The 72089-nt window shown below is 37.1% G+C and overlaps 2 protein-coding genes and 1 pseudogene across 6 annotated transcripts; 1 reads left to right on the forward strand and 2 right to left on the reverse strand.

The window, feature by feature from the left end:
• The first annotated feature begins 7861 nt into the window (after window positions 1-7861).
• On the forward strand, window positions 7862-32603 carry TAF15 (TBP-associated factor 15). 4 transcript variants are annotated; one of them, XM_088985392.1, is made up of 8 exons: window positions 7862-9677; window positions 12650-12827; window positions 12960-13333; window positions 13451-13645; window positions 18041-18124; window positions 30990-31071; window positions 31147-31273; window positions 32050-32603. In XM_088985392.1, exons 2-8 carry the CDS (start codon window positions 12708-12710, stop codon window positions 32331-32333), a joined length of 1266 nt encoding a protein of 421 aa, XP_088841518.1. In that variant the 5' UTR covers window positions 7862-9677; window positions 12650-12707; the 3' UTR covers window positions 32334-32603. The 4 variants fall into 4 exon arrangements, with proteins under 4 accessions (XP_088841518.1, XP_088841521.1, XP_088841520.1 ...); XM_088985395.1 differs by having other exon boundaries at window positions 9297-9677; window positions 31934-32603; XM_088985394.1 differs by having other exon boundaries at window positions 9330-9677; window positions 12724-12827.
• LOC148855666 (ethylene-responsive transcription factor ERF035 pseudogene) lies at window positions 7873-8521 on the reverse strand (annotated as a pseudogene).
• A 29181-nt stretch (window positions 32604-61784) lies between the features above and the next one.
• On the reverse strand, window positions 61785-68334 carry LOC148855667 (tetratricopeptide repeat (TPR)-containing protein). Of its 2 annotated transcripts, XM_088986598.1 has the most exons (5): window positions 67689-68334; window positions 64861-64910; window positions 64289-64376; window positions 63596-63712; window positions 61785-61995 (listed from the first exon to the last, which is right to left on the reverse strand). In XM_088986598.1, exons 1-5 carry the CDS (start codon window positions 68226-68228, stop codon window positions 61945-61947), a joined length of 846 nt encoding a protein of 281 aa, XP_088842724.1. In that variant the 5' UTR covers window positions 68229-68334; the 3' UTR covers window positions 61785-61944. The 2 variants fall into 2 exon arrangements, with proteins under 2 accessions (XP_088842724.1, XP_088842725.1); XM_088986599.1 differs by lacking the exon at window positions 63596-63712.
• Window positions 68335-72089: the final 3755 nt, after the last annotated feature.

Raw genomic sequence — 72089 nt, forward strand, 5'->3', positions numbered from 1 at the left:
TACAACCACACATAACATCGAGCAGCAGTTGGCAGAGATGGTTGAACAATTGTGAACCTTGTTACGGGAGGTTGCTCCACAGAACCGGGAACATCCATAGCAAATCAAGGGAGGCGACCATGACAAACCACCTGTCCATACTGCGCTATGACGACCAGTCCTAGACGACGACAGTGATGATGATCTGGAATTTGGTGGTGTTCCAGTTCTTCTCGGCAACGACAGAAACGGTAGAAATTGGAACAATCAAGGTAATTTCAATCCCCGTAGGAATAATGATGCATTTAAACTCAAGGTAGATATTCCTACTTTTAGTGGAGATCTTGGTATAGAGGGACTTCTGAATTGGATCACAAAAGTCGATAGGTTCTTTGATTACATGGAGATACCAGAGGAACGAAGGGTAAAACCGGTAGCTTTCCGATTAAAGGGAGGCACATCTGTTTGGTGGGAATGGATGAGAGAGACCCGGATGAGAGAAGGAACGGGTCTTGTTTGAACCTGAAGGCGCATGAAACAATTAATCAAAGGTAGATTTTTACCTCAGGACTATGAACAATATATGTTTGAATCTTATCAGAGGTGTGCGTAGGGTTCACGTAGTGTTAATGAGTACACATCAGAATTTTTAAGATTAGCAGAAAGAAACCAGTTGTCTGAAAGCGATAACCAGCAGGCAGCCCGTTACCTGAGCGGGTTGAGACCGTCCATCAAGGACAAATTTGGTGTACAGATGGTTCTCAGTGTGCAGGAAGCAAGGAACCTAGCCTTGAAAGCAGAATTGATGTTCCAAGACAAGGCACGTAGTGATAATTACCATTGGTACAGCGGGAGCGACAACAGACCGGCAATTGTCGACAGGAACAAATCAGTCCCGGCAGTGCAACCTTTTCACCCGGCAAGCACAAGTAACGCCGGTAAGGCTACTACAGGAGGACATACTCGAGGTAATCCTTCCAACCCTCCTAAACCTAGTAACCCTTATGCAAGGCCTGCTCTTATTAAATGTTTTAAATGTAATGAGGTGGGACATAGATCCAGTGACTGTCCTAGGAGGAAGACAATTAATATGGTAGAAAGGGAGGAGGAAGAAGATATTGTGGAGGAAGTATACTGTGGACCTGATGGGGGGGATGAAAAGGGTCCATATGAACATGAGAAGTATACTTGTGTGGTAAGAAAATTAATGTTGTCCCAGAAAAATAAGGATACTTCTCAAAGGCACTGATTATTTCGTACCAGATGTACTGTCAAGGGAAAATTATTTAATTTAATTATTGATAGTGGCAGTCAGGAAAATATGATTTGCAAGGATGTCATCCTACAATTACAACCGATTCCTAAAAAACATCCCAACCCATACACAATTGGGTGGATCAAGGAAGGAGGTAGCGTACGAGTGGAAGAACGCTGCAAGGTACATTTTTCAATTGGTAAGTACCATGATGAATTATATTGTGATATTGTAGATATGGATGCTTGCCATATTTTGTTAGGGAGGCCTTGGCAGTTTGATACATATGCAAGGCACATGGGTAGGAAGAATACCTACCAACTTGAAAAAGATGGTACACGTTATAGTTTGCTACCCATAGAAGAAAAACAATATTACAAATGTTCCAAAAACACATGAGATAAGAATTTCCTTACCATCACCCATCATCATGTTGTATTTGTTAAAATATGTAAGGACATTCATGAAATACATTTGTTAGTAGTAAAATGAGAAGATGTTAATGATGAAAATAAAATTTCAGTTGAAGTACAGAGACTACTGGATGAATTCAATGATGTAGTTGCAGAGGAGTTACCAAATGAACTCCCTCCCATGAGAGATATACAACACCATATTGATTTTGTTCCAGGTGCTAGTCTACCTAACTTCCCACATTACAAGACGAGTCCTAAAGAGAATGAAATCTTACAGGAAAAGGTAGAAGAATTATTGAAAAAAGGACATATTCAAATCAGCATGAGTCCTTGTGCAGCACCTGCCTTATTTACACCTAAGAATGATGGCAGTCGGAGAATGTGTATCGACAGTAGGGCCATTAACAAGATTACTATTGAGTACAAATTTCCCATTCTTAGGCTGGACGACATACTGGACCAACTGAGCGGGGTTGTAGTTTTCTCAAAAATAGATCTCAAGAGTGGATATCATCAAATTAGGATCCATCCCAAAGATGAATGGAAGATAGCCTTCAAGACCAGATATGGCTTGTTCGAGTGGTTAGCCATGCCCTTTGGATTAACCAACGCACCCAGCACTTTCATGAGGCTGATGAACAAAGTATTGTGCCCCTTGATTGGTAAATTTGTGGTAGTCTATTTTGATGATATTTTGATATACAACAAATTTATCACCGAGCATGTGGGACATATTAGGGAGGTCTTGAAAACATTGAGGGAAAAAAATTATATGCGAATTTGAAGAAATGCATCTTTATGAATGATAATTTATTATTCCTGGGATTTATTATAAGCAATGATGGTGTGAAAGTGGATTAGGAAAAAGTGAAAGCCATTAGGGAGTGGCCGACCCCATCCACTGTCACAGATGTCAGGCGATTTCATGGGTTGGCAACCTTCTATAGGCGCTTTATTAAGAATTTTAATAGTATCATGGCTCCCATTACTGAATGTTTGAAAAAGGGTAAATTTCAATTGGGAGAAGAACAAAAGCAAAGTTTTGCTCTCATAAAAGAGAAATTATGTACTGCTTCTGTTCTTGCCTTGTCAAACTTTAATAAATTATTTGAAGTTGAATGTGATGCCAGTGAAGTTGGCATAGTGGCTGTATTGTCCCAAGAGAAAAGACTCATTGCATTATTCAGTGAACAATTATCTGAAGCCAGGGGAAAATGGTCTACTTATGACAAAGAGTTCTATGTTGTGGTTATAGCCCTGAAGACATGGAAACACTATTTAATTGCAAAGGAATTTGTTCTCTATACTGACCACCATTCCCTAAAATATCTTAGTGGGCAAAAGCAATTAAAAAGTGATTTACATGCTAGATGATCTGTTTTTCTAGACAAATTCCCATATAAAATTGTGTATAAGAGAGGACAACAAAATAAAGTGGTTGATGCACTTAGCAGGCGTGTAGCTCTCATCAAGACTCTCAGTGTTGAGATTGTGGGTTTTGAGTGCCTAAAAGACTTATACACCCAGGATGAAAACTTTCAATAGGTATGGGAGAAATGTGTGAATAAGCAGCCAGCAGAGGACTTGTTTATTTATGATGGGTTCCTTATGAAAGGGGAACAACTGTGTATCCCTTGCACTTCCCTCCGCGAAAAGATCATTAGGGATTTGCATGGGGGTGGATTAGCAAGACACTTGGGAATGGATAAAACAGTAGAAGCAGTTAAGGGGCGATATTATTGGTCGAAATTAAGAAGGGATGTGCCTACCATTGTAAGCAGATGTTATATTTGTAAACAACTAAGGGACAAACCCAAAATACTGGTCTCTACGTGCCCCTACCCGTTTCTACTACTATATGGGAAGACATGTCCATGGATTTTGTGCTAGGCTTGCCAAAGACCCAGAGAAACATGGACTCCAATTTCGTGGTGGTTGATAGATTCTCAAAAATGGCTCACTTCCTCCCCTGCAAGAAAACATCAGATGCATCCACAACAGCAAAATTATTTTTCAGGGAGATTGTCCGCTTGCATGGGGTACCCAACACCATCACATTAGATCGTGACACATGGTTCCTCAGTCACTTTTGGATGACCCTGTGGAGGTTGTTTGATTCATCACTTAATTTCAGTAGTATAGCCCATCCGCAGACAGATGGACAGACAGAAGTGGTAAACCGGACCTTAGAGAATTTAATTCGCAACATATGTCGGGAGAGGCCAAAACAGTGGGACTTCGCCATTGCCCAGGCTGAGTTTGCCTGTAATAATGCAGTGCATAGTTCTACAGCCAGATCCACATTCTCCATCGTAGACATGAAGGTCCTTAACCATGCACTGGATTTAGTGAAGCTACTAGAGTACTCAGCGCTAGTATCTCAGTAGAACAGATGGCAAAACAAATCCAATCCATCCAAGAGGCTGTGAAGCATAAGCTAGAGCAATCCAACACCAAGTACAAGATGGCCGCAGACAAACACTGCCGACCTTAAGTGTTTGATGTAGGTGATGAGGTTATGGTCTTCTTAAGGAAGGAAATGATTCCCGTAGGTACTTACAACAAGTTGAAGCCTCGGAAGTATGGTCCATATAAGATCATGAAGAAGATTAATGACAATGCTTATGTAGTGGATTTACCAGATCATATGGGTATATCCAAGACCTTCAACGTTGCTGACTTTCATCGGTACCTACCGGAAATGACACTTGCCTATCCTAGTCACGACTCGGGGCCGAGTTCTCTCCAAGTGGGGGAGAATGATGGAAGCCCATCACAAGGCCCATCTCACCCCTAGGGGCGGCAGCTCTTAGGATGAGGATAAGTCTAACTAAGATCCAAGAATCCAAGATTAGCAAGATAAAACAAGACTCTTCCAAGACTCTTCCAAGATTAGCAAGATAATCCAAGATTCATGCATCTAGGGAGATCAGACGGTGGAGATCAAACCAAGGAGAGTTCGACCCTATCAGATTAAATATTTGGATCTATTCTAGTTGTTATTTCTTAGTTCTTTTACAATTTCCAAATGTATTATAAATACTGCTATTTTCCCAAAATTATTCATCAATTCATACTTCATATTTGCAGAATTTCTTCAAGTTCTCTTCTTCCTATTTTTGCCACCTTTTCTCTCTCCTAGAGAATTCGGTGCTCTTCGCTAGAAGATAGCGATCACCCAGTGCTCGCATAACCAACCCGATTTCTCATTGTTTCCACGCTGCGTCACTTATAGCTAAGTTGCCACCTGGAATCAAATAAACCTCATTTCATTTGATTGCACACCACACCACTAGATTTCTTTGAATTGCATTTCAAGATTCCAATGCATTGCCATCACTCATCAACACCAAGGACCTGTAAAGCTGTAACTTCTAACTAGGTTTTGGGGCCCCCCATAACTAGCAATTTGTATTCCACATTGAAAGCAAAGGTTCAGCGGTTTACTAATCACTCTCTCTTCTATAGTTTATACCTAGTTCAGTAATTGAGGTGGCTATCTCTACACCAAAACTTCTAGGTAATGGTGGCTTCTGTTTATTTTGTTTTATTTCTAAGTAGTTCCTGTAGTAGATCAAAATAATAACCATGAAGATTTCTATGTTAGTTATGAGTCGCTTGCACCTTAGTTCAAGGATGATGATCTCTCAGAGCATTTGAGAGTTTGGTGTTAGTTATGTTATGCACGTGTTAGTTATTAAGGTACAAGATGAGGAAGCGAGAAGAGGGAGAGAGTTTAGAGACTACAATGTATAGTACAAGTGGATTATTTAGAATAAATTTTAATATTTTGTTATTAAAACATTTAAATAATATTTTAAAATTTTATTATTTAAATAAATTTGTCATTGAAATTTTTTATTCATAAAATTATTACTTATACATAATTTCATTGTGAACTTCATAAAAATTTAAAATTATTAATAATTTAAACACTATTAAATCCATTATAATTGTTTTTTTTTTGTTTTTAATAAATATTTTAAAGTTATCACATAATTTTGCTATAATATTTAAACAATTATTAAAATATTTAATTCAAACTTTCTTTAGATAGATATAGATGAGTTTTTTAAGTAAAATAAAAATAATAATTATTAATTATTGTTATTGATAAAAATAGTTTTTTTTTAATATAATAAAAAAGAATAAGATAAATTAAAAACTATTATCAATTTAGAATTAATATAAAACTAATAAAAAATTATCAAATAATTATTAGTTTTATAATTAAATTTTATTAATTCAAAACCAACTTAGGTTTCATTGGAAAATAAAATTTTATATAGTTATTTAAATTTCATAAGGAATTTAAATTTAAGAAAAACTTAATATACTTAAATAAATTAACTTTTACTATAATTAATAAAAATATTAATTTTAATTATAGTTTAATTATTTTAATATCAATTTAAATTCCATTTAAAGATAATAAAAATATAAAAAGCTCATTGGTTTTTCTAGAAATCCTATGAAACTCCTAGTGTTTTGACCTTAACAAAAACCTCTTTTATTGTTTTGAAAAAAGGTGCAAATATCTTCCTTTCGTTAGCATTACAAATAAAAAATGTTAATATAATGCATTAATTTTACTTCACTTTAGCCTTTTTACCTTGATTTGTCTAAAAATAGTAAGGAGAATTATTCTTTGAGAGTTGTTTGGTAAGATAAAGTTGAAACTTTAAATTATGTATTATAGTGCATTAACAATGATAAGAGTATTTTGGTAATTTCAATGTCTTTTGAAAAGCCAAGGGAAAGGAGTTATTTGTACTTTTTTTTTTGTCTCAAAACTATAGGATAGTCCTTTGTTAGGGTGAAAACTCAAAGGTGGTTTTTTAATAAAAAATATTTTTCAAAATAATTAATCAAAATTAGCAATAGAATACAAAAAATAATACAAATTTATTTAGAGAAACCAAATTCTCACACCGGTGATGTTAAGCGAATGCGACACCAGAAAAATTGAGATCAATGCTTAAATGCGACGCTGGAATTTTCCCTATTTATAATTTCTAACCTAAAGAAAATCTTGATGTAGAATATCCTATAAAGTTAGGGCTTCTAGTTTTTTTATTGTGCCGAGGAAGGTAAGAGCTTCTGGTTTTCTGATTTTGGGCTGCAGCAACAGAAGTAGGAGAGCAATGATGCTCATGCGGAGTTCCAACGGGATTTGGAGGAGTTGATGCGTGGCCACTTGCCGTTGATTGCGTGGTGGAAGAGTAGAGCTTCTGGTTTTCTGGTTTTTTGATTTTGGGCCGTGGAAACAAAAGTAGGAGAGCAAATGCTCGTGTGGAGTTCCAATAGGGTTTGGAGGAGTTGATGTTGGATTTTAATCTCATAAGAGATTAAATCCAATGGGTTTGATTGGTCAATTACATGAGAAATTGCACCTACACACTTGATTGAAAAATTAGCTTTTCTCTTACAAAACCCAGTTTTGAACTTGTCCCACATTGGAAAATTATAAGCTTTGTTTTTAGTATTTTAATAGGAATTGATTTACACTCCTTAGAAATAGTAGACGAGAGTATGGGGGTTTGATACCGCGTAAGGGTGACTTTGGTTTTGGTGCGATGCTAACTGTTAATCACCATTGATGAGATCAATGGTCACAATTCGATCGAGTGTGATCATGAGGCACAATTCAAATTTAATAGTCATTAATTGTTAACTACTTTTTAAACAGTCACAATGTTTGAAATTGTGACTATTCAAGGTACTTTCTCTAAACCAACACCTACCTTTTCTTCATACCTCTTCATAAACTATTTAAGAAGCATGAAATTGTATCCTGGGAATGGATTTGCATGTAACCCAATAACAAACTCAGTGAAACTGAGTGGGGGCAATTAATGTTCTAAAAACAATGTCTTCAGATGTATCTCAGAGCTTCTCCTCCAAAGTTACAGTGACCCCATTTTCCCAATAGTTGTTGTGTGGTCATTTCACTCATTTGTCATTGGTTGCATGGAGGAAGAGCTTAGCGTCTAGTTTTCTGATTTTGGGCTGCAACAACAGAAGCAAGAGAGCAACGATGTTCGTACGGAGTTCCAATAGGGTTTGGAGGAGTTGATGTGTGGTCATTTGCCATTGGTTGCATAGAGGAAGAGCAGGGCTTCTGGTTTTCTAGTTTTTTTATTTTGGGCCGTGGCAACAGAAGCAGGAGAGAAACAATGCTCGTGCGAAGTTCCAGTGGGGTTTGGAGGAGTTGGTGTGTGGTCATTGTTGTTCCTTCAATCTGCACGTGATGAAGTTGGTTGCAAGCCACACCAAAGATGAAGAGAAGTCAAATATGTTTGTAGTAGTGTTGTGGTCGAGGACTAGATCAGGAAGGTCGAGCAGTGCTTCTTCGTTTGTGGATGGAAACATTGATGAGAATTCTTCTCGGTGTCACCTGACATGATGGTGAGAATTGAGGAATGAGAAATTGGAAATTCTAGTCGGCTCTGCTTGCCCTGGTCTTCAGTTTCAACTTTGCAGTTTGCTGGTTGCTTGTCAAATGTGGTTGCAGTTGCTTTGGCAGCAGCAACATGGATGTCTTTGTGCGATAAGCTGGTTGGACGAGGAAGTGCAGCAATCTCATGGGCTCAGGCTGCCATCTCTGGAGTGGGGAATGTCCCAAGCCATATTCTTGATTTCTTTCTTGGCTCACGGATTTCCGACACCCATTTGCCCCAACTACTTATCCTCACTCCACGATAACTAGGGTGATTCCCGTTGTTACTGCTAGTCTTCTGTTGCCTCCTAGTTTCATTTCCAGTTTTCACTTCTTGGACTACTTCCTTCCTTCTGAGTTATGTTCAATTCCACAAAGGAATTTAGACAAAAAACTGTCGTACTTTGAGCATATTCACAGTCTATCATTCATGACTGCTATTTCTAGAGGAGGGCTTCAAACTTTGGACTTTGGAGAAAGCAAGAGAGAATTTGTTCGCCGCTCACGTGAACAATCCGGTCTCTTTTCTGTCAATTCTTCAAAGAGAATGGGATGGAATGGGTTGCACTTATTACCTTGGTTTCGTCAATAAACGGTTGGGGTTGAGTGAAGCATGCTGGGAATGAAGAGTGGGAGTTAATGCCGAGTAAAACGGTTGGAGTTGAGTGAAGTTTCCTCTCCTCTCTCATTCCTTGAACCTAGATATCACGTGAAAATAGAAAAGGAAAAAGGTAAAACGGCTTAATTTTTTTATAAAGGTTAGTTTTGGTATTACAAAAATGTTTAAACTACACCTGATGTCACGTGATGGTTTTGACCGATGGTGAATTAATGCTGGGTACTGGATTGTCACAAATTAAAAGTTCGGATACTAGATTGTCGCATTTTAAAGTTAGAGTACTAAATTGAAGCTTGGCCTAAAATACAGGGTACTTATTAGGAATTTTCCCTTATTTTTACTAAAAACCAAAAAATGAGTGTGAATAAGTGAACTACCCAAAACGTGCCCAGCGTAGAAATTGTCTCAACAGCTTATCCTATTGGGCCCCAACAGCCAAAGTTAACCCCATTATGGGAGGATAGCGGCTCGGTCTAATTCTAATTCCGTCACAAAGAAAAAATTCATTGATTTGGTCAAAGAACTATCCACCCATACGGTTGAACCGCTGAATCGTTCAAACTGCAAATGGTGGCGGTTCAGACGATTGGGCTTAAATTTTCTTTTCGTGGAGGTCGACCGGGGGGGTATGGCAACGTCCAACTTTATATGACACATTCTGAATTTGCCAAAACCCTAGAGGCTGCAGAGTCGGGAGAGAACAAAGAGGGGGAACGGCGGCCGGCGGCAGTAGAGAAATCAAGGGGGGAATTTCGATTCAATCTTGGGTTGATTCTCGATGGAGATCTGGAACCAGATCTAGTACAGATGCTGATTTTTGCCGATGCCAATGGAATTCCCGGAGAAGAGATGTTTTCAAGAAGCTAGAGGCAGTCAAGGGTTTCAGTTGCAGAGTTGACGAAGGTGGCATCTGGGCGAGCATCAGTGATCAGACTAGCAAGTTGGGGCGTTTCATCTTTGGATTCACAGGTAATTTGCTTTTTAGTTATTGTTTTACAAGAACGCAACTTTTGGTGATGTTTTTGGGGCTTTTGTTCTTAAATTTTAATACGATGCAAGTTTGATCAATGGAACCAATTTTCCCAATTCCATATTTCTAATATGACCTTCTAATTTGCTAGCTCATTCCTCTTTCCGTTAAGTTTTTTCTTGTAAATTTCACAAAAATTTTTGATGGTTGATGAATCCTTGATCCGCCCATCCACTTTCCTGTCATTTCATTGTAATACCATGTACCTCCATCTTCTGAACTGCTCTGGCTCACTTGCATGTTGTGTGAAGTAGGAACCATGAAGGACAACAATTTTCGGAATCATGGAATGGATAAAAAAGTACTGAAATAGTACTGTTTTCTGTTCCTTACATTTTTATGCCTTGCTTGTTGGAACTGTGTGTAATCGAAAATGGTGTATTATAGTGTTGTTGCTACTCTGTTATTTACAGGAATGAAGTCTGGCTGAATTTGATGGCTAGCTTTTTTAATAATCATTTTTATTGAATGATATTCTCATAGTTTAATTTTTAAATTATTTGTTTATCCTATCATGGTCTGACTTTAACCTGGACAGTTGACTGGCTAATCCACCACCCGGAATTGCTTATAAGTTACAAACAGAGCCGACATTACCATCACAATATCATCTGACAGGCTTTGAAAAATTGAGTTTCATTTCCAACCTGAAAATCTGAACTCTCTCTTTTCTTTAGCTGGAGAGGTAAACTCTGTATAAATTCTTCTGGGGCAATGCTTAGGGTTGTTACTCTGTATGTATGCATTCATGTTCAAAAGCGAAGAATCCACATGGAAAAAGCTGGGTGATTTGGTTGAAGGTTATCCACAGGACATCATAAATAGATCATTTAATGAATTTTACAAAAACTTTCTTCTGTTACACGTTTCTTTTCCCTGCTTCCCTGTTTGATTTTCTTTCTTTACTTGATTTGACTCCTTGAGGGTGGGGCTTGGCACAATGGTTGGCTTGCTCCAGTTCAACTCGGGTGACCAGGGGTCAAATCTTGGAAACAGCCTCTCTGTCTATCTGCAGGGGTTGGCTGTGTGAATCTGTACCGCCCCTGACCCCACATTGGCTGGAATCTTGTGCACTGACTGGACTGCCCTTTTTACTTGATTTTTCTCTTCCATACATAACCATATTGTCAGGCTCATTTGCTTGGTCATTTCCTTTTTTTATTTTTGAAGAAGGTAAAGTAAAATTTAAAAGCAATAAAGTACAACAAGTTCCTTGGGGTAGAATAGGGAAAACAAAATCCCCATGCCAAAGGAGAAGATCCCACATTCCCACATTATTTTATAGCATGAACACGTTCTGATTGGAAAAACATTTTGAGGCTGAGACCCAAGATCCCAACTTGCTCATAGCATTCACCTTACTACTTTTTCCATTGAACACTCTCCTGTTTCTCTTGGACCATATTGATCCAATAATAGCTGCAGGAATGGCTTGCCACAAGCATTTGCCTCTGCTCAACCTGGGAATGTACCAGTTTAGTAATAGATCCTAGACAGAACCAGGCATTACCTGATTACAAAGTGTTTGCTTGGTCAATTCTCATGTTTTGGCTCTGCTTGTGGAATGTTATCTCTCTTAATCTCCATTCCATTAATCCTTGATTGTTAAGATCTTCCTTTACTACATGGCCTGTCTAGAAACATAATATTGGAATGGTATTTTCTTATGAACATGTTGTTTCTTGATTGCCAACACTCTGCTACATATAACATAGCTGGCCTTACAACTGTTTTATAGAAATTTCCTTTTAACCTAAGTGGAGTTCACCTATCACATAAAACTCTAGATGCACCCCTCTATTTTGCCCATCACTCTAATTCTATGGATGGCATCCTCGTCAATCTCTCTCTATTTATGAAGTATCAAACCAAGGTACTGAAAAAGCAACCAAGATGCAGGCTACTATATTGACTAAAGACTCACAATAAGAGAAATTCTGGGTGTAGAGACTAGGGTACCACTAGGTTAAGAACCAGGAAATTGGATACCTTGTTGAACTCTTGCCAATCCAAATTCTAGTAGATTATTGGGTTGTGAGAAATCTTCATCTTTTAGGTGATGTTTGGCATCAATGGTGATTTCTTGAAAATCACTGCCATGTTGAAGCCATGTCAGCATTAGAGAAATTGGTGTTGAAATTTCTGTTTGGTTGGCCGATTTTGATGATTTTCAGAAAATCTGCCAAAAAATGGATTCTTGAAATCAGCCCTTTTCAGGATCACCTTTTTTGGCGGTTTCCTGATTTATAGCTGATTCCGAATTTTTATTTTTTGAGGATGACATGTTGAAGCCAATCCAAATTCTAGTAGATTATTGGGTTGTGAGAAATCTTCATCTTTTAGGTGATGTTTGGCATCAATTGTGATTTCTTGAAAATCACTGCCATGTTGAAGCCATGTCAGCATTAGAGAAATTGGTGTTGAAATTTCTGTTTGGTTGGCCGGTTTTGATGATTTTCAGAAAATCTGCCAAAAAATGGATTCTTGAAATCAGCCCTTTTCAGGATCACCTTTTTTGGCGGTTTCCTGATTTATAGCTGATTCCGAATTTTTATTTTTTGAGGATGACATGTAACCCAACATGACATTGAACAATAACTCTAATGCAAAAATAATCGGCCCTTGAGAATCAGTACCAAACAGATTCAAAGCCGATTTCTCAAAAATTGGCTTACATGGCAGAAAAAGATATCAAACAACAAAATTTACCGATTTAAAAAAAAACACTGATTTCAAAAACCACCGATTTTTGAAAAATCAATAAGGAAGAATCATTGATGCCAAACATCACCTTATTGAGGTATATGTTTCTGCTAATTTGGTTGTTTTTCATTGTTAAAACATGAGGAAAAATAGAAAATTAATGCAAAAACAAAAGAAAATCTTATCTCAGGGCATTGTATTTTTTTAGGTACACAGAGATTGGTGCAATTTCTGTAGTTTCATGAGACTAGTGTATAGCTATTGACATGGCAAGCTATTCAGGAAAAGGGGGCCCTCCAAATGGGTCTGTCTATGTTTGTAACCTGCCCCATGGAACTGATGAAAATATGCTAGCTGAGTATTTTGGCACCATTGGGTTGCTAAAGGTAGGGAGTCTGATCAGGTATTTTTTTAATTGACACTTGGTCATTGTTTTTCTAGTCCTTAATATGGATACTTTTACATATAAATATACTGTCTCTTCTGATTATTTTCCTTTTTAACTTCATGCTTCCTAGAAAGACAAAAGGACTGGTCGGCCAAAAATTTGGTTATACCGTGATAAGGTTACTAATGAGCCAAAGGGGGATGCAACCGTTACATATGAAGATCCACATGCAGCATTGGCTGCTGTAGAATGGTTTAACAACAGGGATTTCCATGGTAGTACTATAGGAGTATTCATAGCAGAGTCGAAGTCCAAAGATGATAATACGTATAACTCGGGGAATCAAATGAATCATGGGGAAGATCCAAATTTGACTGGTGATTTTGGTGGGCAAGGAGAAGATGGTAGGGATGTGAATGGGGGTGGAGGAAGAGGTAGAGGTCGAGGTGATGCTTCAGGGAAAGCATGGCAACAAGAAGGAGACTGGCTGTGCCCGAATACAAGGTCTGTGATGTGATATTGGTGAGCAGCTCTTTCTTGCACTTTATATTTTTCCACTTTCATCCATTTTTGTTAGGATAAGCATGTACAAGGCTTTCTCATGCTATGTTTTGGTAGCAGTTGCTCCAATGTAAACTTTGCTTTTCGTGGGGTTTGTAACCGTTGTGGAAGTGCTCGACCTGCTGGTTCTTCTGGGGGTGGTGCAGGCGCTGGTGGTCGAGGGAAAGGCCGTGGTAACAATGACTCTAGTGGTCGTGGTCGTACAGTTGGTGGTCCTACAGGGCTTTTTGGTCCCAATGATTGGCCTTGTCCAATGTAAGACTATATTGTTTTGTTTAAGTTTCTTAGCTTCACATCTTTCATCTGGGGATTTTTGGAAGATTTAGAAGTTCGGTTCATGCTTAGATAATAGGGAAAAATGGTCCATGTGCGTTATTACCATGCCAAGATGAGAATCATTCTACCATGTGTTTGAAATATGTCAGACCTTGTTGTAATTTGACTTCATTAACATATTCTTGTTAACACCTGCACTTTCATGATAAATTATAATGTAGTTAATGAGAAAACACTGTATGTATCTTTTGAGAGGGGGGTTGCTTTTAGGACTTGGCTATTCCAAGGACTTTTATACCTATGCTAAGGGCTATTTTGTTCATCATACAGATGGGGACCTGCTCATGTGCTTAGGGCACCATTGGATTCCTCTCCCCCACCCCACCATCTCATAAAGGGCTGTTTCTTTTTCAAGAAGTGATATTAATTACTATACTAATTCAGTTGAATTTTTAAATTGAAGTCTTGTTAGCTTTGGGTTTGTTTTAGTAGGTCTTTGTATTTTTAAATTGAAGTCTTGTATTTTTCCTATTTAGTATCCACAACTATCAAAAGTATTATAAATGAGAAATGCTATGAAACCCCCTGCAAACCAGAAGTGAATGAAATGCAGGATGTGGGGTGGGGAATAATACACAGTCGATTGATGGGAAACCATAAATATCACATGTTATCATACTAATTACCGAAAATACAATTTCATGGTAGTGGCAAAAAACAATCTCATAATTGCAGTAGAGGACTTGGAGCCAATGTTCTGAAAATTGCAAGCATATCATAAATCATTTGGAAAATAACTTTACCCCATTTTGAGTTGTAGAAATTTGTCAAAAATTAAAAACATAAATAAATTCTAAAAACTGAAATACATATTGGAAAATAACTTTACCCCATTTTTATCCATTTATCATAAATGTACATTGACAGGATTTACCACTTGTACAATGTAAGATGATATAATTAAGTTTTTCTTGAAAGTCAGTTAACTCACATACAATGGCTCTTTAACCTTGTATAATAGAAAGTAAACTCAATAAGGTTTCTAAATAGGTCTTCAATAACTTAAATAATTGTTAATAGAGTATGGATTTTTAAAACAAATGACGCTTGGGAAATATTAAAAAACAAAGGAATGACAAGATATAGAGCTGTCTACTTGGTGAAAAGTGAAAACTACTCTTATTAAAGTATAAAGATGCTTCTAACCTCTTTGTTTGGTAAGTCCTTGAGGGGGAAGTTTTCTTGCCTTGCTTTCATCACTTTTCGCTTCAACATTTGATACTCCTAAGTTGGTACAGTAGCTTTTCCTAATATGTAGGTAAAGATGAATTTAGGGCTTTGTTGAGTTAGGAGTTCTAATATTGCAGTTGTCTATTTTTTGATGAATAATAATTCCTTTTATTACTAATTATAAAATGTATGAATTACATACACTTTAGATAACCTAACTGCTCCTTGTTTGGCTAATGCATCAGCCATGCAGTTAGTCGACCTTTGCATCTATTGGGTTTTCACTATAATGTTCTAATTCAGTCACTTGAACTTCTTAAGTTCATTTCTATATGATGACATAGTTCTTTCATTATTTTGCAACCAACCAATTACCACCTTTGAGTCACCCCCTATGTTTAAGTGACTCGATTTCATGTCATTTTCTTGTTGAACTCCCTAAATTACAGCCATAAGTTCTGCCCTTATAGAATTTCCCACTCCAATTGGATTGGAGAATATTGCAACTACATGATCTTCATCTCTAAAGATGTCTAACCTTGGAGGTCCTTGATTCCCAAGACTACTACCATTGAAGTTAAGTTTTATCAAGCCCTTCTCTGGTGGTGTCCGATCCCCTATGAATCTAATATTTTTTAATGAGGTTCCAACCACCTTCTCCCATTTCCTAATAGATTCATATGTTGAGAATGGTGAAAACACATCCAGCAATTTAATCCAAAGTGCTACCCTAGTTGTGATTCACTTAATTATTGCCTCCTTACTTCTCTCCTGCTTAAAAATTCTTGCAGTTCTCTCCTCAAAATAGCCAAATAATTCTTGTTTTAGTGCACCTCTGCATAATTCTCCTCTTCTATGGCTAAATGGACATTTAAGAAGAGAATAAGCTAGCCATACTTGATGGAATGCTTCACCTGCATTCGAATAAAAGGAAAATTCATTCCCAAATACAAGTACAAATGGTTATGTATCTTACTTTCACCTCAAGGATTTTGCCTCCTTGATTTGCATATCTAATATTCTAATTACTAAATCAATTTTTAATTAAAAAACTCAAACAATATCCATTTCCTGTTACCCAAAGAAATTGTTTTAGGATTTACTTAATTCTCCAGAGATTATTTTCTTGCTTCCGTATCTGCATAAAAGAGCCATGTGTTCATGTATGGAGTGTTCTCGACTTTTTATGTTTTTTTAGGTACTAGCAAATGTGTATGTGCTTTGCATGTGGCAATTTTAAATGATGATGCTGATAGTCATAATTTGTTTCCATTATTTTTCTACACTTTTTTATACGTAGATGTATAAAAATAATTCTTATTTATCACATTTTTTATTGTTTAATATAATGAATATACAATATTAGAGATGTGCTCAAGTGTTTTCTACAATGTTTTCTTATTTTTCTTATTTTTTGTGTTTTTTATCTTTTCAACTTTTATTATTTTCTACATAGGGTCGACACATTTGACCCAACAGGTTTAACTATTGACCTACCTCCAATGACCAAACAGGAAACCGGTTCCATTTTTGGGTCAATTTTAATTTTGTATTTTATTGCCATAATCAATAAAACAAATATTCTCCATCGTACTTATTTTTCTTTAATATGACTAACATAAAACAGTAAGATGTCCCCAAAATTTTTCTAAAAAATTTATTTACATTTTGTAATTTTTGTTTTTAGTCTTTTTTTATATTTTATTACTAATTATGACATCAAGGGTTGACTCATTTGATCTGAAAGGATGAATTGTTGACTTACCCCAAACAAGAAAACAATTTCTCTTTTGGGTTAGTTTTAAATTTTGTATTTCATTTTCATTAGCAATAATCCAAGTCTTATTTACCATATTATCTTTCTTTAATATGATTAACATAAAGATAGACACGATTATCTAAAAAAACATAAAGATAGACACGTTGGCTGACATGGCATAGTTGATAGATGATTCCAGAAGCCCTTCACTTAAGAAAAGTGGAGAAAAATATAAATAGCATTCATTCTCTTGCTGGGGGGGAGGGCAATGACTCTCTCCTCCCTCTCCTTCTCTCACCTTCTCTTTGGGGAAAATCACTGGAACTATGTCCAACTTCATCTCTTTCTGAATGGTATGTTGCGCAATGCCATTAGGGGTCCATTCATTTTCGTTCCTCCCCAACCAAATTCAGCCATCTTTGCTTGGACTATTAGAGAACCTCCACTACTGCTGCTCCATGTTGAAATGCCATGTATTCACCAAAAGTCAAAGCAATATTCATAAGTCAAATATACCATTCAATTGAGACATTTTAACAATCTTTTATCAAATGGCTCATAGGATATATATTTTTTAAATTTATGTAGTCTAAGTGATCTTAATTTTTATTTTAAAGTATAAGAACTCCTGGAAAATAAAAAGATATTGAAGCATAAAATAGAAATAGATGCAGTAAATATGAGAGTTCCAAATTTATTAATAATTGTTCTGTGCATTATTTTTTTTATAGAATGAGTTGGCCAATTAAAACATGTTGAGCATGTTTTAAAGCACCCTTTTAGCTTCATTAGATGCATACATGTGCACCTTGGCATGGCCCTATTGGCATGAGGTAGTGTCTTTTCTAAATTACTTGAGGTATTGCAATTTGGTGATCCCCCAAAAAACTAGTTGTCTAGTTGTCACCTAGACAACTATGTCTGAAACCTGATTCTTTTTCTATTGAATTTCCTATTTGAATGTTTTTATTTTTATGCCTTGGAACTATAAAACCATGTGCTGTTTTAAATCATGCCACATTAAAACCATAATGAAATTGCATTCAGGATAAGAAATGTTATTAAAACCACTTCACTAGATAAGTTTTTTGAATTGGAAACATTATGTTTTCATGTTTCCTGATCCAGTATATATCAGTGGAATTCTTCTTGGTGAATGTTTTAATTTCAAACTAGTTTTTTGACACCCTCAAAGACTCAAAAGGTAGGCCATTGTATTTGAAGCTTTGCTATCCTTTCTGAAGGTCTAGTTTTCTCACTTGTTGAAATTAGAGCATTATTAATCAGGATTATTGTGCGAGGATACTTTTGGGATAATCTAATAGTTTAATTTCCGGTGTGATGAATACTTCTGTATTTACTTCCATGTCTTATTTTTGTTTCAGGTGTGGCAATATCAATTGGGCAAAACGTACAAAATGCAACATCTGTAATACCAATAAGCCTGGCCACAATGAAGGGGGTGTAAGGTGATAAACTGTTACTAACTTTGATTTATCTAAAACTGGAATTTCAATTTCTGGGAGTAGCCTATTGAATATGTGTTGTGTATGCTTATTGTTTTTAATGTTTTAAAGCCTTTAAATACTAGTAACTAGTGTAGTATTTGGTTCTATTTCGAAATCCTTCATGGGGCCCAAGTTGGTGTGTGTGGCATATGAAACGTTTTATGAATGAAAACAGGTATATCAACCATGGACGGGTATTAAGGTGAGATACTGCCCTTACTCAAGGGTTTCTGGTTGATGTGTTTATTTGACATCCAATTTGCAGGTGGTAATCTGGGTGATGGGTGTTGGGGGATACTGGCAAATAGTGGCATCCTACTATAGAAGCTACTATCTTGCCACTAGAGTGAATATTTAATTCACTTGGATTATGATATCTGTAAATACCTTAACATGATGTCCTAGCCAGATGAAGAGTGGATACTGGGTAGAGCAGAAATATGTTAGGGAATAGTGGTTCCATAGAGACTATCACATTATATATAGTTCTTGTTCAAGTATCAAGATGATTTTAGTGGAAGACTAAAGTTTGGCCTATTAGTTGTGCTTGCCAATATTTGAATATGAATACATTGCTTTGCCACTGGTTAAAAAGGGAGGAAACAAAATTTCTGATAAAAAAGCTGTATCTTCTATACATCATTTGATCCCGGCTGATATTTCTCCTGCAACTCTATGTTTATGATAAACAATGGTTTTTCCCCTTAATGCCCTTTTCCAGCCAACTATGTTGAGCCAATAGATGTCTTTTTCCTACATCAGCCTTTTTTTGTGCCTTTTTTTGTTTTTTTTTTGTTTTTTTTTTTGTTTTTTTTTTATGGGGATATTTGAACTCCAGTTACTGCATTCGTATTCTCTTGAGTTTTTGCATATTTTTCATTCTTAAGTAATACTTTCCTCTAAATATTAAGAATATTCTGTGTTCTTTGAAAGAGGAGTTAAATCTTCTATGTTCTAACCAGCTGATATTTCTCCTGCAACTCTATGTAAATGATAAACAATAGTTTTTCCCCTTAATGCCCTTTTCCTGCCAACTATGTTGAGCCAATAGATGTCTTTTTCCTGGGGGAGAAGCTGAACTAGGAGATTACATGGAGTTCGAGGAGATAACAACCTGGAGAAGACTTCAAAGAGCTGAGGCAAAAACAATCCTATTTGAGAGACGTAAAGTGAAAGGGAAGATCACACTGAAGATCAGGGAGTTGCGGAAGGCCATGGTTATTCTGGTTGGGACTGCTGTGGTTGAATGGTTCAGAAATTTCGTGGAAAAGGCACTTCAAACAGACACAGAAGCAGAATGGGAAAGTTCCAAAGGAGGTGATCGAAGGTACTTTGTTGAAAGAAGTTGGAACAAAAGGGAAGGTTCTTGGTGTTGGTTGAATACTTCGGAAGAGGGAAACAGCTGGTATGTATTCCCAAAGGAAAAAATGGATCAAGTTGGAGTGAGACTAAAAATTTGTTACTTTCTTGGAAGAAACAAAGTAAAAGATGGGTGGTAAAGCAGGGGTGTGGAGAAACAAGTGAATCTTACCCTGAAAAGGAGGAACAAACTGAAAGTCATCTCTTGGTGAATGGTCTTGGTATTGATAAGGTGGCTTAGAAATTACAATACATAAAAGGTAGTTTGGGAAAAGAAATTGGTGGTTGAAGTTATAAAGAAACTAGAAAACTGAAGGCTTTATAGCAGAAGACTTGGTTAGAAATTTGAAGGTAAAAGGACCAATACTGTTTACACCTTTTGAAGATCGTAAAGCTCTTTTAGATTTGTTAGGAGAAGAGCTAGATATCAGTGCCTTCAGTCTAATATTGAAGACAAGGGCGGCTACAGTGATGAGATGGTCCCCTAGCTCCAACTCTAAAGATTTTTCAGTGGAGGATGGTGTAACCATTCGGATTGTTGGGCTCCCTTTCCACCTATGGAAGTGGGAGATCTTCCAGTCGATTGCCTCTTTGTGTAAGGCAAAACTTGAAAGTGTTTTTTGCTTAAGATCTTCGTTCAGTGGCTTTGAGAATGAACAGAGTGAAACCTGAAGAAATCCCAAGAAAGGTTCAGGTGCTAGCTGATGATGTTTTCTACTCAGCATGGATCTTGACCTCCATTGTAGCAGCTCTGTGGAGGGATTCCAGGAGAGTGGAAGACGAAGAGCTTGAAGATGAATACCTATGTGGGTCGCAGAGGTTGTCTGAATTCAAACTAGCTGAAATTTACTCAGAAATGGAAATTTTGGGGTTGCAGAACGCAAAAGGAAGGTACTATTAAAGTGGAAAAGTTGAGGCATGCACGCAAAGATAGACCATTCGACTGTTGCATGACTTACACAGGTTCTGATAAGGGGAGAAAATGCAAAGATGAATGTAAAGGCTCTCATGTTAGTGTGGCTGACACATGTACTGCAACTAAACAAAAAAAAGGTGTTTCAGCAAATGGGCTTTCAAATGGAATGGATCAGTGCCCAACTTAGAGCTAAGATCTACTGCAACTAACTTTCATCCTAAGGTGTGTTCGATTAATGAAGGAGCTGGGCCTTTGAAGAATTCAGAACAAGTTAAATCTGGGCCTAAACTGAAACAAGGTGTTTCAGTAAATGGGCTTTCAAATGGACCAGGGCCCAACTTTGAGCTAAGGTACATGCTCCTTTAACCGATCATGTGATGAGAGAGGCAATGAAAATAGGAGATGATAAAACATGTCTATCATCGTACCAAGCTCAGCCCTGTTCAAAGGTTCCCACTGTTAATGCTGCAGAAAAGCTGTCTTGGAGGCTGGGGCTGGTTACCTACTCCACCAGCCCTGAACGACCAAATCTGAGCTATAGCTGAAGCAAAGAGGAAGAGGATGAGTTTGATTCAGATTGGGTAAATTGTGAAAGGTAAAAGACTGATGAGGAAATTTCTAGAGGTTCCAGTATAGGCAGCATCAAAAGTAGGTGTGGCAAATTTTTAATGGAGGAAATGGAAATGGGAACAAGACTTCTGTTCGAACCTTCTTCACCGGCCCCCATTGGACTTCCTTTGGACTCTCAGAAGAGCTATGGATCAATAGTTCCTCACCTGGGCGAGGATAATATCTCGGTTAAAGATGGAACAGATCATGTACTTGTCCAGAGACAAAGCCAAGTTGTTAATAGAGTGTCTCCCTCCTCTCTGCAATCAGCAAGCAAATCTACAAATCTATCCCCCTCCCTGGCTTGTGCTTTAAAGGTTGGTTTGGAGGAGAACCCCCGATTTAAAAGCCCTTTAGTCCAGTCTTCTGCGGAACTTAGTGCAGATCCTTCAAAGCCTGGAATGTTGTGCCAATCCTCTTTGGTTTCTTCTTGTGACTCGACTAATGCCAATCCTCTTTGGTTTCTTCTTGTGACTCGATTAATCCTCCTCTTTCTCCTGTTGTATTGTCTGTCCAGCCTGCAGGTGTTTCCAGGTCCTGCCCAACAGCTACCATTCCTAGTGACTCTGTGGGAGTAACAGAAGAGATAGGGGATGGTGAGGCTGTAGAAGGGTCTAAGGAGGAAGGGGAGCAAATCTGGGAATTAATAGTGATCCTTTTCGAGCAGTCGGTAGAGGTGAAAATTCATTCTAGGTTGGGATTAGAAGAGGGGGCTGAACTTATTGGGGCTACGTCTAAGGAAAAGGAGAGGGAGATTAATAAGAGTGCTGCTGGAACTAAAAAGGCAATTAAAAAAATTATCAAGGATCAGAAAAAAGGACAAGAAGTAACTCAGATAAAAGCTCCATACAAGGGGGAGAGATAATTCTAAAAGAAGAAAAAAAGATGAGTTAAGTCGAAAGACTTAGGTGTGGTGTGGATTATGAAAGAGGAGGCATAGGAAGGAAGGAGAGGAAGTAGGGTTAAATTAAGCTGAGTCTTTGGGCCTTTTTGCTTATTTTTCCATGAAGATAATTAGTTGGAATGTGAGGGGATTGGGGAGTTCAAGAAAAAGAAGTGTAGGGAAGTCCTTTTGAAAGAGAAATCGGCCATTGTTTTAATTCAAGAGTCAAAGCTGATAGAGGTGGATAGAAGATGGGTGGGGAGTGTATGGTCAGCTAGAGGGTTAAGCTGGGTGTTTACACAATCATGGGGAGCATCAGGAGGCATCATTACAATATGGAAGAATGCAGAGATGGACTGTATTGAAGAACTAATTGGAAATTTTACAATAACAATCAAATTGAGAAGGAAAGAGGATGGTTTTGAGTGGGCCTTAACCAACGTATATGGACCTAACACGTATAGGGAGAGGGATGATTTTTGGGAGGAGCTTGCAGCCATTAGGTGTCTTTGGAATGGCCCGTGGTGTTTGGGAGGTGATTTTAATGTCATAAGATTCCTAAATGATACTACCAATCCAAACCATAGGGTCACCTCAAGCATGAGAAAGTTCAACCTATTTGTGGACTCATATGAACTGAGAGAGCTACCCATGTTGCAAGCAAGCTTCACTTGGTCCAATGTCCAAGAAAAACCCCTATGTTGTAAATTAGATTCTTATTCTCTTCAGATTTTGAATTTACGTGGAGGGGACTGGTAGTAAGGTCTCTCCCTAGACCTACCTTAGATCATTGTCCAGTTAGGTTGTCCCAAGAAAACTTGGGAGGGGGGCCATGTCCTTTCCAGTTTGAGAACATGTGGTTGCTTCATCTTGATTTTATAAAAAAAGTTCAACTGTGGTGGGAAGAAGACCAAGTGGATTTCATGTAGAAAGAGTACAAGTTTTATAAAAAGCTACATGCCCTGAAAGCTAGAATCGAAGCCTGGAATAAGGAGGAAATTGGAAGTGTGGAAGAAAGAAGTGAGTGGATTGCCAATAGGTTTCAAGAAATTGATGGAGGTGAGACAAAGAGGAGATTGATAGTAGGATAGAGGGAAGAGCATTGAAAGATGAAACAAGAGTTGCAGGAAATCATAAGAGGAGATAAGTTGGAGACAAAAATCTAGGTGTAAGTGATTGAAGGAGGGAGACAGGAATACCAAATTTTTTCATACCTTAGCAAATGGAAGGAAGAGGAAGAATTTTGTGGGGAGGTTGGAATGGAATGGGGAAGTGATTACAAGTGAGGAGGAGATAGCAAGATCTTTTGTAGAGCATTTCATGTCCATTTATGACAGCCCAAAAAGAGAGAGAAGAAATTCTTGACCTTGATTGACTTCCAGGGAATAGAGTTTTGATGGATCGGCTAGAAAAGTATTTTGAGGTCCAAGAAGTAGAAAATGCTATTTTTTTTCAATGTAAAGATCTAAAGCCCCAGGCTCAAATGGTTTCATAATGGCCTTTTTCCAAGATTGCTGGGATATTATAGGTGGTGATTTAATGGAGGTCTTCTTGGAATTCTTTGAGAGATGTAAGATAAATTTAGGTGCCAATGCTACTGTCATAGCATTGATTCCTAAAAAGGTAAATGCAAACCACCCAAAGGATTTTAGGTCCATAAGCCTAATTGGTAGTATGTATAAGGTAATCTCAAAGGTCTTGGCAGAAAGAATAAAAAAGGTACTACCATCCTTGATTTCTCTGAACCAAGGGGCGTTTGTCTTAGGAAGACATATTATTGATCCTATCCTTATTGCCAATGAATATGTGGATTACAGAAAAAGACAAGGAGAAAATGGCTTGATTTGCAAACTAGACTTGGAGAAGGCCTATGATTTGGTGGATTGGGTTTTTTTTTACTGGAAGTATATAAAATTAGAGGATTTGGAGAGAGGTGGTGCATGTGGGTTGAGGGTTGTATCTCTTCATTCCACTACTCCATTCTAGTTAATGGGGTAGCTAAGGACTTCTTCCCGACAAAGAGAGGTTTAAGACAAGGGGACCTTCTTTCTCCTTTCCTTTTCACCTTGATAGTTGATGTGTTGAGTGTCCAAATTACTAGAGTCGATGCTAGAAATTTGTTTAGAGGGTGGAGAGTAGGGAGGGAGGAAATAGTTGTAACCCACCTTCAATTTGCTGATGACTTGATTCTTTTTTGTGAAGGAGATTCAGAGGAGTTGGAAAATTTAAAGATTTTGGTAGAGAATTTTGAAAAGGTCTCCAACTTGGGAGCAAATTGGAATAAAAGTTGTGTAGGTGGCATCTTTGGCTAGATCTCTAGGTTGCGAGGTAAGTGATTGGCCTCTTAAGTATTTAGGCTTACCTTTGGGAGGAAACCTGAGGTTAGATAGCTTTTGGTACCCATTTTTGGAAAGATTCTCAAAGAGACTACCGGGTTGGAAAAGGAATTACATCTCTTTAGGGTGTAGAATCACTCAAATTAAGTTAACACTTGCAAATTTGCCAGTGTATTTTTTGTCTACCTTCAAATTGCTTGTTAAGATTGCAAACCAGGTTGAAAAAATAATGAGAGATTTTCTGTGGGAACCTGGAGATACTGAAAAGGATCATAGGGTAAAATGGGAAGTGATGTCTAGAAAGAAAGACAAGGGGGGCTTAGGTATTGAAATATTAGAATAAGAAACACAACTTTGTTGGGCAAATGGTTATGGAGGTTTCCTAAGGAGCAATAGAGTTTATGGCATAAGGTGATAAGAAGTATTCATGGAATGGCAGCAAATGGATGGGATGCTAGACTCGACCCAAGGGCTTCACGCTTTTCCTAGTGGACAGATATTGTTGGTATCCTGCTTGTCTTCTCTCCTTTCATCATGTATGTTGCTTGCATGGGTAATAAGATTCTTTTTTGGGAGGACTTGTGGATTGGGGAATCTCCCCTTAAGGATAAATTCCCGAACCTATATTCCCTTTTTTGAAAAAGTTTTAATTTATCTCTTCTTTTTGTGTTTCTAGGGATTCTTGGGATTTGGGACTAAGGAGAGGTTTGAGGGACTCAGAAGTGGGTTTGGTAGATGATCTTTTTTCTCTTCTAAGCTCAGTTTTTCTAGACCACTCCTCTCTCGACAATAGAATTTGGATTGAAACTTCTACAGGTAGGTTTTCTTGTTCTTTGTTTTTCAATGCTATGGTCCTTCCTTTTAACTCGGTTACCTCCTTTTCCGATAAAGAAGTAAGAAGCACCCCGGTACCCCCAAAAGTAAGGACTTTTTGTTGGGAAGTGGGTCTCCAAAAAATCAATACCTTGGAAGTGCTTCAAAGAAAGACCAAATTGGTGCTTGTCCCCTCATGTCTGTAGCCTTTCCTTGAGGAATGGTGAGACGGTGAATCACCTGTTAATTTCTTGTTCTTTTAGTGCTCTAATTTTGGATTGGTTCTCCTCTCTCTTTGACTGTAGGTGGACTCCCCCTACAAGCATAGCGGAATTATTTGACCCTAGCCTTTTTCGACAACCAAAGAAGAAAGGAAGGGTGGTGTGGAGAACCGCGAGGGCAACTATCTTGTGGGCAGTGTGGGAAGAGAGAAATAATAGAATTTTCCAAGGGAAAGAAAAATCAGCTCCTGAAGTTATTGAAGGGTTCACCATCAAGACAGTACATTGGCTGAAAACTCTTGACTTGTTCAAGGATGTCTCCATAGATGATTTGACTAGAGGCTGGAGTATTTTAGCATGGTCTTCTACTTCATCACCTACCATACAAGCAGTTTGGTCCCCTCCTTTTCAATGTAATGTCAAACTGAACTTTGATTGCAGCTCTCTTGGGAACCCTAGACCTTATGGAATATAGGTTGTATTTAGAGTTGCAGAAGGAAAAATCCTAGCTATGTATTCTGGTCCAAAAGGTTTGGAGGACTCGCTTAGAGCTAAAGTGTTGGCTCTCCTCCAGGGGCTCAGATTGGCCAAGCAATTGGGCTTTCAACAGTGAGAAGTGGAGGGTGATTCAAAATTAGTAGTAGGTTGGCTGCAATCAAATGGTTTGGGAATGTGGTCCCTTAGACAACCTGTAAGGGAATTATTGAACCTCACATGGGAGCTGGGTGCACAAGTTTATTGGTCTAGGAGGTCGGCAAATGCTTTAGCTGACAACCTAGCAAAGCAAGGAGTGATTTTGGAGGTTTTGTTTTGGGCAGTGTTGTAAATTATTTTTTTGTTCAAGGGTCACCTTTCACTTTAGAAGGTGACATTTCTTCTTCTGGTTTTATCTAATGAAAGTTACCGTTTCCTATAAAAAAAGATGTCTTTTTCTACAGCAACCTTTTTTTTTGTTTTATTTTCATGGGGATATTTTCATTCTTAAGTAATATTTTCCTCTAAATGTTAAAGAACATTCTGTGTTCCTTGAAAGAGGTGTTAAATCTTCTAATTTTTAATCTTGCATTATAGGATTTAAACTTGTATATGTTGTATGTAGCAAAATAGGTCATATGAGAGTTCAAAGGGAAAGGACAAGATGCTAAGGAAACTTGAAGGAAGCAAAAATTTAGCAAGTAAACCCAAATTTGAGGCATTATGAACTAGTTACTAAAGAGAGAGAAAATGGAAATTAATAAGTTTGCAAAGATAAAAGAAAGAAAGGATTATGGTGGATGTTGGAAATCAACTATGGAAGCTATCTTTTTATTGAGGTGATTGCCCATAGAGGGATATTATGTTGGCCTTTGGAAAACAGAGGGTTATCAAATAAGTATGTTGTCCTAATTATAGACATGTATAATGGTGAAATAAACTGTTTTAGAACACTTGAAGTAATTTTAGAGTTATCTGTTATAATAGGATTTCACCAAGGTTTAGCACTTGATCCTTGTTTGTTTGCAATAATCATTGCTAAATTGATTAAACATATCGAGGAAGCAGAATGGTGTATGTTCTTTACTAATGACATAGTATTAATTGATGACTTTGGAGAGGGATAGATTGTGGGATGAAGTTATAGCTAACATCCATGGTAGATTGGAGTCTGGTCCTGTCTGGATGGGATGCAGCATGCAGGTGTGTCTTGACGGGCTACTCTTTCTTCACCTTGTAAGGCGATATTCTTCATCAGTTTCTTGGTTTCATCAGGTATGATGTGGATACTGCCAAGTTTTGGGAGGATGTTTGGGTTGGCTCTTATGCCCCCAAGGATCTATTGCCTTCTTTGTAGTCTTTATCCTTGTATAAAAACAAGTTGTCTCAGGTTTTATTGCTCATATTTTTCCTTTGGGTCACAATTAGCACTTTGGTTTCTAAAGAGGGTTGAGGGATGCCAAACTAATTTGTTTTATTGGGTTGTTGCAACTTCTTGATTTTGTTTGCTTGGGTTCTTCTAAACTGGATAGGGGCATATTTGGATTCCCCACCCTAAAGGTTGCTTTTCTTTTGCCTCGTTTTTCAAGTCTCTTTGTCTTCTCCCCCTTAGCTTTTCCTTGCAAAGGAAGTTTAGTGTGGTCTGTTCCACTCAAAATAGGAGCTTTCTGCTGGTAAGTGTATCATGGGAGGGTTAACACTTTGGGCATGTTACAAAAAGGTTCGTGTATTTGTCCCCAAATTGGTGCATTTTTTTTTAATATAAATGAAGAGAATTATTACCACTTACTAATATATTGTCCTTTGTTTCAGATATTTGTGAATGGTTTTTCTCTTTGTTTTGGTGCAAGTGGACCATGTCAATAACAGTGGATAAGCTTTTTGACCCTTTGGCCATTGTTTGGCCCAAAAGAAATGGAAGGGTTATGTAAAATATAAAAGCATTTGTAATATTGTTCTCAGGGGTATGCGTTTGATGCCCATTGTGCCTCCGCCCAAGTGTGCACCTTTTTAAATTTTTACGCTTTTTTTTTGGTTTTTTGAACCTAATGGTTGGGTCAAGGCCTCAGGGGCATGCGCTTGATGTGCCTTATGCCTCCGCCCAACTGTGCACCTTTTTAAATTTTTACGAGTAAAGATTATCTCAATATAGCTTACATAAATGTAACTTTTATATTTCCCAATTCAACGAGTAAAGAATAATAAAAAAATAAAAGTTTAAATTAGTTATTAAATTATACATATATAGTAATTTATATAAATATAAAATATTTAATTTATTAATTATAAACTTTACGTAATTATCTCAATATAGCTTACATAAGTGTAACTTTTATACTGCCCAATTCAACGACTGATTGTTTATCAAAAGAAGGGGTTGGATCATTTCTTTTGGGTCAAGTTGTAATTTGCATGGTTGTGGAGAGGCATAGGCCTATGTAAAATCTGAAAAATATTGGATGGTTAGTTGAGGCTGACCATCTTGTTGCTAATCTTCTACATTTTAATTCCTACTAAGCAATAGAACTGTTACTGTTACTAATATAAAACATTATGTAATTATATATGATATCCATATACATACATACATACATACATACATATTAAACAAAAGGCTTCTTAAAATATTGAGCATATCTATCATCATATTAAACAAAAGGTATGGTAAATGATAATTTTGTTATTAATATCTATCATCATATTAAACAAAAGGCTAAAGAAAGAGAACACAAAAACTTTGGTATGTCATAGGATTCTTTCTTGGTCAATTTTGTTTAACTTGACCTGTGCATTGCATGGGTCCAATGACTAGTTCACATATACAATGATCATGAGCTTAGCCTGCAGGTGTTTATGATACAAAACTCTAATGCAGTGTTTCAAAAACGGACTTGTGATGTCATGTAGTATTCATTTATGACATTACAGGTTGATCCATTCAACCTAGATGGTTGAATTGCTGAACTGTAAACAGATCAATTGGTATCATAAAAGTGGTTACCAGCTGGTATTCATCAAAATTCACCCAGGGAGGGGGTCAAGGTTCTTCTGGTATCATGCACTTTCAGTATCCCCACATGCATAGATGCATGTGTATAGATATAGGTGTTATTAAAAAAGTTTAATCCTAAATTATTTAATTTGTATCCATGACCCGGTGTTTGGGTCAATTGGGATGACTGTTCAACTGCCTGGGTTGCTTGGTCTTTGACCAAGTTAAATATTTTTTGAGTAAAGGCAGGTTAGTGGCTACCCAAAGTTGGTATTGTAATCAGATGATGGGTCCAATGTTCTGACTGGCCTGGCCAAAATTGGGTTGAAGAGACTGCTGTAATGCATCATAGTGAATGCAATCAGGTGTAAATGCAATCAGGTGTAAAGTGCATACATGATGAATGCAAATCTGTTTCAGCATTGCCCTTGTATTTGTACTCACATTGTTTGCTTGCTGTATGAGAGTGCTAGTTTGGGTTGTTTACATTAACATTCAGACAGTGCAGATGCGTATGGGCTGCCATTTGTTGGACAATCTGGGAAGAATGGAACTCATGGATTTTTTCTGGAAAGGAAAGGAGTAAAGAGGCCATAATTGAAGCAGTAACTACAGATATGTTGGTTAGAAGTTGGAAGTGTCCAATTCAGCACCAGTCCAAATGAAAAATAGCCCCCTTTGGTCTACACCAGCTTCTAGATTTATTAAATTGAACTTTGATGGGAGCGGTGAGGGTAACCTGGGGCCTTCAGGTATTGGAGGAATGTTTAGAGGTGAAGAATGGAAAGTCTTAGTGTTGTATTCTGGGCCTATTGGGGTGGGTGATTCTCTTGGAGCTGAGGTTATAGCAGTACTGGAAGGGTTAAAGAAGGCTAAGGAATTGAATCTACAGAAGTTAGTTGTTCGAGACTCAAAAGTGGTTATAGAATGGTTAACTCAGGATGTAGAGATTCTACTCCTATGGGTGAAGAGAAGTACCAACTCATTTGCAGATACACTTGATAAACATGGGGTGGGAAGGGAGCAAATGTTCTGGGCTGTGTTGTAATTTGTTTATTGTTTTTCTTGGGAGGGTTAAGTGAGTTTACCTCTCCCACTAACTTCATTTTGTACCTTGCTTTATTTTCTTTATTAATAAAAAGGTTCTGTTATTGATAAAAGAACATTCAGACAGTGTAGAGATTCAACTCAGGGTGTAGAGATTCAGCTCCAATGGGTGAAGAGAAGTGCCAACTCATTTGCAGATACGCTTGATAAACATGGGTTGGGAAGGGAGCAAATGTTCTGGGCTTGTAATTTATTTCTTGTTTTTCTTGGGAGGGTTAAGAGAGTTTACCTCTCCCACTAACTTTGTGTTGTACCTTGCTTTATTTTCTTTATTAATAAAAATTTCTGCTCTGTTATTGATAAAAGAACATTCAGACAGTGCAGTTTGGGTGAGTGCAATAGCAGCAATTGCAACAAAACAATAGAAAAAGTTTGCATGTTTGGCTTGTTTACATAGACCGTCAGACAGTGCGAAGTTTGTGTTCATATTTTGTAAGTAAACTTCGCATCCATTGTAAGAGTGATATGGTTTTTGAAGCACATTTGCATTCTTGTTATTTTGTATGTCAAATGGATGCAAACCTAGACTAGAATGCATATTTCCACTGTTTCAGTCTTTGTACTTGGAGCAATACTGATGCCACCAAATTCCTTAAAACTCTCCTTGACATTGAATAAATATAGTTTGTCTAGTGTCTCATTGCCAACTTGCAATGGCTAAATGGATGATTAGGTCCTATCAATCTTGCTACACAACATACCTTCATAAGTTTTCCCCATTAAGTGGTCTATGGTTGGTCATTATGATTTTTTATTTTGCTGCTGCCCCTGAATGATAAGCAATCTTGGTACCTGAAGTATGAGGTTTTCTTGTTTGCCACCATTTTGATATATAGTTCAAGTAGATTAAATAGCCAAGGTTTCCCTTTCCAAACTCTCTTGTTGATGTTACCTCACTATGATAAAATTTCAGTGTAAAGTATAAACCAACTATATAATCTCTGAATTAGGATCTTATGTAAGCATTGTATTCAAAATAGCTAGTCCGGTTGGACAAATGTATCTATTGGAATAGAATAAGATCCTAGTAATGGAGTTCTAAAAAGTTTGTTAAGCAAATATTTGCATCTTTTAGTGGATAGATGGCTGTCTCTGACAGTTGTCTTCATTTAATAGAGGAGGGCGAGCTGGAGGTTATAAAGAACTTGACGAAGAAGAAATAGAGGAAACAAAACGACGGCGGAGGGAAGCTGAAGAGGTAAGATATTCTTGCTCACACATCCTAGGTTTTCGAATTATTCCTCTGATATTAATATTTTGCTTCAAATTTTAGGATGATGGGGAGTTATATGATGAATTTGGCAATCTCAAGAAGAAGTTTCGTGCCAAAACACAACAAGCTGAAGCTGGACAGGTGCTTCCAGGTGCTGGACGTGCAGGGTGGGAGGTTGAGGAACTAGGTAAGTTTTTTGCCATATTATTTGTTAGTTACCTGAAAAAATAAATAAAATTAGATAAAGCAAAATAAAATTCCAGCCATCTATTTGAAGTCATCGGGATATTTAAAGAACCTGAACCAATGTTCTTTTATTGAAAGAGTCGGATGGCTAGAATCCATGTTTGCCTTGGGAGATTGCCAATGGGAATTCTTTGCACATCAATGTGATTTCCATTTCTTTATTACTGCAACATAGCATAGAGACAAGGCTCAATATAACACAACTTATTTCCAAAAAAGGAAATATAAAATAACTTATTGTAGCATACTGTAGATACATATTGGTTTACCAACTGACGGGTGGGTCAATTGGTACGGCTGCTAGCTCGTTCCACTAGAGTTGGGATCAAATCCTGCTGCGACCAGGGTTGGGGGGTATGTGGTATGGGGGATGGGCAACCCTATTGTGTGAGCCCAATGAGCAAAAAAAAAAAAGATATGGTTTTAAACTTTGTGATACTGAGACTAATATTTGGAAATAGGGACTTCTGTCAAGTTTAAATGGTATTATTGATGTGACATAATGGACAGATGGGGTTGATAAAAAAAGGACAGATGGTATTAACTCGAAATAAAACTTTGAGTATTTGTGCTTTTTGTTGCTCGATTCTGATTTTTTCAGCAGCGAGCATATGGATACTTGGAACCTTGCATAGAGGTGATGCCTTCATGTGTTGATGGTTCGTTTATTTGATGCATTTGGCCTTTGGTCATGTGCACTGGATGACGCACTTGCAGGTGTGACCGAGAGGGACGGTAGAGACAGAAGCAGAGATCGGGGAAGAGACCGTGACGAGAGAGATGGTAGCAAGAGTCGCGAGAGAGATGGTTACATTCATGAGAGAGAGAGGCGTCGGAGCAGGAGCAGGGAGAGAGAAAGGGACCGTGAGAAGGATAGAGGCAAAGACCGGAATAGAGATAGAGACCGAGATTATGATCATGATCGAGGCAAAGAACTTGGGCGGGACAGAGACAGGGACCGGGACCGAGACCGGGACAGAGACCGTCATCGAGAATGGTAGTAAAACCGAATGGGTTCCTCTTCCTTGGATTTTTTTGGTGGTTGAGTCCGAGATTATTAAAGAAAACTAATCCTCTGTTAACCTGGAAGTATTGTCAACTTTTAGTGGAAAGAAAAGTTTATTTTGCTTTACTTAAAACATTTATTTCTTTTTGGTACGTCTGAGGATTCTAAATTCTGTTTCTGCCATACTTATCTGCCATTTATGTATGTACTGCACAACCGAATTTGGGATAGAATCATAGAATCATTTATATGGCGGTTGTGTTCATTTTGCTTTGAAAAAGCCCATAGGCTGATTCATTTACGAAAGCATCATTAAAGCGGAATCCGTCTGGGAATGTTTAACTTTAACCCTTAATTCATTTTTTGATAATTTATCCATTCAGAAAATACTTATTTGTGCGTTTATCCATGTTTTTTTATTATTCATATAAATAAATCAATAACGATTTATTATTGAAGGGGGTATTTTTGTCCCATCAAGTGTTGGCAACTTTTTTTCTAAATCGAAAAATTATTTTCTCCCTTTCAAAATTCAAAAAAAAAAAACAAAAAAAAGAATGGCCCCTACACTGGCTTTCTTGACATTGTTGTCTTGACAACACATGAATCCCAGTAATAATTGAATCACCTTCGATACACAATGACTAATTATGGGGGTCAGTCGCATTCCAGTTCTAGTTTTAACTCTGCCACTAGCAATATCATCCCGTGCCAGGGCTCCCCTTAGAGACAGCTCCATCCACACTAGACGTTATTCCTTGGGGGTTTGGTCCAGCAGCTCCTGGTGCAAATCCCGAGTCTGAGCGCTATTTTTGCAGTCATGCACGAAGCTACCAATATGGCTTGGGAATTCAGTTGAACTTGGGCTCTTTTAACACCGTTGTTTGGAATCGAGGCTTGGTGGTCAAAGATGGTTTTGTTCATTTCTTCCATAGATGCCACATGCGGATGAACAAACCCTTCGGATAGAGATGTGAACTCTTCAGGGGAACTCGGGTTTGAGTTCCTCTTTTATAAGATTAACCAGTCTTTAATGGAGTGCTGTTCTCATCCACCAACAGAGATGGAATTGATCCAAACCTTGTGCGTCTGGCTAACTCAGAGTTATATGTTAAATAGATTCAGGCTCTTTTGCTGCAATTTGCAAATAGGACTGTCAATGGACCAGTTTTAGGTTAGATCCGTTTAAGTTAAAATCAATTTGGACGGACCAATAAGATATTGAATTAAACCAGTCCAGACTTAATGGCCCAAAACATTCATCGGATTAGATTGCACCTGTTCCATTTGTAATTGAATTCATATTGGACTTTGTACTAGATTAGATTGGACCAAATCCGGTCCAATTGACAACCTGTGCTTTTATTAGCATGTATGCTGAAGCTACTGAGAAGGAGCCTTCTCTATCCATTTGAAGTGGCTTTAGCCTTGAGAAGGAGCTGGAGCCACAACAACTTGATCAAAGAAGAGGCGCACTGATCGCTCATTCCTAGTAGTGTTGCTTCTGTCCTCTTAACAAACTTGACGCTTGTCAAGTTAGTTGTCAATTATTCAATTAACGACTCAGTTCAGAATCCTGGTAACACCAATATTGCCAATCTCCATTGAGCGCCCATCGCCTAAAATTCCCTGCAGAGTAGAATTCCTCTCTCCCACCTCTCTTTTGCATCCCAGAAACTGCATTTCTGCAAGTACTTAGCTTCGAGAATTCGAACCCAGGCGACATTGCTTTCTGTAATAATTAATGAACCTCCACCCGAGCCTAGTTAAGAGAGCGAGATTGGCTTCCCCACCAGAAGTTTCCGGATTATTTTTTTATGTAAGTCTTGGCAAGGCAAACCACTCTTCGTTGTTTTAGCCCTGTATTGAATGCTGTCTTAGCGCTGATTGCTTTTGCAATTCAAAGTTCAAATAGTCGAAAAAGAATTATGACGTCTCTGTCAGAAAAATGTAACAATTTGAATTGAGGAAGAAAACTCACGCACAATCTTCTGAGTCTATGATAAGCCCAGAAGGTCCACTCGAACCCCAAGCCCAACCCAAAGTATATGTGATAGCAACCAGTGCATAATTGTGTCCACTTGGTGTCCAGTTTGCTTAAGTTGTGTAGTTATGTATTTACGTGTTTAAGTTATAGTGGTATGTGTTTATGTGGTAGTGGGAAACTGGGTCTCCTAAAGACTTGGTTGTTTATTTGATGTAGTGTGTCGATGTAGTGGGTGACTGGGTCTCCCAAAGACTTGGTCATTAGCTTTGTTCAGTTTTTCAGTTGTTGGTACTGGTTGTTTAAAAAGGGGTGAACAGACATGAATGAATCAGAGAAGTATTATCCCTATTCTTGTGGTTTGTTCTCACCCAAAGAAGAATTGTGTTTATTTTTCTTGCTACTGACTGGGACCTATCATTGGTATCAGAGCAAGGTTTGAATGGCAACTAACAAAGAGAGAATTGAAATTTTGGAGAAAGGACTTGGAGGAGTCCAAGAGGGGATGGAGAAATTGGAAGTGGGAATAACGGATAAAATTCAACGCTTGGAAGGCACCATCGTTCAACTATCAGAGGCTTTGCTTTTGAGCCACGGTTCACCAAGTCACAACAACGATAATCAGGAAGTGCAGAGTCGAACACGCAGAGATACCAACGACAGCAACAGACCCTTCTCTTCTAAGATCGCAAAGCTTGAATTTCCCAAATTTTCTGGAGATGACTTGATGGAATGGCTCAACCGTGTGAATCAATTTTTTGAGTTCCAAGAGATTGCCAAAGACCAGAAAATTTGCTTAGCCTTCTTTCACCTTGAAGGAGAAGCAAATCAGTGGTGGCAATGGCTGTGGAAGGCACTCAGCGAGGAACAAAAGGCCATCACGTGGGAGATTTTCGAAGATGAAATTAGAGCTCGATTTGGACCATCTGATGCAAATGGCATTAGGATGTTCAAGCCTCAATCAGTTAAAGGAGCTATCAGTTTAGTTCGAACGAGAGATGATCAAATCTAATAGCAAAGACGGTTTGCACGACCAAGTGCAACACGAGCTCCAGTTGTCAGTCCTATTACAACACCGACAGCATCACAAGCTGGGGTTAAACGCTTATCATGGGATGAGATGCAGAGGAGGAGAGCTCAAGGACTATGCTTCAATTGCAATGAAAGATTCACTCCTGGATATTGGAAGGGCACACTTAGAATGATGGGGATACAAGTCAAGAAACCATGGAAGAGCCAAATAATAATGAAGAAGTTGAGGAGATAAAGGAGCCAGGAATTAGGTTGCATGCATTAACAGGGTGAACCATCCCAAAAACCATGTGCATTAAAGCCAAAATTGGGTTCGAGAAGTGGTGGCCTTAACCGATAGCGGCTCAACTCATGACTTCATCAGTGATCACATAGCTAGCTCGCTTTGCTTGCCAATACATCCCACTGAACCATTCAAAGTGCGAGTTGCAAATGGAGACCAATTATCATGCAAAGGAAGATATGAAAAGGTTACAATTGACTTGCAAGGTATTGAATTTCTGCTTGACTTCTTTTCATTACCGTTATATGGCATAGACTTGGTCTTGGGAATTCAATGGCTCAAAACACTAGGTTCTGTGGTTTGTGATCGGAAATAGTGAACCATGAGTTTTATTTGGGAGAAACAATCCAAGTGTTTGTAGGGAATCGAAGCACAACCAATTCAAACAACTTCTTTGCAGGAGATAACTAAGGAATTTCACCACCAACAAGTTGTATTTGCTCTATATTCTCAACTTGAAAAATAGCTCACTCATGAGGAAATTCATCTTGATATGCAAGCCCTTTTGAAGCAGTTTTCAGGAGTGTTTGAGGAGCCCACTTGTTTGCCTCCAACTCGTGAAGTTGAGCAAACCATTCCCCTTAGAAGGAACTGAAGCCATAAATGTGAGACCCTATCGATATGCACATTTTCAGAAGGTAGAAATAGAGCGTCAAGTTCAATACATGTTGAACGCAGGTCTAATACGTCCCAGTACTAGCCCCTTTTCATCACCAGTGCTCCTTGTGAAGAAAAAGGATGGGACATGGCGCTTTTGCACAGATTATCGAGCATTCAATGCTGTCACAATTAAAGATTGCTTCCCAATTCCTATCGTAGATGACATGCTAGATGAGCTATACGGTGTTGCAATCTTCACCAAGCTTGATCTAAGGGCAGGGTATCACCAAATCAGAGTCAGAGCTCCTGATCTGCCAAAAACAGCTTTTTGCACCCACAACGGTCATTATGAACACTTAGTGATGCCATTCGGCCTTTGCAATGCTCCCTCTACATTCCAAGCGGTGATGAACTCTATCTTTCATCCTTATTTACGAAAGTTTATTCTTGTATTTTTTGATGACATTTTGATATATAGTCCTACATGGGAAAAACATCTGGAGTATGTTCTACACTTAGTATTTTGAAGCAGCATAGGTTCTTTGTCAAGTTAAGTAAATGTGTTTTTGGCAAGCAAGAGCTGGAATATTTGGGGCATATTGTTACACACCAAGGTGTAAAGGTGGATGACAAGAAAATTGAAGCTATTGTGATGGCCGAGACCTGCAAACATCACAAAATTACGTGGTTTCTTGGGCTTAACAGGTTACTACCACAAGTATGTTCAAGGTTATGGCATAATATCCCATCCATTAACAAACTTACTCAAGAAGGGAAAATTCCAATGGCATGAGGAGGCCGAGACAACTTTCCTTGCATTAAAGCAAGCCATGACTACCACAACCACATTAGCTATGCCCAACTTTGCAGAACCTTTTACCATAGAAACGGATGCATCAGGTGATGGGATTGGTGCAGTTCTAACTCAAAACAACAAGCCTATAGCTTACATGAGCAGGGCATTGGGAGTGACAAAGCAATTGTGGTCCACCTATGCTAAGGAGATGTTGGCCATAGTGGAAGATATTCGATTATGGAGGCATATTTATTGGGGCGGAAATTCTACATCGAGACTGATCAACGTAGCCTAAGATTCTTCTTGGGCCAGCGGGTTGCAACTCCAGAACCACAAAAATGGGTGGCTAAATTACTAGGTTATGACTATGAAATCATCTATCGTCCTGGACACGAGAATTCAGCTGTAGATGCATTGTCAAGGAGGAGTGACAACCCAATCATCCCCTCGACTTGCCTCCAGTGAATGATGATGGAGTTCTCATTTTAGAACCTTAGCAAGTTCTTGATCAATGTTGGGTCAAACACGGTGGTAATTTTGTCAAAGAACGTTTAGTTCGTTGGAAGCATTTGCCTGCTGAAGATGCCACTTGGGAAGCTACAGAACAGTTGCATCAACAGTTTTCTGACTTGGTGAGGACAAGCTCCCTCTCGACGGGGTGGGCATTGATAAGCCCAGAAGGTCCACTTGAACCCCCAAGCCCAATGTGATAGCAACTAGTACATAATTGTGTCCACTTGGTGTCCAATTTGCTTAAGTTGTGTAGTCATGTATTTACGTGTTTAAGCTATAGTGGTATGTGTTTATGTGGTAGTGGGAAACTGGGTCTCCTAAAGACTCGATTGTTTATTTGATGTAGTGTGTTGATGTAGTGGGTGACTGGGTCTCCTAAAGACTTGGCCGTTAGCTTTGTTCAGTTTTTCAGTTGTTGGTACTGGTTGTTTAAAAAGGGGTGAACAGACATGAATGAATCAAAGAAGTATTATCCCTATTCTTGTGGTTTGTTCTCACCCAAAGAAGAACTGTGTTTATTTTTCTTGCTACTGACTGGGACCTATCAGTCTAGCTGTTGATTTGTATCTTCTCTAAGCTTACAAGTGTTTTATAGAAATAAAGAGAAAGTTAATCGACCTTCCCAATCCGCATCATGGAGATGATGAAAAGATGGAGTGATGCAAAGTCCATAGACTAAGTGTGCTTTTGAGATAACGTAATATGCTTGATAGCCACTAAGCCAGACAATGATCAATTGTGGGGGCATGAAGGTATTGATAGACCTTATTCAAGGCAAACGAGAGGTTTGTGGAAGATATGGGAGTGCACCCATTGTGCTGCAATACAAGGATACATCATCTTATTGATCACCTTTGGACTTAGAAAGTGTAGACAAACAAGGGGTGTCAATTGAACTGGATTTGGTCCAATCCAATCCAGTCTAATGTGAGTCCATTACAAATGGACCAGGCCCAATCCAATCCAACGAATATTTTGGACCGGTCCAATTCAATGTCTGGACCGTTCAATCTGTTCAAATTCATTTTAATTTAGATTGGTTTCATTCCAAATCCAATCCATTGATAGCTATATTGTTATCTTATATCAATGGACCAGATATTGACTTAATCCAACCCAATCCAATATAAATTTATTATGGATGGACCAGGTCCAATCCAATCTAATAAATAATTTGGATTGGATTGGTCCAATCCAATATGTCTTGTTGGTCTGTCCAGTCCAAAACTAGTTCATTGACGCCCTTAAATGTAGTGTAAGAAGCCATAGGAGTAGACACAAGCCGAATTCCGATCTAGTAAGTGAAAGATGCTCAAAGAAGATCAAAGGCATACTTGCACTGTGACAAGAGCAAACCATTTTAGGTGCATATAGCTGTCCAGTCCAAAATCAATTTGGATGGTTTGGACGAACTAACAAGGCATATTGGATTGGACCAATCTGGTCTAAAATATTTATTAGATTGGATTAGACTTGGTCCGTCTGTAATAAATTTATATTGGATTGGATTGGATCAAGCCAATATCTGGTCCATTGATATAAGATAAGAATATAGGTATCACTGGACCGGGTTTGGGTTGAAAGCAATCTAAATTAAAATGAATTTAAACAGATTAAACGGTTCGAACATTGAATGGACTCGTCCAAAGTGGTCCAAAATATTCATTGGATTGTATTGGACCTGGTCCATTTGTAATGGACTCACATTGGACTGGATCGGGTTGGACCAAATCCAGTCCAATTGACACCCCTACATATGACATTAATTATTGTGGAGAGAAGAGACATGTAGACCAATAGGAGGATAAGAACATAGAGAACATCTATATTTAGAGATAGTGAAGCCAAACTCCACAAGGAACAAGCTAAGTTTAGAGTACTAAGCTCTAAGCCCTTAGAGTTTGCTTGATCATACAAGGATTTCTTACCTTGACAAAGTTAGGATCATAGAAATCCACAAATCATTGATGAGACATAACAATGGAGAGAAGGTCTTGAATGGTTGCTAGTTTTACAATCTATACTATATATAAAAGTGTGAATGCATTGTAAACATTTTTTTTGGGCTAAAATTACCCTCTACTTCTTTGTTTAAGAAAGGGTATAAAAGTCATTTTATTATATCTTTAATGATAATTTTAGTGGATACTAAAATGCCTATATTTGTGTTTTTAATCCATTTCTAACTATAGGAGTTGAAAATATAAATTCAATTATTACTTTCCACTTCATTTTATCCCATCTCATTAAGTCTTATACTTAAAGTATTAAATCCCATTTTTTCTTATTAAATCATATATTTTAAGCTACTTTTCACTAATAAATGTGACTAATTAGATCTATGTCAATATTTTTAATAATATAAACTCATGTATTTTAAAGCTGACTCAAAAACAAAACCATTTTTTATCAAAGTGGTGGATAAGTAATTCAACCATCCGAATCAAATTGATTAACCTACAAAGTCATAATTAGGTAATACAATCTTAAAAATAGAAATAAATATAGAAAATTACAAAAATGTAGAAAAAATTAGACAAATTTGTGATATTTTTATTAAGCAAATTAAAAAAATAAGTGTAATAAAAAGAAATATTTTTATTAATAATGAAAATGAAATACATAATTTAAAACTAACTAAAAATGAAATATAAAAAATAATAATAAATAGTTCAATTTTTGGGTTAAATGTGTTAACCTTTAATGTCATAAATAACTAATAAAATATAAAAATACAAAAAAATGAAAAAAATACATAAATTTTGCAAAAAAATGGCAACGGGGTTGGTTCGGGGCAAGGATCATATTCCCCATCCCCGTATATGTGTATATATATAACCGGGGTTGGGGTGGGGTGGGGACCGACCCCATCGAGTCGGGGAAGTCAGGTCCTCGTCGGGGATGGGGAAAATTGCCATACCTGTTTAGGCACATGTATAATATCACATATTTATCATATTAAATAAAAGTAAGTGTAATATATTAGAATTATTTTTACACACAAAAAATACAAACAAATTCTAGACAAAATTGAACACATCTATAATTCTATATTTACACTACTATTAAAAATATGAATATGATTATGAAACTTTATTTTGACTATAATACTCATATTTGAATTTAGTCCTTATTTAATTGTAAGGTTTAAATTGTAATATTTTTATACTTAAGACAACACACACTAACTTTTCAATAGTGGTAACAACAAGATTTAAATCCACGTCTTTGATGGGACTACCCAACTAACATGCCAACCAAGCTGCCACTCAGTTGTGGCAAATTGAACTACTGCTTTTCATCTCATTCAATTCCCTCTTTTTACATTTTATGTTTTCTTTTTTTGATAAATGAACAAAAGAAAAAAAAGATTGACCCAAAAGATAAAACACTACAAAAAGAAGAGTTTAGCCAAGCAGGTAGGTCTGTTAATGAAACTTAAAACCAATGTTTTCAAATTGTCGTTGACTTGGATAGTTGAACTATTCGGCCCAAGAACTGTCCAGGAAACCGGAACCGTTTTATGCTAAACCTAGTCTCTAGCCAAAAACCGTTGAATTGGTAAATGACTCATTGACCCAAGCAGTTGAACCGTTAACTCGTTCAACGATTTTTAGCTGTTTTTTGTTTCAATTGTTTTTTATTTTTTAATTTTGTTGTTAGAACGAGCTGTCCGTTCAAACCGAATGGTCAAACTATCGGCCCAAAAACCAATGACCAAAACAATTCCGGTTCTAGGTCATTTTTTAAAACATTGTTTGAAACTTCACGGTTTTATCCGGTTATCACATATTTGGATGAGGTGCTTATATATTCAGGTTTGGATTTTGCAATATGTGTCTGATTAATAATAATAAAGCAAAAAATATAAAAGTGAAAAACAAAAAATACATAAACTTTGTAGAAAATTTTGGATTTATTATTATTATTATTATTATTATTATTATTATTATTATTATTATTATTATTATTATTATCATAATCATCATCATCATCTAGAATTTCCATGTGCAAAGAACGTGTAATTTACTAGTTGGACTAAATGTATTAAAGAAATCCACACTCGCACTATGCCACTTCACAATGAGTTGTGCTTTATACTTGTCAATGGAATCATCATATTTCCAATTCAATCGAAACATCCATTTACAACCACCAATGTTGATGTCCGCTTTATACATTCCTTAGAGTTCTTCACATTTTTTTTCCAACACACAAGAGATCTTTGGGAGAACAAAGAACTCTCCAGAGACTTCCATTTGTAGAAGACCTTCAGAGTTCTTCATTAGCAAAAGCTTCAAAGTTGTTCACCAACTCAAGAAATCCTTAGTGTTTCTCTACAAAAAATCTCTAAGGTACAACTATTACAAGATCTACAAGCATCAATTCAGGAGGAAACATCATCAACTCTTGGATCGTGCACACTTCTAGATTCATCGGAGAACATGCTTTTTAAGCCCTCAGATTGATTCTTAAAAGAAAATAATTAGAGGTTTTCTCATTGTAAAGAGATTAAATATTAGAGATCTATATCCCATTTTTAATAAATATCAAAGAATTAATATTCATCATAATTTTTTTGTCTTTAGATTTCTAGACAAGAGATTTGTATTGACAAATTTTTGGCACACCCAGTGGGACCATTTCTACCTATCGTATCTTTTCTTTATTCAACAACCTTTCAAGCATCAAGTAGTCATCTCAGTGGCCCTAAAGAAATACCTCTTCAAGGCTACTGGTCGAAAATCAATTACTAACCCTCAAATGACTTGTGGGGTTACCCTAAATCTCAACATCCACCACTCTAGTTATATAACTAGGGCAAAGGCTAGAATGGTTGATCAAGCTCTTGCTCAGATGAAGACAACCCCTTGTCTAGGGACACTCCAATTCTTGGGGGAAGATCCTACCAACAAGAAAAAACCTATTTTTGGCCAAGGTCTTCCTAAGAATCCTGTGATCTCTCTTACTTCACTAGGGGCAAGAAAACAATCAAGTTCATTTACATCTTCATAAGGATCAAGCTCAGATCCTAAAACTGTTCCTAATAATGCCTCTACGATGACATGCGCCATGACTCTGGAGGATCATTTTGAACCATTGCAAGATTTAATTACAAAACTCACTAAGAGCAATGAAGAGAAGGATCTCCAAATTGCCTCATTCATGAATTGTCTAGAGTAGGTGCAACATGTACAGGGTATAAGTTCTTCATACCCTCCTAGATCTACCCCTCAGAAAGAGCTCTTCTTACCCTCAACAAGTCTTTGTTGCGTCACTCTCTATTAAGGAATTGCAAGAGATGATAACTAGCACCATCAATGCCCAATATGGAGAAACTTAGTTTTTTGTGGTACATGCCAAACCATACACCCGATGTATTGATCAAATGGCCATGCCAGTTGGATACCAATCCCTAAAGTTTTAGTGATTTGATGGGAAGGAGAATCCTAAACAACATATTGCCCATTTTATTGAAACTATAGGAGAATCATAAAAACCTTCCCTATAGTTTCATTTTAATAAATACCTCCTCTGAACTTTTGAGAAATTTGACAAAAACCTCCCTTCCGTCACCTTCCCAGACACAAAATGTTACATTTATGCACCAGTTTTTTTTCCAAATACCCATTATACCCTTTTATAAATTATTTTTACATACAAAATTACTAAAATAACCCTATTTTAACTTGACAAAACCTCCTATAACGATTATCTTCAGTAATCGTTGAGTGAAAACAAGGTTATTTCAGTAATTTTGTATGTAAAATAGTTTATAAAAGGGTAGAATGGGTATTTGGAAAAAATTGGTGCATTTGTCTTACATTTTCCATCTAGGAAGGTGACGGAAGGGAGGTTTTTGTCAGTTTTTTCAAAAGTTAAGGGGAGGTATTTGTTAAAATGAAACTATAAGGAGGATTTTATGATTATCAGAAACTTTAGGGGAGGGTTTTGTAACTTACCCTAAAAAAAATGCCTCTGAATGGTACGCTGACCTTTAACCTGACTCTATTGATAGTTGGAATAAATTGGAACAAGAATTTCTTAATCATTTCTACAACACTCGTCATGTAAGAAGCATGGTCAATCTTACCAACACCCACCAAGGAAAGATGAACTTGTGACAGACTACGTAGAGCGTTGGAGGAACTGGTTACTTAACACTCAAGATAAGCTCTCTTTAGCCTCTTTTATTGACACATGCATTCAAAGGATGCATTGGGGCTGGCCTATATTCTCGAAGGCATTACACCACACACCTTTGAAGAGTTAGCCACCAGAGAACATGACATGGAGCTCAGCATGGCTGTCCATGGGGATCTTCGGTTTACTAAACCCTACAAAAAGAAGACAAAAAAGGACAGCCATGCTGAGCTGTCCATGGGGACTAGAAAGCCTCTAAACAGAAAGAATGTATAGCAATTACTGTAAGTATCGAAAAATGGCTCACTTGGGCTGATTTGGAGTCGCCACCCATCATTGAGAATGAATTGGGGGTGATGGGCCTCCCACGCTTTATGCGTAAAATCATTTTGGTCTTTATAGTGACTCTAAACCTAAGGCAATGGCTGAACTATTCTGAATAGGACTTAGATGGAAGAGGAAACGGATTAGACACCCCTCTCCCATGTCTGATAGGTGGGGTCTAACATGGGTTTTAGAAACAAGTTCTAATAGATGAAGCTTCTCAAGAAATGTATTAATAAGACTTCACTAACAACAAGAGAATGAGGAATTATCAAATGCCCATAAATGAAAAGTTTCTTTAGGTAAAAAAAAAAAAAAGAAATCCTTCGACATGGGGGTTATTTTTTCGAGATGAAAATCAAATACCAAAGCCAAAAAAAAAAAGAATAAAAACTTAATGGTCCTAATAAAATTACTTACATTGTTTAAACGACATTCGAAAAAACCCATTAGCATGCATGAGATGAAGATAATTCGAATTAAACACACAAAAGGTTGCACATTTAAATCAAGCAGAGGTTAGCATGGCAGGGAGGGGATTCGATTTCTAAAGCCAAGAATGGTCTTATTGAAAAAAGAAAATTGACACATGGCTACGCTACCATCATTAAGTGACAAACATTGTGACAAAAATGCAAAATAACTTAAAAGTAAACTTTATGGAATAAGAAAAAGGACACTACCTCCTTAGCATGTGAGGCCTATTAAGGACTAGCATGTAAGGGGGTGTGGCTATCCGACCCGGAGGGGGGATGGTTAAAGAATATGGATCGGAGTTAGAGTCGTCACCTAAATTTTTGAAATTAGGAATTTGGGAAAATTTAAGGTTTTTTAAGAAAAAAAAAACAAATTATTTTTTTAATGATTCATTGCTTAATGGAATTATAGATTCTTGGGGTCTGGAGACCAAGATACGGTGTGGGAAAGTGTTAGGCACCCCATATGCATCCGGCTAAACCAGCCTCTACTTCAATGTTTTGGAGAAAATTTTATAATTTTTGGGCTTAAAAAATAACACACACTTTGGGGTAAAGCAACAAAAGGAAAATAACTACACAATTAATTAACGAATACATGAAATGATTAACTAACCAAATAGACATGAGAGTATTGTGCCTAGATAGAAACAAACTTAACCAAAACATCAAATGATCAAGGAAAGGGATTAAATGTGATCCAAGCAAGGGGATTTCTGAAACTAGTTGTAATATTTAACAACTTCAAGAAAAGGGAAAAAGAGAAAAAATAGAAAACCATAATTTATGCACCAAGATTGAAGAATAGTATAGAAACATCTAATCTATTAAAAGATGATGACTGAATTGATTAAAAAGGATTCTAACAACCGAACAAAATATTTTAACATTCAGATTAATAAGCAAGTGGATGATTTACTAATGAGTGTTTAAAGGTCTAATTACGAATGGAGTTGATTCAGTTCACATGCAACTAAACAAATACTATATATATATATATATATATATATAGCCTAGAAAAATTTTCTAAGATACAGCCAAGAATTTATAACGAAGAGTTGATTAAATGACAGTACAATACTTAATTTTCTAAGTGCAGCCTAAGGAGAGTGAAATGCCTAAAATTATAAGTGAATTAAAGGGATGGGATGAAGTAGACAATTATCGATGCAAGGCTGATTTAGGGGTAATGGGATTAATATGGTAATGCTTAAGACTGATATGTGTGACGTTGCCAAGACTAATTATGTATGAATGAGGTGATATGCCAAATATAATGATGCAAGGCTGCAAGTTGAATGCACATTTCTATTGATGCAAATGATGGAAAAAGGAAAAGGATAAGCCAAATAGCAAATTGAAAAATAATCAAACTAAATGTGAGATGAGTGGGTAGAAGTTGATTATTTAACTAGATGGAGTGGAACATATTCTAAAGGCTGCTAAGAGAGTATGGTCATGCAGATTCTAGGTGTCCTACCATGATTTGTAACATGCAAAATATTTTTAAAACTAATCAGGTTTTAATTAGCATAAAAAATGCTGAAATATGCAATGCCAAGAGAAGTAGGGGTGTCAATCGACCGGTTTTGGATTGGATTCAATCCGGTCCAAACCTTATCAAATTGGATTTGGATTTGGATGATCTATTGTAATTATTGGATTGGGCTAATCCAAAATAAATTGGTCCATATTCTTATTGGTCTAAACTGAACTTAAACCAAATTTCCAATAATCCGATCATGAGGCCAAACCCTTATCCAATTTGAAACTGTTCAAAACTAAAGCCGACATAAAATTACTTTCATGAAAGTACTTTTACTTTTTCGAAAGCATTTTTACAAAAGTACTTCTATGAAAGTACTTTTGTAAAAGTAAAAGTACTTTCACAAAAACACTTATATAAAAATACTTTTATAAAAGCACTTCTACATAATTTTTATATGTTCTATTTTTTATATTTCATCCGATTTGGATTGGATCCAATCCAATCCATTTACATTTTAATGGATTAGATTGGATTTGGTTTGTATTGGATTTGGACTGGATTGGATCCAATCCATTTGTAAGTGGACTCACATTGGATTGGATCAAGTTGGACTAAATCCAATCCAATTGACACCTCTAAAGAGAAGTACAAATAATAAATAGATCGGTTAAGTAAATTACTGAAAAGAAAAAAAAAAGTGTTGCTAATTGTATCTCTAAGCAAAATAATATTCCATATTTCGAGTGACTGATGGATCAACCCCTTCAACTACATCAAAAGAGAGAGCCTGAGAAAAGAAATTACCTTAGTAGAATCATAACAATGAAGCTACGGAGACTAAAAGGTTGGAAGTAATCTTACCTAGAATAACCGAAAAAGAAAGAAACCCATTCCCTGTTGTTTAATCCAAAAACTGTGATCTTTAATGTGTATTAAGGGTCCAAGGTTCTCGGCCCCCGGTCTTAGCTAAATAAAGGGAAAATGGTCATTTTGAGATCTGAAATTTGACAAATGGTTGATCAAGAAGTTTGTCAAAATGGAATCTTTGATGGATGAATGGAGAAAGCAAGGAATTTAAGGTTGAGATCTGGTGTGATTGTTTTTTCAAATGTTTTGTTTCATATGATGGGGTCTGATTAAGGGACAGGTGTGGTGATAATGTACAATTGTAGTCATCAAAAGAGAATCTTGTAGATTTAATGGTGGATTTATGGGTGTTTGAGTTGAGATTTGGTTCTTGGGGTTTTGACAGGCTCAAGAGATGACGGTAAGGTCTAATCGGGCATTCAGAGTGTAAGAAGTGGGTCGAAGAGGGGACTGAGAAAAAATCGGGTGCTGATAATTACCACTACTCCAGTTAAGTTTAATGAAAAGAAAACAAGTTTAGTGAATGAAGCAACCAATACAGGTAGGCTTCAAGAGAAGAGGAAATCTAAACTCACATTCCTTTTTCCAACTTTAACGTTTCAGGAATGTTGAAAAGTTTACTAAAAAATAATTTGATCAAGTTGCTTGATTCAATTAGGCCCGAGGAGGAAGGACAGATAAGTAATCCTCGATATTGTCTATACCATTGCATAATCAATCATTTGACTGAAAAGTGTTTTGTTATAAAAGATAACATTGTTGCTTTGGCTAAGGAACATGTGATAGAATTTGATTGTAAAAATGAAGTGGCGGCAACTAACATGACAACAATCATTGTTGGCTCATTTGATCTAGTCATCTTGCCACTTTCTTAAGAGATTACACTCCATTATACAACAATCAAGGAGCAATCCTTACCCCTTTCTTCACACAAAGATCAAGAGGTGCCTTCAATGGGGGGTAAGCCAATTCCCTAAAATTCTTCTCAAGCACTGTCATCCCACCTGATAGCCCCCATTCCAAAGGGGGAACTTCCTTTCCAGTTCTGTGTTGATGGAGAAGTAACAACAATATATGCCCACCCTAATATGCCAAGATTTGAGAATCCTAATATTTCTTCTCTTTATGAGTTGATGCCATATGACATGGATTCTTGGAAAGACTCATAAGCTTTTGGCAATGACACTAATGACATATGACTTGACTCAAGAACTATACAATTATAAGAAGATCACGCAAATGGAAGGAAGACTGTCATTGTCTCTCATGTAGACTTGGAATCCTTCGAGCAAGATGATGAGGGTAGGACTCTTGTCTTACATTGCAAGCACGAAACTACCCATGTGCCCATTCTCAAGCATACTAGAGCAAAGTGCACAAAGAAGAGATGGACACGTGTTACTCCTAAGAAAAAGAAAAGGATGAAGAAAAAGGCATCAAGAGTACTACCAATTATAGAGGAGGAGGTTTTCCAACAACCTTGCCTGGCTTCGGTTACTCTTTTAAAGTATATTCCAGAAAGATTCTTTCATAATGTTGCAGGAATTCACATTGTGACATGTTATGCCACTAATGGAGGGATTGCATTAGGAGACGATGATGGTGATATTGATCTTCAAGAAGGTGGCAATATACAAGAGGGGCAAGTTACAAATGATGATATGATTGCATGTCTAAGCAAGGAGTCAACCTATTTGATCATTTCAAAAGCACTCCACTTACCAAGGAGGGAGCAATTTGCCTTGGCTTACAACTTAGCTCTTGTAATTGGAGACTTGAGATCTTTTGCTCTTGGCATGATTAGATTCAATATTTCAATTGGAGACTTGAGATCATCTGCTCTTTTTCATGTCATAGATGCAAAGACTTCTTATCAATTGCTATTGGGATGACTATAGTTGCATGAGACTGGAGTCATCCCATCTACATGGCATCAATGCTTTAAATACTATCAAGATGGAGAGCAAAAATGGGTGGTTTCTAAAGAGAAATCATTTTCTACTATTGAAACATATTTTTCTTATGCTAAGTTCAACTTTGAAGAAGAGATTATTCCAGAAATCCGCCCAACTTCAGTCCCATCATCTGGTAGCACACCATATCAAGAAGAAAATAAGAGTCCATATTCTCCTAAAAAGACTAGAGTGCTTGCCAAGCAAAATTCTGACAATGGTAGAAGGAACACTCTAATGCCATTATCCATACAAAAGGTGGAAAAGGGAAGCAAGGCTAATGCCAAACCAATACCCAAACTGCATTATATCCCAAAGTCTCATAGGGTAGAAGTACCATTACCCTTCCAAGAAGTATGTGCTAGCATTCAACAAGCTCCTCCAATAGTGGACTTAAAAGAACTACAAAGTAGCATACTCTTCCAGTCACTACATTATGTGAGTCAACTATTGCCAAGTCTCCACAAGAAGAGTTCATGCAAGCTAAATCATCCAAAATAGGTGGAGATGCATCTATCCAAGACTCCAAAGAATGGTTTGATCTCAAAGTCCAAAAACTCTTTAGAAATACTGAGTATAGGAATGGTGAACCAAGGAAGTTAGGGGAGTTCCATTTGACAATCATAGAGAAAATTCTACAGGCCCTAACAATGACTTAGCTAAAGCTATAGAGGGAAGGTTATGCCATTTTTGAATCCAAATAAGGAATTGGTTATGCCCCAAAGAAACTAGAGTACATTTCAAGGAAGAGCACATCCTTAAACCATATAACATCAAAAGTTCTCAATGAGTCTGAAGTAAAGAGTTCCTCTCAAGCTTGGGTTTCGATGTTTAATTGAATTGAAGAATCTACACTACGAGTTTCAGGGTTTGAACAACTCGACCAATAAACTACAAAAACTTCAATTAACATCTTCTCTCCAAAACAACTCCATCTTCTCTTGACTTGGTCTACAAATTATAGATGTTGTTTCCTTGAAGGAAAAAAGTCCAAGAAACAATACAAACAAAGCGTACGATAGACAACCTCAAAAGAAAGTACTGATATTTGAAATTGTGTTAACCTTAAATGAACATGTAATGCTCCTAGATAAGAGCCTGAACTATCTACAAGCTCCTAGATAAGAGCCTAAACTATCTATAATGCTCCTATATAAGAGCCTAAACTATCTACAGTTCTCCTAAGAGTTTAAATTACTCAAATCAATGTAATGCTCTTGGCCTGTATGAGCCTAAATTGTGAACGGCCAAACAAAATAAAAAAATAAAATTTCATTATCTCATAATCAACAAAATTCCATTGAAATCAAAATAAGAAAAAAGGAGGGGAAACTTGGCTCCATTCTTCATCCAATTTAAGGAGTCGAGTGTTTGCTTCCTATCATTTGCTTATTCCTTTAAACATTGAAGGGCCTTATGATGAGCAATGAAACATGTTGGGATTGGCTCTTACCTTTTCATCTTTGCTTCTATTGATTCAAACTCAAGCTTTACAGATTTAATGGTGGCCTCCTTGGAAGGTAGTGCTACTATCAAGTCATTCTTTTTCTCACAATTGGCGTGATTCTTCTTTCAACATAATGCAATTCTCCTTTGTTTAGAAAGAATGTCAAGGTTACTCGCATGCTCTTCTTGAGATAAGGTCAAAGAAGTCGATGTAAATTCTAACATCTTTGCTAGTTTTGCCTTCTGTTGCACCTATTCTGTCATAGGCATCTTTCCCCCTATGGCTGTCTTGAGCTCTAATAATGTGTTCACAATTGTCACCCAAGAAATAATAAGAGCTTTTAAGGTCAAGTCTAGAAATGGCATCATAAGTGGTAGAAGCATCTCCTTGGATCTTAGGAACTTGGTCAAATGGTGCATCTTTAAGTTTGACTAGCAAAGTGTGGCCCAATGTCCTTATGGCTTCTTAAAAGGGGCTAAAAGGGCTTCCCTTCGTTTTCGCCAAATTAGCATCTATGGCAAGTTGATACCCGAAAGGCTTTGGCTAATGTTCCATCCCATTGTTTGCACCTTTTAAAAACTAATGGAAAAACCATTTAATTAGAAAGAATACCTTCATAAAAGCAAAAAAAGATTAAAAATATTACCAACTTATCACCTTGCATAAGCTTGAAGGTTGAAGAGCAGTCGATGGAATGAACATCAGAAGATAGCCTCGGGACTTAGACACTACTACCTTATGGGATTTGTACCTTGCACATCAACTTTAAGCTCTTCTTGAGGTTATCAATTACACATTCTTACCTCTTGGAGTGGGAAGGACATGATTGACTTGTGTCAACCTTGTCATGACCAACGATTGAAAAATTTGTCTTTGATTTGTCACTTTGCAGAACACTTTTGTTCTTCTTTACATGGGGTTCACCTTCACCTTTCCATTGGCACCTGAAATAAAAACAATCACTACTGCGATCACTACTTTCCACTTCTTTAGTAGCTTCAACTGGCGGAGCATTAACCTCTTGTGGCAAATCTATGGATCTTGATCCCTTAAATGAGATTAATGACATAAGTGGCTTCAAGATGGGGTCTGATCACTAAGAGTGCTTAGACAAACAACATCCTTCTCACTAAAATCCTCAAGGGAAGAAAGGTCTTATGTGACATCACCTTCACTATTTGGGGTTTCAATAAGGGGGTTAAGACTAAGTATTTTCTCACTTAAGGGATCCATGTTATTAGAAAGATCCTCTGGACTGTGATCAAATTGGTGCTTAACAGTTCTAGCCCACTAAGCTACATATCACTTTGTTACATGGATTTTATTGTTTGAAGCAGGCCACTAAGTAATTGTTGCTTTACACAGAGATCCCCTGTAAAGGTTGCATTTCCATAGGAACACAAGTTGCTTCAAAGTTGTTGTCCTAATGTCCTTCTGTAGAGTCTCTGGTAGACCCTAACAATATGCAAACTATCTAGCAAAGCGATGGGGGCTATATGGTTCCACTATGTAATGACTTCCTCTTCTCAAAGCCAAGTAGCATGAACAAAGACTAACAAGATACTCAAAATCATCACAATTCAAGATATGGCTTGAATCATCAAGAAGGGTTGTCAAACAACTCTCTTATTTTTTTCATTGCCAGTTGATGCATCATAAGTCATGCGTTGGTTGTGACCCATTAACAACACATTAAAGGTTTACTTGGTGCCTTATCAGAAGCACAATGAGTTTGAAAGCACATAGCCAGCCATGCGAAGACATAGTGCCAAGGAAATATTACATACATGTACTAGGTCCATTTGCATGCATAGATATACAATTCAATCCATTGTATATGCTAGCTAAGACAAGAATAACAAGAGAGAAGTGTATGCCCTCTAGCTATTAGGGTAGCCACTTTGAAAGTCTTAAGATGGATGAAGTATCCATGCTGCAAGCTTGGTAAAGAAAAGTTGCATAACCATGTAACAAGGAATGCTGCCAAAAACACCTCATCCTCATCAGGGTCGTCCACGCCAAGATCATTAAATACAAGCCGATACACCCTACCCTTGATCATAGCATCTCGTTAGGCTTAGCAAGACTGCACTTATCTTGCCTCCTTGATGGGATACCATGACCCCTAGTAAATGCACGAGATCCTTGCATGGAACGCACTAGGAATAATGAGATCAATCTTGTTCTATACTTACAATGAGGTACTATGGTCCCGTTATTGCCATATACTTATCCATTGTCTCACATGGTTTAAATTGAATAATATCCATCAAGTAAATAGGATTAAATGACTATTTGCAATGTAGTCTATCTACTATTAATATATAGCACTGGAAATTGAGAAAGGTCCACTTCCCCTAATCCCAAAGTCCAATGTCACACTCTCTTTAACGATGGACCCTAGGAAAATAATTTACAAACCATTTTCAAAGTAAACTATTTATTATATATAATATAAATATTGTAAATCGATTTCAAAACACATTGAAATCTACTCTAGCAACTTTGTAGTTTCCATAAAAAAGAGTATGTTGGGAATACTCTCTTTATTTGACAAAGTGGTTGGTCCTATCACAATGATCACTAGCATATATATATATATCATCCTAATATGCTCCATCATGCCTAGGTATTGGCCCCAAAAGTACCTCACTAATTGTCATATAAAAAATAGACAAGTTCGATACCAATCTGGTATCATTATCAAGTCTAGAGACAACAATCAAACTACTCCACTAATTGAAAGGTTTAGGAGCATATTGAAATGGTCCAGTATAATGTTTCATAAACACCCATACTTATATAGTTATACCTTGGGTTGAATCCTACTAGTTGAGACAAATTGCACCACTCTTAGGTAGTATAAGTCATGCTTGTCTTATCAGAATAAACTGTCGTAGTTCGTTCATTGATTTAGAACACTTTAGCCTATATACCGGTCATGAATGTCTCTACACATAATTCTATAATGTATATCAAGTTACATAAAAATATACCCAATAACACATGTAATGAACCAATAAAACTGAAATCTTATTCATAATAATATTAGTTTACATCACATTTGGATCTTGAGGGCATACACTATCTAACAATCAAGAAATCTTGCACCTTTAAGTATGGGAAGAACATGAAACTTCCAAATTAGATAGATTTTACTGTCTAATCTTGATCGCGATGAGGTTGGTGAGACCATCTTAATTGTGAAGAAGATGTCATGCTTGTCTTAAGTATGGGAAGAACATGAAACTCATATGAGATGTCATTGCAACAAATTCAAACAGCCAAGAAACAAAGCACAAGAAGGTTTAGGTATCAGGCTCTAATACCATGAAGCAATTTGAACTGAGGAAGTAAAATCAATGTTCAATCTTCTGAGTCATCAAAATATATATTTATATCTTCTCTTGAAGGTTGTTTACATCCAATGAAATGGTTATGTATAGAGATAAGCAAATAAGTGCTTTAAAGAAACAGGAAACTACTAATGAGGATAATAAGAGAGATCTTGTTGATGTGTTGGTGTGGGTTCCAGTGTAGGCCTGATCACGTCCTTCATTATTTGTATATCTAGCAAAAAGCAATAGTAAAACTATGAAAGCTTTGACAAATGTGATCTTGGGTTCTTAATATAAAAGCAAGAAACATGGATCTTGAGTGGAGGATGCAATGAAAAAGATTCAAGATGGAACAAGATTTTTCAAAACAATATGCTCAAAAGAAAATGATTTCTCCTAGAATCAAAAAATGGTGAAAAAAGAAAATTCAGTGGTTAAAATCTGCACAGTTGATTTATAGACAATGAGCTCAAAAATTGTTATTAGATTATATCATCCAAAGGAATACCAACCTTCCAACCGTAAGTATCAATATCAAATTTGATGAAACAAGATTTAGCCCGACCTCGTAATCACTCAATACGTGGCAAAGGCAACAACTCAGCACAACAGCACGCCTGATGCGCAAACTCCGAAAGGAGGAACCAGCGGTCCAAACTCCCTACGAGGAGACCGAACTCCCCACAAGGAGCCCGAGCTCTACCTTAGGCCCCGAGCCTTACAAACACAAAGGGCAATAACCCAAACTGGCCCGCACCATGGCAGCTCGGGACACTTCTATCCGAACTCAAGACTTCGCCTCGCTCACCACTCTGGCACTTCACCTCCAGGACGCCGAACTGAACAAACATACCGTTCCTGACACCGAGGAAGTCTGTATCCAGGGGCGGCACACCTGACTGGCTTGGGATTTGACGCTTGACAGCCGCACTTCAAACGGCCACCTGCCACGGCCACCTGCCACCGCCATCTCCAGTTACAGAGACAGCTCCGACAAGGAGTAGTGGCGGTTCTGTCCCAGCAGAGGGGATGACACTCGAACTGCCAGAAGCACAAAAGTAATCATACCCGACCTGACAGAAGCCTCGGAGTGAGTGCGCAAAGTGGTTATAAAAGGCTCCCTACCCCCCAAGAACAAGGTATGTGAACTTTGCGCCATCTGGTTTTATCTTGCCTTTGAGAGAATTCTAATTTGAGCTTCAGAGCAATCTCACCAGGTTCCCCCCGAAGTTTCCTCATCTTCCTTGTTACAGGTTCCCTGTAGCTTCGTTCAGAGACAAGGTTGTTGACAGCTAGGACCGGCCGGATTGCGCACCATCAATTGGCGCCGTCTGTGGGAATGCTTCTAAAAGCCTCCCTCTAAAACTCTCATAACCTCTTCTTCTTCCAAAAACCCCAACACTCATGGATTCTTCCAGCAATGTTGGACATGGCACAGAGACGAACACCACCGGGGAACAACTCCAAATCCCCGTGGTGTGCATCAGACAGTTCACCATCCCCCTCCCGGTGGATGGGATCCCCAGCTTGAATGCACCATGAACACCCCGGGACCTTGTTGGGAAGTTCATGTAAGAGCTTAAAACCCGAGCGAGGAGATAGGTAATACACCCGCCTACGCCTGGGAAGGGGACCCACTTGCTTCTTAAGCACTAAAATAGAAGAGAATATCTCAAAGTCTAAAGGGAAGCCCTATTCGCAAAATAAGGAGATTGTCCCCACCAAGTTACGAATGGAGTTCGGGTGAAGCTAACCGACAGTAATGCCGAAGTGGTTCATGGCCTCGATAAGAAGGGGGTGGAAAGGCAGTCACAGCCCTACAATGAGCTGCTCCCGGAATATCACGATCTCTTCAAGACCGTGTTCCCAAGGAAAACTACCCGAAGGTATGAAGTAGGCATACTCCCTAGGCAAGTTGTAATAGGTAATAAGGGATTGGAGCCCCTTAGGTGTGATGGTCGAGGGACCAAACTTGTCTAACGTCTGACCTCGACGAGAGGTGGATGCCAAACTACCCGAGGCGACTCAGCCTATGGGTTCGAGCTCTTCCTCGAGCTCTACCTCCGGTTTGCTAGGACCACCAGTGGATGCAACTCGGTTCGTAGACCTACATCTGACCTACTTGAAGAACTGTCTGAGCTATCCGAGCTAGACATCGAGGACAAAAGATGGATTCCAGGAAAGTACTCACTCGGAAAAAGGCTTGAACAGACTACGGGAACGGGAACACGAGCAAAAAAACCTTGAATGCGAGCTAAAAGCTCGGATGCGAGCTGAAATTCGGACGCGAACTCAAGAAATAAAACGCAGAATTGACAAGCAACTGGGGTCCCCCACTATTTGTACCCACAGTAACAGAGAATCAAGAGCTCAGATCAAAGACAATCCAATGGCCCACAGTCGCACTGACCGCACGTCTCCTGAGACCGAGACGTGATTGGCCACACATCTTTTGAAACTGAAAGAGCGCCAGCGCACGTCTCCTCACATTAAAGGCTGCAGTGGCGCGTTTTTTCAAATTTGAAAAGACGCCCACTGTCACGTCTCCCAGCGGCGTGTTTTTTAAATTTTGAAATAAATGTGCGTTGTCACGTCTGTCAGCATTTATAGATGGAATGGCGCATTTTTTGACTTTTTGGCACTCTAGAAACCCAAAAAAATCCTGACGAATGTGCACTTTGCGCTATCAGTCAAACCAGTTCGAAGTACGAGACAAATCCACCCGCCACTTCACGAAATCCCCGTGCCAGGGCAAGCCCCTTAGCGCGAGGAGTGGGGGGCAATTGATGAAGGAAGATTTGGCTCGACCTCGTAATCACTCAACATGTGGCAAAGGCAACAGCTCGGCACATCAGCACGCCCGAGGTGCAAACTCCGAAAGGAGGAACCAGCGGTCCAAACTCCCTACGAGGAGCCCAAACTCCCCACAAGGAGCCCGAGCTCTCCCTTAGGCCCCGAGCTTACAAACACAAAGGGCAATAACCCGAACTGGCCTGCCCCATGGCAGCTCGGGACACACCTCTATCCGAACTCAAGACTTCACCTCGCTCACCACTCCGACACTTCGCCTCCAGGATGCCAAACTGAACAAACGTACCGTGCCTAACACCGAGGAAGTCCGTATCCTGGGGCGGCGCACCTGACTGACTTGGGATCTAACGTTTGACAGCCGCACTTCAAACGGCCACCTGCCACCGCCACCTGCCACCTGCATCTCCAATTACAGAGACGGCTCCGACAAGGAGTAGTGGCGGTTCTGTCCCAACAAAGGGGATGACACCCGAACTAGCAGAAGCACAGAAGTAATCATACCCAACCTGACAGAAGCCTCGGAGTGAGTGCGCGAAGTGGTTATAAAAGGCTCCCCACCCCCCAAGAACAAGGTATGTGAACTTTGCGCCATCTGGATTTATCTTGCCTTTGAGAGAATTCTAACTTGAGCTTCGGAGCAATCTCACCGAGTTCCCCCTAGAGTTTACTCATCTTCCCTGTTACAGGTTCCCTGTAGCACCGTTCAGAGGCAAGGTCGTTGACAACTAGGACCGGCAGGATTGCCCACCATCAAAATTGAAGGAAGGTATAGCACAAGGGAGGACTTCTCAGACCATAGGTAAATAGTGTGGATATTCCTATATACAAAATTTGAAATCCTAACTTGTGCATATAACAAAACAGATCAAGCAACAATAGAAGGGATTAGAGATGAAGGTAACAAGGGGGCAAAGGTTAGGGGAGGCTTGCACAACGACAGGAGAGAGACTCCCATAGTGTGAGAGGAAAATCCGTATGCCTAGCTTAGATTAGAGCAGTAAACCAATCAGAATTGAATATAATTGTGCTTATTGTTCATCCTAACCTAGATTCATTTTGCATCATTTATTACACTCCCCTTATTTTCTTATATCTCTTAGGCCCTATTTGCTTTTCAGTAAGTTACTAACCGGATTAAATGCAAATATGTGGGCAAGTTTTTACTGAGAAATACTTACCCGGGTAAGTGCATTTATCCATGTTCTTTTATTTCCCATGTAAATAAGGTAATAACCATTTTATCCATAAAAATTTATTATTAAAAATGAGCATTTTTGCCTCATTCAAGTGTTAGCAACTTTCCCCCTAGGTGGGAAAGTTATTTACCCACCTAGGAGATAGGTATCACTTACCCTGGTAAGTGATGACCAGGAAAATAAATTTTCCTTGGACCCTACTTAAATCTGAAAAATGAACATAGGTTTCTTGGTTAATGGGAACCAAAATCCCATTGACCAACTTTCCTCCTCTCAAAATCCAAAAAGAGAATGCCCCCTTAATGTGTTTTCGTTACTCGTCAAAATTCTATAGTGATTTAAAACAATTTTTATCAATAACCCTAAACCAAAATGCTAAATGTTTGTTTGCTTGTCCTAAAATTCAAATTCAAATTTCTATTTAGCATAAAGCCATACACTTTCATCCCTAATGCCTATCCAGTCAAATTTTTAAGGGTCATTTACCAAAACACCCCCTATAGTTTTATGAATTTACTAAAACCTACCCTATAGTTTGTGTTTTACTTAATAGACTTATAGTTTGCAATCAATTTACTTAATCGACCTTCCATTATATGAGAGTGGAAAATGACTGTTTTGATCATAACATCAATTCAAATAATTTAATCAAAAGAAAATAAAAATAAAAATGCTAATTTTGCCCCTCGTAAGACATGAACAACCACTCTATTTTGTTCTATTTGGTCATTATTTTCTATACAAAAAAAAAAGTATTAGGGGTACTTTGGAATAAACAACTATGGATACATTACCCTTAAATATTTTCACTCAGTTTATGGGTACTTTCGTAATAAACAGCCATGGATCCATGCCCTTGAACATTTTCCACTTAGTTTATGTGATCATGGTACTATTTTCAGGTGTCAAACCAAATAGTTTTTAATGAAAGGTCAATTAAGTAAATAGGTTGCAAACTATGGGGGGTGTTTTAGTAAAATAAAAACTATAGGGTAGGTATAAGTAGACTCATAAAACTATAAGAGGCATTCTAGTAAATGACCCAATATTTAATTATACTCAAATTTCCTAATCAGTCCAGAATCATTAAGATCGTGCTCAATATCTTACCCATTTATAAAAAAGAAGAAATGGATGAATCGTCCGTCCAACACCTTGATTTTATATTTTCAGTCCTACCCCTCCCTGATTTTATATTTCCAATCGTATCCCTTGAAGAAAATGAGACAAGTAAACACTTTGATTTTATATTTCCAGTCCTACCCCTCCCTGATTTCATATTTTCAATCGTATCCCTTCAAGAGAATGGAATAAATAGATTTTCATATTTTCAATTGTATCCCCTGAAGAGAATGGGACAACTAAATTTTGGGCGAAGACCTTAGACTCCAACACCCTGATTTTATATTTCCAATCCTACCCCTCCTTGATTTTATATTTTCAATTGTATCCCCTAAAGAGAATGAGACAAGTAAACACTCTGATTTTATATTTCTAGTCCTACCCCCTCCCTGATTTCATATTTTCAATGGTATCCCCTAAAGAAAATGGAACAAATAGATTTTCATATTTCCAATCGTATCCCCTAAAGAGAATGGGACAAGTAGATTTTGGGCGAACATCTTAGACTCCAACACCTAATTTTATATTTCTAATCCTACCCCCTCCCTGATTTCATATTTCCAATCATATCCCACTTAAAATGCCTGAAGAGAATGGGACAAGTAGATTTTGGGCGAACACCCTGACTTGTCCCATTCGTAATATTGGGCAAACACCCTCATTTGTTCCACTCGTAATAGCAAATGCATGTTTCTCCCCTTCTCACCCCTACAACGCTGTCGATTGTCCTACTTGGAAAACACCCTGTTGTTGGCATTGGAAAACAGGAAGTTTCTCTTCTCCATTTCACAAATGGTTTTGGTGCTAAAAAGGCGAATAAGAGAAAGGTAGCAGAGGGTGTTTCGGAATTGACACTTGTCACGTATGGAACTCCAAGTGTTTATTTTCTTGGATTTTGTAGATAATCGGACTTATTGCGCTAAGGGGAAGAAGACCGAAGTGGAATGCATGCCGAAATACTTCTCAGCAGTGTCAGGATTTTCCCCATCTCAGTGGTAAGATCCTTTTAGGTTTAGGTTTTGTGTTTTGGTTTATCAACAATGTAGTTGTTCATAAATTTTTTAGCATTTTGGGTTTTTTAGCTCAAGCCTACTAACAATGTAGTTGGGCTTTGATTTTTACTTTTTAGCAGCAAGTGAAAATTTTGAAAAATTTTTACTTTTTTTTTTTTTGTCTGAATAGTTCTCAGCAGTGTCAGGATTTTGCCCATCTTAGTGGTAATTTCTAACCTATTTTTTTGCTCATATCTTTTTAGATTTAGGTTTTATAAATAGGTTTCCAAATTAAATAAAATTTTCTGTTTTGGTTTATCAACAATGTAGTTGTTGATAAATTTTTTAGTATTTTGGGTTTTTTAGCTCAGGTCTCCCAACAATGTAGTGGGTTATGATTTTTACTTTTTAGCAGCGAGTCAGAAATTTAAAAAATTCTTACTTTTTGTTTTGATTTTATCCACTATAACTTAGGTTTCTTATGTTTCTTTTTCTTTTTCTCTCGTGAAAATCTAAAAATTTTGAGATTTTAGACTCTTTTCTATAACATCAAGGTACTTTATATAACTTTGACTGAAATAATAACTAAAGTTACATGTCATTCTCATATATCTTTTAGGTTTTTAATGAATATAACTGCATTATTCAATTGATTTTAAATAGATTTCATAAATAGATTTCCTATTTTGTGTTTTTTGTTCCTATTTTTTGTGATTAAATTAAATAAAATTTTCTATTTTGGTTTATGAGCAATAGATTACTGAATCATGAATGAAATTTTTACTATTTTGGTTTAACAATAGATTTTTATTGATCGGGTATAGGTTTTTTAGTTCATCAACACTGAAGCATATTCAAAGAGGGTTAAAATCAATATCGATTTCAGTGGTTCAACTGATGGTAGTTTTTCAGCATCTTGGGTTTTTTAGTTCAGGCCTCTCAAATATGTAGTTTGGTGCAACATAATGATAGGTAAGGATTTTTAGCAGCAAGTGAGAAATTTCAAAAATTCTTACTTTTTGTTTTGATTTTTCTCCACTATAACTTAGGTTTATCTACTATAATGATAGGTTTCTTTTTCTTATGTTTCCAACTGGCAACAAATGTGGTTTATTTATCCCTTTGCTTAGCCAATGCATCTGTCATTGCATTGGCTATTCTTGCTACCCAATTAAAACGATGCAAATCCCTTTACAACCTTTATCTCCCTCATGATGCTTCAGTATAGTCATCTCAGATAATGACTTCTGCTATTCAATAGTTAATTAATTAAATTAACATAATAGCTTAGTTTAATTCTAACCATTAATAGTAATTATTTTCATAAGTTTTAAGTTATCACAAAACAGGAGATCGGTTAAGAGTGGCATCTCCAATTCTCCATAAATTTTGTGTTTCATTGGGATGAATTGTATCCGTCTATAATGTCGTTAAATGTAATTTTATCATTGATTTGGTGCATTAATGTTTTAATCTAATGCATTTGCAACCAACATTTTATAATTATAAAATTTGGATCTTAGCATTTTGTGAGGACAAGGTTCAAAGTATCATTACGTATCGGATCATTCCGGGACCCTTTCGATATGCCCCTACAGTGGGTGTATCAAGGGTCTGGCCAATTCAAGGGATGGAGGAGTCCTAGACCGGCTCCCCTGAACCAGTTTTGAAAAAATAAAAAAAGTAAAAAGCGCAAGCGTCGAAATGCCCGATACGCCCATACTGGCGTATCGAGCGTATTGATATTTTCAACCTTGTGTGAGGAGTCTTTTTATGTTTTATATAATTGTCTTAGGAACTGAACAGTATGTCAACTTTCATTTATGCCTGAGATGTAAAAGCATAGTTAAACATCACCAATACCCTCTGCATCGCACGGGCCATTCCACTAGTTAAAAAAGAAAAAAAAGAAAACAAAGATTGAACACGAAAGGTTATGGAGAAAACAATACATAAATAATATTAGGGGAATTTTCGGTAACCCAACTGCAATAAAACGAGAAACCATTTGAATTTCAAGTACATCATAAATCTAAAAAAAAAAAAAAACAAAATGGCAGATAAGCTCAAAAATCAATAGTTTAATTAATTTAATGGCAAAATTACTACCAAAAAAATTAATTTTATGGCAAAAGAATGGCAAATACAACTTAACTTGAAACCAGCCTGAACATTACTATTTACATATTAGATTGTTTATACACTTGAGTATGAATGTAACTTTGGTCAAATTAGAACTACTAAGGCATATTTGTAGTAACGAGTTTCTCTTGAACCCTTGCAACCCGTTCCTGCATGTGAAATGACTATAGAATAAGTCAACAGAAAAAATTCTTTATATATTTATAAGGTCAACAATATTTTTGGAACGGAGTTTTGTGCAATAAAAAAACGTCCAAAAAATGAACATGATAGAAATGTGAATGCTGATATGGATTAATGAAAAAAGCTATAAAGGATGGGGCACAGAAAATGAATTTATTTGAATGAAGATAGGAGTAGCTCGAATAGGGGGAAAAACACGGGAAACTAGACTAAAATGGTTTAGTCAGTCATGGTCAGAGGAGCATCTTTAACGCCAGTAAGAAGTAATCTGTAAACAGAAGGGACTAGAAGACTTATGGGCAGAACAGAAAGGATATGGGTTAGGTAATGAGAAATTATTTAGGGAACCCATTACTTAAAAATGGATATGGAACCAAATAGCACAGAATATAGGAATGGGATTCATGTAGCTGACCCCGTGTAGTTGGGACAACATAATGATATATATTAGGCTGATCAAGTTGTTAAGAATTCAGTGTTGCAACCCTATTATAGTTGTTAACATCTAGATGAAATGCAAGTTTTCTTTGATGGATCAAGATGAACATTGCAAGCTCTGGCTGACGTGTGTGAGAACGCAAGTTTGAGTCTGAGACCAGCCACATGTGTAAAAAATGCTAAAGGTGCTTTTTTAAAATGATCAAGATAACATGAAATATGTATTTGTGCTTCAAATCTAGAAATACCACCAGAATCTGACCATTGACAACCACATTTCAGAAAGAACAATAGAACAAAAGGTGCATGCTTTCAAGTTTGAATGCAACTATGCATGGGCCACTTGATGTAATGGCAATGAAAATTGGGGACTGAGAAGCATGAGAATACAGATCCAAATCTCACAGTAGTCACTTTGTGCAAAAAAGACTAAAGTTCATATCCAGTCCACCCCTCCCAAGACCCAGGTAGCTAGGACCAACATTTGGTATTGTCCCACTTGAAGTCGGGATGCAGTACCATCTTAAGAGTGAAGAATATAAACAAAACAGCAACAGTTTCTTGGTCCATTTTTATACTCTTTCCTGAAGACAACCTCAGGCCATGTCATGATGGGAATGGAGAACCCTCCATAGTTGTATCATGGACAAAGTTGCACATGCAGGAGTTAAGAGAATCACTCAATGATGAGTGCCACCTAGACAGATACCTTGGGCAAAAATATTGGAAGTTGTATTCAAATCAAGCAGAGATTGTTCAGTTTTTTGGATGAGAGCAATGTGTGTGTGTGTGTGTTTTGGGTGTTGCAACTTTTTACGCCATTTTCCTTGGGACAGAAACATACAGCTTATGTTTAGGAAGGGAAGAAGTATTTTGCATGAATTATTATGGTACTGACTTCAAGGTGGCACCCATGGAAAGTGGGTTCTGGTTTTAGTATTTTACTAAGGGTGGGTCTTGGCGCAACAGTTGGGTTGCTCCATTACGACCTGGGTGACCAAGGTTCAAAGTTTCAAATCTTGGAAACAGCCTCTCTGTATGTGCAAGGGTAAGGCAGCATACTGTCCCACCCCAGACCCCAATCATGACTCCTCTTCTATTTCAGTTTTTGGAAGAAATGAATGAAACCTTGAAAGATTTTGAACGGCGAATCGAGGGATCAATTTGTAAAGCAGTTAGATATGATTTCTCAGCTGCATCAAAATCTTCAATAGCCAAAAATGCATCACCTTGAGAGAGATAAGCCTGCAGCATTTAAACTAGTTAGCATCTAAAAAGGATGAGGCTTTTAGAAACAAATTGTTTTGGGGTACAATTCCAAGCTGAGGAAATGTAAAGGAATTAAGGCAAGGCTAACATTTGTAATGGGGTGCAAGGAACAAAATATGTAATGTAAATTCTTTTTTCATTATTTAATGAAGTTATTTTACCAATCAAAAAAATGGTTGTATCCATCAAAGAAAGACATTTTTTAATGGTTGGGATTCATTGTCCACCTAATAGAGTAGTCCTCTGGGACCCATAGGGTTAGCTACGTTTCTGCTTGAGAACCCTCCTGTATATTTCATATGTATATATAAAGGCTGGATTAGGTAATGTATTATATATGTATATAAAGGCCATTACTCCCAGCTATCTAGGATCTTGGGGCTTGGGGGACTGTATACAGACCTTTTTTGTCACAAATGCTCTCATATAAATCATTTGTTTCCGTCATATTACATGCAAACTAATACAGCCTAAGGAGGAGGAAAAGTACTGAAACATGCTTGTTAGTTCCAAACTTGTAGAATGCTCTGCCCAATGAACAGTAACCCTTACCTGAGGGTATTGAGGAGCTATGGTAAAAGCTTCCTTGGCATCTTCAAGAGCCCCAGAATAGTTACCCATTGCTAATCTTGCAGCAGACCTGAAAAGCAAGGAAAAAAAAACAAGAAAACAAAGAAAGGAACTTGTAACAATGAAATTCCATCTAGTGTAATAGCATCAAAGAAGGAAAGAAACCATCCATGAATGTTCTAGGAATGGATCAAACTTCCTCCAGCATTCATGTCAGGTCCCTGATGAAAAGTAAGACATGATCAAATGTGAGATAAGTTGACAGAAGAAAAACACAAGTCTGTTTATGTGACCCCAAAGGATTGGAGACCTAGACCTAGATACTACAGAGCATATACAACTATACAAGACTCAAAATTGATATATTGTTGTAAACTTGTCATATTAAGCTGGAAATGGCAAACCACCAGCTCCTCTGAAGTATTACCAGAAAAAAATATAAAGGTATTTTTAACAAAGTGAAGCACATCGGTTGATTCAGTCATTTCCCTAAATTGGTTACTCTTTTTACATGGAAGAAAATAAAAATTTTTGAGAATATGAATTCAGCCAACCTGCTTTTATAAATAATATGCAAGCCTCCAAGAGGTTTAAGATCAATAGCCTGCAACCATAAGACACATGGCATGGTTAGTGCCATATTCATCTCAATCCTTCTAAATTCAGGATGATCATAAACAGTGGTGAATGGCAATATCCCCCCTCCATACCAAAACAATAATAAATTACAAGTTACAAAATCATTAGCCTTTCTACAGTAGGAAGAGGAGGTTTCAAAATAAGTAGGCAATGCAAATTTAACAATAATAGGAGTAAAAGCCAGGGTACAAGTAGGGTTGGAGACCAAGAGATAACTCAATGTGACCTCTTCCATTACTTTGGTTGAATAATTAATAACAAAGTGGAGATTGAGCATGTTGCCAATAGAGTTCATGGTTGTCAAGGCAATATCCAGGTGACAAAGTGCTCATGGAAGGTCACCTTGCTTAAACACCAAACTATTTTGTATTGTTAATTATTTTTATATTCTTTACTTTTGAAATTATAATAATAAAACAGATTTGTTAAACAAAAATATTCATTTTGTGGGTTTATATATTAGTTTCTTTTTATTATTTTCTTATTTGTTAGGGTTCAATCAACACACATGTTGGTGTTTGGTTTCTTGAACCCTTGAGAACTTAAGCTATCCCAATAACCAAGGAAGAACTTAAAATTTTGTCCAATCAACACATTCTTCCACACTTTCTTTTCTTCTTTTCCTAGGACAAAAATAGGCGTCAACCCCTATATTTTTTGAATTTTCTTTTCTTTTTTATTATGCAAACTTAAAAGAAAAGAAAAAGAAGTGTAAAAGAAGGAAAAGGTGAAGGCTGGAGCATATATCTCATAAAGCTCCAGCATGTTACAAACATAACTCATCCTGGTAGGCTGGTACGACTTAAGCTCTTGGTGAATAAGTTTGCTAGTTAATCTTCTAATCTCACATATGGTGTGACAACATCTCCACTTGTCACCTTTTCTTTTACAAAATGACAATCAACTTCAATGTATTTAGCCTTTCGTGGAAAACTGGATTGGAAGCAATGTGAGTGGAAGCTTGATTATCACAAAAGAACATCAATCTCGTGGAGAAGATGCTTTAGTCAAATTAATTCACAAGTGGTGTGTGCCCAATGTTTTAAAAGTGCAAGATGCATAAAAAGCACAAGGATCATTTTGCACCCAAGGCATGAGGCGCGAGGCGCAAGATGAGGCATGCACCTTTTAGAAGTAAGGCACAAAAATGCAATAAAAATGCTAAAACTATGGTATGAGACCACATGAATTTTCCAATATGGACCTAAATGTTCACAACCAATGGATAAACTTGAGGAGTTTATCTTGACAAAGTTGACATTCTCACACTACCCAAGTAATGAAGCAATCAGTCTGCTCAGGTTGTAACCTAAGGTGTGAGGGTGCGTGTTTACTAGAAACATTTAACCAGACCATATCAGAGTAAAAATGTATTTTCTGACAGTTTTGTACTCTGAGAAGAGAGCATTACTGTACCTATTTTTTGGATACAATTTTGTGTTCTTTTGATAATTAACTTTTTGACCAAAGTTAATGCATTGAAGCATAAGATAGTTGGAGCATTTAATGATGGGCCCACACTTTTGCACCAATTTCAAACAAACAAGATGAATGCAAAAACGGTTTAAAATGTATCATGTTTGCATTCATGAACCGAAAAATGAGTAAATATGTAGTGTACATATTTGCATTTGCATTGCAACCAAACGCAGCCCAGATATCTCACTTAATGTCCTAATGTATTTAGAATTCATATTAGGAAGTCTAATACGTTTTCTAAGGTAGTTAGGAGTCTTAGTGAGAAAGGTTTCCTATTAGTTTCTAATTAGTTAGATCTTTGACTAGTTTGACTAGGAAAGTTTCTAATTAGTTAGAACTCCTAGATAGTAGGAAAGTGGGCTGAAGTTACGAACTTCCTAACTACTCTAATTTCCTAATAGGATTAGGAGGTTTAGTTATGAAGGGATTAAGGCACATATCTAATATTTTATATTAATTAACTATATTAAAGAAAAGTAAGTGTGACAAAGAACAATCCTTATGTTGATGATAAAAATAAAACGCAAATTTAAAACCAACCCAATATTGGAGTAATTTTCCTGTTTGGTGGTGAGCCAACATTTCAACCTTTTAGGTCAAATTTGTCAACTTTGATGTCATAATTAAATAATAATAAAAATTAAAAAAGAGAAAAGCACAGAAAAATATAAACAATATATAAAAAAATTGTAGAAAACATCTCTAATATGTATGTTCATTATATCAAACAAAAATAAGTATAACAAATAAGAATAATTTTTATAGACAGAGAAATATAAAAGAATTATAGAAATTTTTTAAAATATAATATTTACTATCATCATCATAAAAAATTACCAAGTGCAAATCACGTGGCACTTACTAGTGTATATAGAGATCATTAACCCCTCCTTTCCACTTTCGCCCGTTTTGGGGTGGGAACTAGTCAACTAACGAACTTGTGTAAAGAAACAGGTCTTTCTCCGTGTATGGGAGGACACTAAGATGGACAGAGTGGGAATACAGAGGATCACATCCCAAAGAACCATCCCAGGTAAAATTCCTGCTTATAACACCTGAAAAAATTCAATAATTGTCGCTATAGTGCTACCATTGCCATGTTAACATTTTTACCTTTTTGCTTCATTGCTTTGTTAACTTTTAAGATTAACCAAAATAGAAAAATAAGGGAAAAAATCACATAAAACAACTACTAAAGTAACTATCGTAACGGTATTTTCAACTGGAAGATTTGCAAAATGTTAAGTCATGACAAATTGAATACCTCAGAGAGTAAAGCCTCAGCCTCAGATAAGTTGCTCTTCTCCAGCTCCTCCTCACCTCTCTTTCTTAGCGCAAGTGCCTCGAGATTCTTGGAAGCTTCGGACAAGTCCTTGCCGCAGAAATTTAGAAGTACTTCGGCGGCACGAAAGGGGGTTCCACAATGACCAACAAAAATTGCATCAGGCAGGAAGACGAGGTTGGGTCCAGAGCCGCACCGGCCCAAGCAGCCACAGGAGTTGATTGAGATATCAGGAGGAGCGAGACCGGACAGAATTTCTAAGGTTCGCAGTGATCCCTGTCGACGGCAAGTCCTATTCGTGCAAACCCTAATTTCGAGCTCCGCCTTTACTGCATAATTGGGAAAAGGTGATTTGGGCTTGAAAAAACTGAGATCAAAGGGAGAAGATGGATTCTTAGTGGGTGGAGAATTGAAAGACAATGTCGATAGTAATGGCGACAAGAAAAGGGAGATTTGAGGTTTGTTGGAGTATTGAGGGACAGTTTTGGGGTGGAAACTGAAGTAGCTTACACTGATTTTCATCTCAAGTGTATCTCGGTCTCTCAAAACACAAACAGAACACTCACTCACGTTCGTCTGCTGGTTTATTATTCTCGTTTAGTCGTTTGTTTTCTATGGACATCGTGACAACTAACAAGATAATCGGATTTGATTAAATAAAGGGATATTTAGTGTTCAGTCCACCTAAGATTTGGTAAATTATTTTCTACCCCTAAAATTAAAAGGTCATTTATAAAAGATAAATTACAAGGACCTCCTGTACTGTGGCGTCAGTGAAAAGGCCTTTTGCTTTTTTTCGATAAAGATCCCTTTAAACTTTGGCCATTAAACAAAACCCCTTTAGCATTTCCTAATTAACTTCAAAAAAGAGATTCCATTTGATTGTTTAAAGTTTTTTAAATTTCTAAATTACCTTTTCTAATTTATTTTATCAGGCTTTTTTCCTCATCCTAAGAGGTACTTTAGGTGAATAAGTAGATAGGCTTTAGTCCAGGTAGAGGTAATGGAGTAAGTGTATTGTCCAATAAAGAGGGGGTCTTAGTCATTGACCCCATAATATAGGGGTCCTTGTAATTTATCCTTTATTAAAATACCTTCTATAATTTTATAGATTTATTAAAACCTATTTTTTGGGAAAATATCACTTTACTACCTTAAACTTTGGGGGTAATGTCAAGTTAGTACCTAAACTTTCAAATGTGTCACTGCAATACCTAAACTTTCAAAAAGTGTCAAATTAGTCCCTGTCATTAACCGACCGTCAGTTATCTATTCAAAAATGTCAAAACTAGCCTTTAAACGAAGATACTATTCATTGCCTTCTACCATAAGACTGAACTAGTTATCTTCCAAGAAAAATAGAGAAAAAACATAAAATATAATAGAGGAAAACAATAACTAAAAGCAAAGAAATAACTAGACAAGAATGTGTTTCAGATCTAAAGGTAGAAGACTGATTTCATTAGTCTAGAATCTCAAACACCTCAACCAATTTAGTCTCAAGGTAGAAGACAATGAATAGTGTCTTCTTTTGAAGGGTAATTTTGACATTTTCAATAGATAACTAACAATCGGTTAACGGAAGGGGCCAACTAGACACTTTTTTAAAGTTTAGGTACTATAGTGACACGTTTGGAAGTTCGGGTACTAACTTGACACTACCCCCAAAGTTCAGGGTACTAAAGTGGAATTTTCCCTTTTGCATTTTATTAAAGCACCCCTTATAGTTTGAAAGCTACTGGATTAATCCACCTTCTATTAGATGACATTGGAAAATGATAGTTCTGACCCTAATGTCCATTTGAATAAATTTAATCAAAAGAAAATAAAAATTAAAGTACTTTTGCCCCTAGTAAGACACGACGAACCACTCTATTTGGTCAATTTTGAAATAAACAATCATCGGACCATGAACTTGAAAACCTTTTTCATCCGGTTTAAGTTATTATGTTACTATTTTCAGATGGCAAAACAAACGCTTTTTTAGTGAAAGGTTGATTTAGTAAATAGATTGCAAATTATAAGGGGTGTTTTAATAAATGAAAACTATAGCATAGGTTTAAGTAAATCCATGAAACTATAGGGAGTGTTCTAGTAAATTAACCTTAATAAAAAGATAAAGTTAATCTAGATTTGTAGCACTCCTCAAACCAACCTCATCGTGCATCTCATCCGTGTATTGGAGACATCTTCCATGAATGGCAACATGCAAATACAGGAGATGTTCTTGATGTACCATTGCAACATAGAGCACTATGATATATATATATATATATATATATATATATATATATATATATATATATATATGTATGTATGTATAAACATGTATTTTATCAATAAATAATATATACTTATGTTCTACATGTAATATATGTATTACTAACGGGGACCTGCACATGGGGCACCCCTCCTTGTTCCTCGCCCCTATAAATCAAGACACTTTACTCCATCCCCACCTCGACCCCATTGGTGGGGAGGGTTCGAGGCGACACACCCATTCCTCGTCGAGGATGGGGAATCCTCAAAATTTTCCCACCCTAAGATAATCACATAAAAAATCAAATTTATAGACATATGCAAATAGGATTATAGGAATTTCATTATGACCAATTTTGGGGTTTTTTATAAATGAAATTATGGGATCCTAGGACTATAAGAATATGAGAAAAACTTAGAGATATTTTAAAAATAAAAAATAAATCTATGAATATTTTACTAATTTACCATCAAGTTTGGGGAATTATATGCAAATCCCATCCCTAATTTGGGGAAAAAATATTTTTCCTGTTTCCACCCCATCTCTGCTCATCCCCGTTTAAGATTTGAGAAAACTTGCCCCATTCGGGGTAGGGCAAGGTAGGGCCCTAGTTTTATAGGGAAAATTGCCATTCCTACAACTCTGATAATTTTTTTTAACTAATCAATTAATAGTAAATTGAATAACAATAAATTACAATATTTTATGATAATTTCCAAAAAAAATTATTGAAATTACAATTGATTGGTAGTAATGTATAGTAAATTAATTATTTACAATAATAATAAATTAATGTAAATTATTTTTTTAGCATAAATTATTTACTATTAATCAAAGTAAATGTAATTAATGTAATTATGGTAAATTATATTACTTTTAATTAAAAGTAAACCATTTTTTGTTAATTAATGTAAAACCAGGTATAAACGAAGTTAAACAAGTGGTCTAGATCAGTGTGGATAGACTTAATAGTTTTCCTAAATTATTTATTGAAATAATAATAATGGATTGTTATTTAAATAATAATGAAACAACTTCTTATAAATAGATTTCCTAATTTAATTTTCCTAATTTTTTTTAAAATTATTTAGTTGAATAATAATGGATTATTATTTAAAAATTTGGAAATTTCTAAAATTTTGAGCCCAAAGTTTTTCAAAATTTTCTAAGATTGACTAAGAAATTTCCAACCCCAAATTTTGGAAAACATTTGAAATCGACCAATACATGTTTGAAATTTGAAAAAAAAAAAACACATGTTACTTCATATGCTAGTAGGAAAGGTACGATTTATTATTTTGAATTAGAGCCAGTGTAATATAACTAATATTGGCACAAGCCGCACAACACATGTTGTGTATATGTTTATGGAGCAGAAAAAGGAATACTCAATATATAAGGATAAAACAATTGGTTTTCATCACCATGCTATGCTCAATCCTCAAAAGTCTATCTGAAAAATCTTCTTCCTTCTTTGTTATTTTGTGTCTAGGCTAGGGTTATTTCCTTTGTTTTAGGGTTAGTAAAGAAGAATAAAGGGTTAAAGAGTCTCTGAAGGATCGATTTTTAAAAGAAATATTTAGGTTGGACATAAAAGTTAAAGAGAAGAATAAAAAAGGTTGTAGGACACTAGATTCTAATTATGTTTTTCACCTATAGAAGAAGAGAACGATCAAGTAGTAGTTTCTAGCTAAGTATTATTTACTGTTCTAGGATTGGACACTACAAGGGTAAGATAGCTCCTGCAAGTCTATCCGATTAAAGATATAGGTTGTACCTATAAGTCCTGCTGTTCTAAAGGTTTTATTGGCACCGGAAAGTCCAACTAGTGTAAAGGTTTGGCTGGCACCCATAAGTCTATCTGGTTTAGCGTAATTCTTAGGTGTTGTGATTGATGCGAGGAGGTAGGCTTAATTTGGTCGAACCTCTATAAATCTTTTGTGTGCACTTTATTTTTTCTTGTTCTTGCATTTATTCTTGATACTTTATTTTAAAATTTTTGCACATATTGCAATATAAACATTCTTGCTCTCCATCTTCATTATATTGCAATCAAGGTTTAAATTATTGGTATAGTTTGATATGCCATATAGGGTGTATCAAACTTTAAGGTCACATACTAT

Source organism: Nelumbo lutea, chromosome 4, assembly GCF_056320005.1.
Source record: "Nelumbo lutea isolate HS-2025 chromosome 4, American lotus-T2T, whole genome shotgun sequence".
NCBI lineage: Eukaryota > Viridiplantae > Streptophyta > Magnoliopsida > Proteales > Nelumbonaceae > Nelumbo > Nelumbo lutea.

What these genes read in the sequence shown, in the direction of transcription:
- TAF15 (XM_088985392.1), top strand. Translation starts at nt 12,708, where the DNA reads ATGGCAAGCTATTCAGGAAAAGGGGGCCCTCCAAATGGGTCTGTCTAT. An exon ending in GCACCATTGGGTTGCTAAAG is followed by an intron (nt 12,828 to 12,959) that starts GTAGGGAGTCTG and finishes CATGCTTCCTAG; the next exon opens with AAAGACAAAAGGACTGGTCG. An exon ending in CACAATGAAGGGGGTGTAAG is followed by an intron (nt 18,125 to 30,989) that starts GTGATAAACTGT and finishes TTCATTTAATAG; the next exon opens with AGGAGGGCGAGCTGGAGGTT.
- LOC148855667 (XM_088986598.1), bottom strand. Translation starts at nt 68,228, where the DNA reads ATGAAAATCAGTGTAAGCTACTTCAGTTTCCACCCCAAAACTGTCCCT. An exon ending in CTGAGGCTTTACTCTCTGAG is followed by an intron (nt 64,911 to 67,688) that starts GTATTCAATTTG and finishes TTATGGTTGCAG; the next exon opens with GCTATTGATCTTAAACCTCT. An exon ending in TAGCTCCTCAATACCCTCAG is followed by an intron (nt 63,713 to 64,288) that starts GTAAGGGTTACT and finishes TAAATGCTGCAG; the next exon opens with GCTTATCTCTCTCAAGGTGA.